At 43.9% G+C, this 60,948-nt stretch overlaps 2 protein-coding genes across 2 annotated transcripts in view; one reads left to right on the top strand and one right to left on the bottom strand.

Annotated features, from left to right (window-relative positions):
- Window positions 1-1,032: 1,032 nt before the first annotated feature.
- On the bottom strand, window positions 1,033-19,232 carry ENDOD1 (endonuclease domain containing 1). The gene is made up of 2 exons (XM_014070053.2): window positions 18,686-19,232; window positions 1,033-2,353 (listed from the first exon to the last, which is right to left on the bottom strand). Exons 1-2 carry the CDS (start codon window positions 19,007-19,009, stop codon window positions 1,229-1,231), a joined length of 1,449 nt encoding a protein of 482 aa, XP_013925528.2. The 5' UTR covers window positions 19,010-19,232; the 3' UTR covers window positions 1,033-1,228.
- A 39,158-nt stretch (window positions 19,233-58,390) lies between these two features.
- The window catches only part of CWC15 (CWC15 spliceosome associated protein), a 17,600-nt gene continuing 15,042 nt past the window's right edge, over window positions 58,391-60,948 (top strand). The window contains exon 1 of the mRNA XM_087721114.1: window positions 58,391-58,552. The gene's annotated coding sequence lies outside the window, so the exon portion shown is untranslated. The remainder of the gene's footprint in view (window positions 58,553-60,948) is intronic.

The following is a 60,948-nucleotide window of genomic DNA, read 5'->3' as shown; positions in this document are numbered from 1 at the left end:
ACCAAACTTTAGGACTTAAGTCTGCTGTGTGAAACAAGATAATTATGGCTCATGCATTTAACCAATGAAGCAACTAGAAGCTTTCCATAATGCATGAATCCCATTCATGCTCAATGTGAGATCTAAATGAAGGACTAAGTCAATCTCTTTGCACGACTTCACTCTGGGAATTTCCTTTTTTTTCTTTAGCAAGCTTTAGTTGCTGGGTTCCTAAAATGCTGCCCTAATTTACCATCCCTATTAGCAGCAATAGCACTTAGACTTATATACCGCTTCACACTGCTTTACAGCCCTCTCTAAGTGGTCAGCTTATCGCCCCCAACAATCTGGCTCCTCATTTTACTGAGCTCAGAAGGATGGAAAGCTGAGTCAACCTTCAGCCAGTGAGAATCGAACTGCTGGCAGTCGGCAGGATTAGCCTGCAGTACTGCATTCTAACCACTGCACCACCACGGCTCTTACTTGACTTGAAGATAATGAAACAAGCATAATGCACAGATCATAAATTAAGCCAAGTTAGATTAGTAGCACGGCTCAGTAACTGGGGTGTTAAGTAGATGGCCTCTTCCCTAATCACACTTATAGTTTAGGCAGCATTAAATTTGGGGTCAGTGAATTCAAACCACTATCACTGTACTAAGATGACCTTGAGTTTACAAAACCATTAAAATCTTTGAAAAACCATCTGCATCCACAGGGAAATCCTTTCCATATTTTAGAACTCGGTTTTCTCCATCCCAATGTCCTCCAGAAGAGATGGATTACAACATCAAAAATTTCTACCCCAAAACAGCGGAGGATCATTCTGGTTGAAAATGATGGTGATTGCAATCCAGCACAACTAGAGGTTGCTGGATTATCCAGAGAGCCAAAAGATTTGGGCCATCACTGCTTGCTAAGAACAATGCACTTATCCACATTTTTTTAAGATGTTTTAGTCAATCTCAGATCCAGAGTGTTCCATGGTTTTTTTTCCCCCCGAAAGGCTGGACACAAGAAGTAAGAAGCCAATAAGTTCAACTGCTCCACAAGTTCAACGTTTTACAATAAGTGCAATTTTAATTTGCCATTAAATCCCCATTTCAGGCTTACATAAGCTCACCCATGTTACCAGAACATCGGTTCATCACTGGAAATGTCACCACAATAAATACGTATAAGAATAGCTGAAGATAAGCAATAAGAGAAGACAAATATTGCTTTTGGAAGATAATCTCTGGAGTCAGTCTTAAAAAACAGTCGTGGGAAGAATCTTGCTAGCTAGGAAAGACACAACATGGTTTAGGCCCTTCACCAAACTTGTGGTAGCATTGATGACCAATATGAACAGGCCCCCAATGCCTGAAGCGATATCTTTGAGCACACCAGGAATGGCACCCAGGGTGTAAAAAGGGAAAGACACAATATCCAGGATCAGGTTAACGGGGACGCTAAGAATCCTGTAGGTCACCATCAGGACATTGTAGATGTTTTTCGCAATGCCATTCAAGATGCTGACACCCACTCGGCCCAGGCAGATAAAGATATCCAGAAGAGCCAGGCTTATCCCTTTGATGAAGGTCCACACAGCACACAAAATCTTCTGGACAATCCACCTCAGCAAACACCACACGCCTTTCACAAGTTGGCAAATCAGATAGCAAACAAATTTAACCAGTTTCCAGATCGGGGTAACAATGAAGTGGCAAAGGTTTTTCAGGAAGCCGCTCTCCTCCTTGGCGGTCTGAGTGTGCTTGCTCTGAGTGGGCTTTTTCATGCGCGGTTTGTCCGGTTTCTTCGCCTGGACATCCTTCGCCGAGCGCAACACTGCCTCCAGCTTCTTAGGATCCTGCCTGTCTTGGCCACAGTGGTCCTTGAAGAGCTCAGCTCCAGCAGGAAGCTTCTTCTCAAGAGCTTCTAACGTGAGGTCTTCCAGGCGACTCTCCGCATCGGCCTCTTTGATAAATCCCACCGACCAGGTTTCGGCACCATTGTCACAGCAAGCTGCCAGCCAGACGGATTTGGGGACCGCCATTTTGTCCTTTACTTTCAGAGAGGAAGGTATCGCTCCGGAGAGGAGATGGAGATCTTTCCCATTTTCACAGTTGGGAGCCAAACTGTGAATGACCAGCTGCTCAACCTCCCAGTGCCAAAGTTCCTGGAAAGGAGGGGAGAGTGGCACTGCATTGGTCAGCGTGTGGGTGGCAACGTGATGGTCATCCTTATGAAGGCAGCTGGGGTTCAGGTTCCCCCTCTCGTAGCCAGAGTCTACATAGTCTGCCATGAGGGCCTGGTTTCTCCCCAGATGTTCCAATGCCTCTGCAATCTCAGCTTCGGGCATCATTTCTTCCTGTTTGTTTCCAGGGTCATCAATCTGAAAAAGAGAGAAGAGAAACTGCTGAATTCATAATCCATATTTGCCGTCTGAGTCATTTCCTGCAAACTGTGAATTCCATCCATCCCCCACCCCCCAAATAAATGGTTGGAAAGAACATTTTGGAAATCTGCAACGATGATGTTAGCTAGGTGGGTAATGAAACATCTGAGAGCCAGTTTGTTTGGGTGATTAAGGCACCAGGCTACAAACCAGGATGTCAGGCCTGCAATTATATTCCTTATAGAATTTTGGCCTGCCAAACTTTCTCTTGTTTCATTAGTATAGTTGATGGGAGGGGGGAATAGACAGAAGTAGGATTATGGAATGTGTTATTGTCCTTCTTTCCTAGAAGACCAAAGTCATCTTTTGCCTCCACACTTTTATACCTTACTGGAAGCAGCTGGGTGTGGATGCCAGCGTGGAAGAAGAAGATTGGACCATGTGATGGATTGTGGGTGTGGGGACAAGATCATGAACTTTTAACTGGGTGAAATTCTGATGTCATTTCCAGAATTGGGATTAACACGGATGTGCTAAAATGTCTGCTTTATTAAATTGGAACTTTTAAGGATCGTTTTGCCTTGGACTCTGATTTAATTCTACATGATACTTGGAACGCTGACACAGGAGACTGTGAGTTCTAGTTCTGTTTTAGGCATGAAAGTTGGCTGGGGGGACATTTGTCCAATCACCAGGAGACTATGAGTTCTAGTCCTGACTTAGGCATCAAAGCAGATGGGTGACTTTGGGCCCAACTCACTTCACAGGGTTGTTGTTGCAGGGAAAATAGGAGACGTTTTAGGCATATTTGCTGCCTTCACTTATTTATAAAATTAATAAAAGTAGGATATAAATAAACAAACCTGAAAGCCATCAGCCAAGCTTAAAAGAAGCATCACATATTCCATAATTTTAGAAAACGTAAATCATTTCCAATATTTTAGTGATGGATGTTTCAAGATAATCCTGGTATTGTCCTTTTAAATGGCAAATTTTATAACAAAGCCTGTGTCCAGAGTTAAGATCTTGAAATTATGCATAATTTTTAAATGCTCAAATTGATTGCAAATTTCAAACATGCGCCGCCATTTTTTAAAATCTAGAATTAGCAGCTAGCAATGGGGACAACTGAACTTTCTGATTTTATATTTGTTTCGGTATTATTTATTGGTCATGGACCAGTCAATTCATAAGCACCTTGGGGGAAAAGAATGCTGGGAAGATTTTGAGGCAACCCAAGAAAGGTTAATACATACCTATGATGTGATTTTTAAAGGTCAGCCTAGTATCTCATGACATAGTTAGGTATGATTAATATAACCATGATTTATGGAATTAACCCAGAAGGATGCTTGCATTGTACATGCAGAAACCTTACATTGATTGGTTCTTCAATCATGAAGTTATATAAACCATGTGGAGCAGCCTTACACATAAACCTCCCTTCCTGTTTCAGATTTTGGCAGCCTCCTGTCATGAATTAGTTCTTCTGACTCATATTCCAGTGTTGGCAAACCTTTTTGGCACCGAGTGCCGAAACAGGAGTGCACACACAAGCATAGGGAGCACCAAAACCCGGAAGAGCAGCTCCCCAGTGCACGTGCGGAAGCACCGGAAACCGGAAGAGTAATTCCCCGGCATGCATGTGCACACCCGGAAGCTGAGCTTCTGGTTTACGGCATGCGCATGTGCGCCAGGGATCTGTTCTTCCGTTTTTTGGCACTCCCCCGAATGCAAAGACCAGCTGGCCGGCATGCATGTTCATGCCAGAACCTGGAAGAGCAACGGGCGACAGCTGGTGTGCTTAGAGAGATGGCTCTGTGTGCCATTTCTGGCACGCATGCCATAGATTCGCCATCAGTCCCATTCCATAGTCAGTAGGTTCTACATTCTGTAACATTCCAAGACACCTCAAGTAAAAAGGCTAGAAGTCTTCATCACCACGGGAAACAGAAAGTTAAACAAAGGTGGAAATCCCCACGTCATTCTCAGGAAGTTAAAAATGACTACATAATTCAGGAATGTGTTGATGTTGTACTCTATTAAATAAACAAGACTGCCAAGCAAGGCAGAGTTTTACTTCCATCAAGAAATGTTCCCTGACATGGAGGATTTTACATACGACCCCTGACTACAATCTCAAAATCATTGCTGGAACAGTTCTGGCCAATTTGACAACTCCGGTGGCAATGGCGTTCTGCACCCACTTAGAAACCACTTGCCTATTATTACAGATGGCCCTCAACTTATGACCACAATTGAGCCCAAAATTTGTGTGGTTAAGTGAGACAGTTGTTAAGTGAGTTTTGCCCCATTTGCTGAACTTCCTTGCCGCTTGTTAAGTGAATTGCTGCAGTTGTTAAATTAGTAACGTAGTTTATTTAATGACTATGCATCCAAATTTTGATGTGACCATGGGGATGCTACAACCGTCGTAAATGTGAAAAACAGTCATGAGTCACTTTTTTTCAGTGCTGCTGTAACTTCTAATAGTTACTAAATGAATGGTTGTTGAGTCTAGATGACTGTAGTTATGTTTTTCAGGTCAAAATTTCATCATTCTTCATTCTTTAAAAATAATGGCTTTTTTTAGCCTGAACAGAACATTATGGGGGAAATGTAATAGTGACCTACGAGAGAACAGATACTGTTTCCCTGAAAATAAGACCTCCCCAGATAATAAGCCCAATTGGGCTTTTGAGCGCATGCGCTAAAATAAGCCCTCCCCTGAAAATAAGCCCTCCCCTGAAAATAAGCCCTCCCCTGAAAATAAGCCCTCCCCAAAAATATTGCAACACAGCAGCAGCCATGAGGTGACCACGCTCGCCGCTTCCTGCACCTCAAAAATAATAAGACCTCCCTGAAAATAAGGCCAAGTACTTATTTGGGGAGTCAAAAGAAAATAAAACCCTGTCTTATTTTTGGGGTAACACGGTACATTCTCTGTTTTCTGTGGGACAGAAATAGGTGGGTGGAGGCGGATTTTGAGTTAGGCTTTAAAAAACACAACTAACAATAAGAACTCTTTGATGGCAGAACAATGCCTAGAGTAGCAGTGGGCTCTTCTACACTTGAGACAATGAAGTGGAAACTTGATGGGAAATTGGTTGGATATCCAATTAAAATCGAGATGTTTGGCAACTGACTTGTATTTATGACAGTTGCAGTGTCTCAGGGTCATGAGGCTAAAACATATAAAGAAAGGTTGCTGGGACTGGGTATGTCTAGTTTAATGAAAAGAAGGACTAGGGGAGACATGATAGCAGGGTTCTGATATCTCAGGGATTGCCACAAAAAAGAGGGAGTCAAGCTATTCTCCAAGGCACCTGAGGGTAGAACAAGAAGCAATGGGTGGAAACTAATCAAGGAGAGAAACACCCTAGAACTAGAAGAAATTTCTTGACAGTGAGAACAATTAATCAGTGGAACAGTTTGCTTCCAGAAGGTTCGAGGTTCATTTTATTTATATGCCGCCCTATTCCCAGCGGGACTCAGGGCGGCGCACAAACCCAAGGAGGGGGGGAGGGAAAAACACAAAAACTACAAAAAGTACAGGGCATTTAAAACAACCAACAGCCACACGATTCAAGAGGGGAAAGGAACTCATCGACCCCAGGCCTGCCGACACAGCCAGGTTTTAACAGCTTTTCGGAAGGCCTGGAGAGAGGTGAGGGTCCGAATCTCTGCGGGGAGCTCATTCCAAAGGGCTGGAGCCGCCACAGAGAAGGCCCTCCCCCGGGTAGTGGCCAGATGACATTGGCTAGTAGATGGAACCCGGAGGAGGCCTAATCTGTGTGATCTAATGGGTCTTTGGGAGGTAATTGGCAGCAGGCAGTCTCTCAAGTACCCAGGTCCAATACCATGAAGGGCTTTATAAGTGACGACTTGGGAAGGCTCCAACATTGGGAGTTTTTAAGGAGATGTTGGATAGCCATTGGTCTGAAGTGGTGTAGGGTTTCCCGCCTAAGCAGGGTGTTGGATTAGAAGACCTCCAAGGTCCCTTCCAACTCCGTTATTCTATTCAGTTCAGTTCAGTTCTGTTCTATTCTATTCTATTCTATTCTCTATTCATGTGGTCGCCTTTGTGACATTCTGACAAGCAAAGACATTTCACTCAGCAACCGTGTCACTAACTTAACAAAGGCAATGATTCACTTAACCACTATGGCAAGATAACTCATAAAATGGGGGGAAACTCACTTAACAAGTGTTTCACTTAACAACATAAATTTTGTGCTCAACTGTGGTTATATCTCGAGGACTACCAGTAGATTACTTGAACATTTTCTCCATCAGTTGCCAAGGTTCTACAAGGAGATGAGAAAGCATCAAAGCTTATTCATCCCCCTTCAAACTCTTTAAATTGGATCAGTACTAGACCATTTTCCATGTAGAAATGAACAGAAAGCTGCTGTTGAGATTATTCCAGTCAAATCCCATCTCTACCATCAGTGCTTCGTCTGTTGTTGCTATTCTTTATCTCAGATAATACCATGAATTCCTTGCATGCCTAGATCAGCCAAGTACCAAATGAGGAACATACAGCAAAGACTGGCCTAGCATGATCTTCTTTCTAAATCATTGAGGATGCTCATTTACTCACCGAACAGACACTACATTGGTGCAACGGAGCTAAACTTGAAATGAAGGTTGCACCCTTGGGGCAGAGTCTCACGTGTAAGTGTTATCGTTTTGGCTAATTATGCCTAATTGTTCTCACTAGCAGGCAATTATTATACAATGCTGCTCAGGTTCTGTTGGTGAATTTTGGACATGAGCTATGAACTGATGCCTGGAGTTTGGCAACGTGACGCCCTGTTCAAATCACAGGTGGGTCTTTGAATTTCAACCACAATTGCTTGAAGTTACAAAAGCATTGAAAAAGAAGCCTGTAGAGATTTCTCTGTCATCCAGGTCATTGATGACCCAAAGGATTTTTTTCGGGACTTTCTTGTTTTTTCTTTGGAAGACATTTCCCTTCTCATCCAAGAAGCTTCTTCAGGTCTGACAGGATAGTGGGGGATGGAAGGATTTATATTCCTTGCAGACAGCTGGTCATTTGCATCCTTTTAGAGGGTGGTTGAAGCACTTGGAGGTTTATCTGTGTCCTCGGGGTCACCTGAGTGGTGCAAATGGTTCCTGTAAACAGCCATTTTTCCCCTGGAAATCCATTCCTACTTCCACACCATTCAAGGGGTGTTCATCCCAAATTGCATAGCTAAAAGTCTGTAGAGATTCTCAGCCATCCAGGTCACAGTTGTCCCAAAGGTGCTTTTTTCAGGAGGCAACTGGACTTTCTTGTTGCTTTTTTTTCTTTTGAAGACCTTTCGCTTCTCGGTTCCACTACAAAACCGCGTTCGACTAAAGGGCGCTCGACGAAACCGCGTAGCTGACGTCATCACAGCGCGACAACAGCGCGGAGAAAAAAGCACGCTGTAAACGCTAAACCTAAAATTAACCCCTAAACCTAAACCTAACCCCCCTAAACCTAACCCCCCTAAACCTAATCCTAAACCTAACCCTAAACCTAACCCTAAACCTAACCCTTAACCTAACCCTTAACCTAACCCTAAACGTAACCCTAAACGTAACCCTAAACCTAACCCTAAACGTAACCCTAAACGTAACCCTTAACCTAACGATAAACCTAATCCTAACCCTTAACCTAACCCTAAACCTAACCCTAACCCTAACCCTTAACCTAACCCTAAACCTAACCCTAAACCTAACCCTAAACCTAACCCTTACCTTAACTTGAATCGGCTTGCTTTCAAAGCGCTATTTAAAGTGCCCTTCTTTCTCCGCGCTCACTGTTGTCGCCCTGTTGATGACGTCAGCGACGCGGTTTAATCGGGCGCGCTTTAGTCGAACGCGGTTTTGTCGTGCCACGTCGCTTCTCATCCAAGAAGCTTCTTCAGCTCTGAACCGAAGAAGCTTCTTGGATAAGAAGCAAAACCTCTTCAAAAGAAAAAAAAACAAGAAAGTCCAGTTGCCTCCTGGAAAAAACGCCTTTAGGACATTGAATAAAAAGCACGATGGTTGCAGCATCCTCAACACCATATGATCAAGATTTAGTTGCTTGGCAACTGGCTAGTATTTATGAAGGTTGCAGCATCCAGGGGTCATTGCCATTTGAGATCTTCCCAGCCAGCTTCCAACGCGCAACAGGAGAAGCCAGATTCACTGAACGGCCATGCGATTCACTTAGGAACAGCAGTGATTCATTTCCCAGCAGTGGTTAAAAAAAAGTTCATAAAATCAGGTGCAACTCGCTTAACGACTACCTTGCTTAGCAAACGGAAAGCCTAGTCTCAACTATGGTCATAAATCGAGGACTATGTATATAAGATACCATTTGGTTTTATAAAGTGCCCGATCTAGACGAGTGAACCACGCCTCTGCCATTATATGAATCAGGCATTCTTCTATTTCTCCAAGGACAAATGGGGAGAAAAAGTGGAGGGAACACAGTAGAGCTTGACAGCTGATTATATGCTACAGAAATAGTAACATATCTCACTCCTAAGGCATGTTGCTGAAATGTTTCTTATTACAACGCTATCTACAAGACTCCTTCTCCCATAGCTACTGGGAGGCACGTCTTACAACCAGACAATACGATTAATTAAAAACCCGATATCTCCATTCCCACAACATCTTAAGCTTGATTAGAATTAATCGAATTCTTACTAGGATTCTTAGCACCATGCAAAAAATGGTTTGTTTGTTTGTTAGCTTGCTGGCTAAGGTAAGGTTCAGTCATACAAATCCGGGAAATGGGTTAATTTAGTAATCTGTTGTATTAAGGTGTGTTACTGTGATCCCTATGCATTCATCTATCCAAGTTAAGGTATAGGTTCCCTTTGCAAATATGTGCTAGTCATTCCTGATTCTAGGGGGCGGTGCTCATCTCCGTTTCAAAGCCGAAGAGCCAGCGCTGTCCGAAGACATCTCCGTGGTCATGTGGCCGGCATAACTAAACGCCAAGGCACACAGAACGCTGTGACCTTCCTATCAAAGGTGGTTCCTATTTTTCTACTTGCATTTTTACATGCTTTAGAACTTTTAGGTTGGCAGAAGCTGGGACAATTAACGGGGGCTCACTCTGTTACGCGGCGCTAAGGATTCAAACCGGCAAACTGCCAACCTTTCTGATCAATAAGCTCAGCGCCTTAGCCACTGAGCCACCACGTCCCTTAAGAGGGTGGGTTAGAGACTCTAAGGTTCCTAAAAAGGTTTCTTAGCCCATGCAAAAAATGGCTTGTTTGTTTGTTAGCTAACTATTATACAATTCTTCAGGTTAATTTAGTAACCTATTGTATGGAGGAATGTTACTGTGATCTCTGTGCATTCATCTCTCCAAGCTAGACTAACAATAATGTAAAGTGCAGCCTGGGGATGATGGATGCTTTAGCCCAAATATAGCAATAGCAATAGCAGTTAGACTTATATACCGCTTCATAGGGCTTTCAGCCCTCTCTAAGCGGTTTACAGAGTCAGCATATCGCCCCCACAGTCTGGGTCCTCATTTCACCCACCTCGGAAGGATGGAAGGCTGAGTCAACCTTGAGCCGGTGAGATTAGAACCGCCGAACTGCAGATAGCAGTCAGCTGAAGTGGCCTGCAGTACTGCACTCTAACTACTGCGCCACCTCGGCTCTCTTATCTAGAATGGGGAAAGGAGGCTACTGTATACATTGTTATTTACAGCTGTCTCACTGAGGTCCCAAAGGAACCTGGATGAAATATTAGTTTGTTGCTTAATGTTTTGCCACCTCAGAATGATAATGCTCTCCTGCGCCTCATTCTGAAACCCCAAATACCACGCCTGTTTTCATGCCCTATCAGGAAAAACATGCACAGCAGCTAAGGCAGTGAACATAGCATGGCATTAGCTGGTCCTCCAAATAGGCTTCGGAGACTAATTGGCTCCCTGGACGCACACAATGCTCGCCTTGAAAGGAGCCTGTTGTAAGCCAACTGAGTCATTACAATGGGATATGTTTGTTTGAGGGACTCCCCCGGTTGCTTTTTTCCCTTCCCTATTCATCTTGCAGTCAAACGTCCTTCTGTTTTGAGAAGAAGCTTGTTTGCAGACCACCGTGGTCAGGGCAGAGGTTGGTACAATCCTAGCCTCCTTCAGAGGGAACATGGGAACAAACCGCTTATCAGGTCCTCAGAGAGATCATAAATAGCCTGAGAAACCTCAGGGAGAGAAAGAAAAAAATAATAATAATAATAAGCATATATACCGTATTTTTCGGACTATAAGACACACCGGAGTATAAGACGCACCATGATTTTGAAGAGGTAATTTTTTTTTGAAAAAGGTTTTGCATTATGCAGGCCTCCCAAACCCCTATTTTTTTTGCAAAAAAAGGGGGGGAATGGAGAGCTTTGGGAGGCCTGTAGAGTGCTCCTGGGGACTTGGGGGGCACAAACGAGCAAAAACGGCATATTCTTTGCTCGATTTTGTCCTCCCCAGCCTCCAGGAGCACTTTGCAAGCCTCCCAAACCCTCTGCATATCCATTTTTGCAAAGGGGGAGGGGTTTCAGTAGGTCAAAAATGCTGTATGCAGTGTTTAAGACGCACCCAGATTTTCACCCTCTTTTTGGGTGGGGAAAGGTGTGACTTATGCTCCGAAAAATACAGTATGCTTTCTTCTCAATATACTGGATAAGAGGCAGGGCAGTCCTGGGAAGAACATCACAGTCCAACATGAGAAAATTATGAGATCCCACCAGTGTCGTTAACCCTAAAAATAATAGGATTAGGTCAGAAGTTAAGTGTTCTGGAAACAAGCCAAGTCAGATTTTAGTTTAAATTTACAGCAGAGAGTTGTCTCAGTCCCTCTGCTGTGGCTCCCTGTCATCGGTTGGCGCCACAATGGATACGGCTTCCGGTTAGGACAGGTAGAGGAAAAAGGAAACCGTGCTAGGAGGGGACTCTATGGTGGAGGAACCGGACTTCTGGTCTGCTCCAGAATTGAATGGGGGACTTCTGGTTAGGAACTTGCCGACCCCTGGATTATCCCAAGAAAATAGCATCCATGGAAAGCTGGTCTTCCATTCCCAGCAATCCTGTCAAAAGCACCAGCTCTTAATTTGTACCGATGGGGAACATCCCCCCTTCCCAAAATGCTAGGCAACATTATTCTTTCTCTCCTTTGTTACAACCCACTCCCTAAAACGCTTTCCTTGAAAAAGGTAAAGGTTACTGCTGCCCAGGGCGTGATGCTCCCCTCCGTTTCTCAGCTGGGAGAGTCTGTGTTGTCCAAAGACCCTTTCCATGGTCATGTGACTATATGCTGATGCACCCAACACTGTTACTGAAGTGGTACCTATTTATCTACTTGCATTTGCTTTCGACTTGCTCTGTCGGCAGTTTTCCTTTAAATATTTTCTGACCCTGGCAGAATGAGCCTCCTGCTCCATAAATCACCTTGTGCAAAATCCCTTCCAGTGATCCCTTGATCTCGTCTCTTGATCTCCTCCTAGATCTCATCCTCTGCCCAATGACCTCCTACCCAATTTCTTTAGCCAGGCTGGTAATAAACGACACTCTTCTTATCCTCTTGGCTGATGTCTATAGTCATAGCTCTATCACTATCACCAACTGCCTCCCCTCCCTAGATAGCAGAGGCCCAGATGCAAACCCAACGATCCCATTTTCATATTGCCAATAATTAGAGATATGGACTGAAGGCAGAAAGTTAAGTTATGCCTAAAATAATTGCTCCCCGTTGCAATCCAGAAAAGTGTTTATATTGAAGTGATTAAAGGAGCTGCTAATTGCACTGTTAAATTAACATCCAGCAAGCCCTCAGTGATGAAGTCAAAAAGAGGCCAGCTTATTACTCAAAGATGCACTTCGTGTGTAAAACTTCCAAGCAGTGGCTTCTCCGGAGTAAAAATAAAGTCTCAAATGGTAACAAAATGGAACAACCCTGGAATTGTTCTTGAGAGATCTTAGGTAACTAAACCGTCCTAAACTAGACGAATCCCAAGGTCAGTTTTAACACAAGCAGCATCTCATATTCCTCTGAAAAAGTTTTCATCAAAAAGAATGGTCAGCCAAATCTGAGAGTTGTTAGCTTGTGGCATAGACCAGAGGTCACCAATTGGTGGTCTGTGAGAAAATTTTGGTGATCTGCAGAAAAATTATTTGCATTTTTTAATATTGCACTAAATCAGGGGTCCTGAAACTCCGCCCCCTGGGATGGATACGTGAAATGAACGCTTGTGTTGCTGCAGAGAGTCTCCCCCTTTGGGGTCTTTTTGTGTAGGTCAGAGGGGGGGCAGAAATTCCAATTTGGGGTCTGTTTTAGCCTTCAGGTGCAGGGTTTTGGGCGAAGGCTGGTGACAAAGAGCCGGAGGGCCTTGTTCCAGTGGGACTACATCATGGCCTGGAACTGGCTGACCATCTCAGCCTGCTGAGCTCCAGGGGCCGATATCTGGCCTTGCACTCCCGCAGGTCTTCCCTTGGCTTGGAAAGCCTATGCTCATAGTGAGGTGCTTCTACTGAGCCTCCTTCTCGGTCAGATCCAATTTGAACTGAGCCAGCTGTTTTGCCAAATCTTTCTCGTGGTGGCTGCTTAGCTCCAACAACCGTGGCACGACATAACCGCGAACGTCAAAAGCGCGCTGACAACACCGCGGCGCTAAAACCGCAATGTCAAAAGCGCGCCGACAACAGCACGCCGACAACAGCGCGCCGACAGAAGCGCAATTTAACTTAAGGTAAGGTTTAGGGTTAGGTTTAGGGTTAGGTTTAGGGTAGGTTTAGCGTTAGGTTTAGGGTTAGGTTTAGGGTTAGGTTTAGGGTTATTTTTAGGGTTATGTTACAGCGCGCTTCTGTCAGCGCGCTGTTGTCGGCGTGCTGTTGTCACGCGGTTTTGACGGTGCTGTTTTGTCACCGCGCTTTAGTCTACCGCGGTTTTGTGGTGGAACCCCAACAACTGCTTCCTGTTGGGGTCTTAAGGAGCGCAGGCGGGGAGGTAAGGAGTGGCTGGGAGGGGAGGGCCGAATAGAGAGTGGCGAGGTGCCCCTCAAGGTGAGTGACATTGAGTTAGCCATGCCCACCCAGTCACATGACCACCTAGACATGCCCACCCAGCCGGTCATTAGGCAGATCATATTAGTGGTCCACGGGCTTTAAAATTATTAATTTAGTGGTCCCTGAGGTCCGAAAGGTGGGTGACCCCTAGAAAAAATCTTGGCAAAGTTAGCCAACCCTGCTTGGGAGGGAAAAGCAGGAATGTTGAGTTCTGAGCCAATGGCTAACTTTCTCCCTTTTGTTGGAGTTGGGAAAGGTAGAAAGAAAGAGAAGGAAGTGGATGGCCAGCAGCAAGGTGGATGGACTGAGTTACAGTGGTGATGGGCGCACCATTGAAAGAACAGGTTAGGAACATATCACATGGAGAAAACCTATCTAGGTAGTCACTAAGAGTCTATACCTGTGATGGCCAACCTATGGCACGCATGCCCAAAGTGGCACACGAAGCCATGTCACCCGGCACATTCGGCCTTGCCTGTTTGTCTTCCGGGTTTCTGGCTTGCATGTGCACATAGCAATAGCAATAGCAATAGCAATAGCAGTTAGACTTATATACCGCTTCATAGGGCTTTCAGCCCTCTCTAAGCGGTTTACAGAGTCAGCACATTGCCCCCAACAATCTGGGTCCTCATTTTACCCACCTCGGAAGGATGGAAGGCTGAGTCAACCTTGAGCCGGTGAGATTTGAACAGCCGAACTGCTGAACTGCAGTCAGCTGAAGTAGCCTGCAGTGCTGCACCCTAACCACTGCGCCACCTCGGCTTCTGACATGACTATCAGCTGTCCTTTGCGCGCATGACAGTGCCAAAAACCAGTACGTGCATGAGTGCCGGCCAGCTGATTGTTGCATGCTAGGACCCGGACGTTCGGCTTTTCCAGAGCGTAATCCCTTCACGTACGTGGCAGTGCCAAAAACCAGCCTGCGCATGTGCGCCAGCCAGCTGATCGTCAGGCACGCATGCACACTAGAACCCGGAAGTTCGGTTTTTCCAGACCATGGACCCGAGAAGCGTGCACATACACGTGTGATGCTTCCATGATGTTTCTGCATGACCATCACTGATCTATACCAACTGGATGGCACCTAATCAATTGATCCTTAGCCAGAGATTTTCTGGGCATTAGATTAAAGCTACAATCGCGTTTTGCTGGCAAAGCCAAACCCTGAAGGGGAATCATGTTTGGGGAAATCAGAATTGCAACATCAAGAGTCATTCTTTTTCAATCCGTCTGCCTTCCCCAAACTAACAGTGCACACCCAGTTTTTGCCTTGCTTTCCTTCAAGGGGAAACGCTGTGTCTAGCCTGTTCTGTTTTTTGGAATGCATTAGAGCCACTCCCCCACCTGCATAGCTGCTTCAAAAGAAATAATTAGCAAGTTGCAGAGAAGGATTAGCATTGAATTTCCTAACATTCCCTTCACGTTTCCTTTCCTTAAATCAAGCACCTGCGTGCCGAAACATTCACTCCTATCAGATACTGTCAGCCTTCCCAGGTAGATCCGATAGGAAACGTATCAGCTAATTCTATTTTGCTGTAAAACAGCAATAAAGTTTGCACGTCTGAAAGTCCAATACTCCCGCCATCTCCTTTACAACCCAAGAAAGTAGATAGCGTCCCTTGTGAGTCTTCTTGCCCTTCCCATTTCATAGCTGTGGGCTATGCGGTCTCTTATCTAACTGTTCCCTAGTCAGTATCTCTTTCTTCAGTCACCCAAGGTCTTTCCCACATACCACTACACATACTTCATGCGATTGAATTGATACAGCTTCTTCTACACCAGGCTCCAAATTCACCTTTGCTTAAAGCACTTGGATTATGGCCAGATACAGGATCACAGTTTTCTTTTCAAGGAAACTTTGTAACTGGTTATGTTTACTTAGGGACATAAAACTATGGATTCTACCTTGGGAAATAGGTATAGGGAATAGGCAGAGAGCTGAGGTGGCGCAGTGGTTAGCATGCAGTACTGCAAGCTAGTTCTGCTGATTGCCGGTTGCCTGCAATTTGGCAGTTCAAATCTCACTAGTCTAAAGGTTAACTCATCCTTCCATCCTTCCGAGATAGGTAAAATGAGGACCCAGATTGTTGGGGGCAATAGGCTGACTCTGTAAGCCGCTTAGAGAGGGCTGTAAAAGCACTATGAAGCGGTATATAAGTCTAAGTACTATTGCTATGACTGCTCTTGAAGCTAAATCTGTAAATCACAAAAAACAGGCTTGTGTTTGCACCAAATGATTAAAATAACCCCACCAATTAAAGTAAAAGCTATTGATATTTTTTTTAGTGCCTTCACATCAGCATTCTCCTGCCAACAGCCCAGACCCGTCTCTTCCATTATTTTGACAAGGTTTCCCAACTGCTTGCCTTTTTCCTAGGTTTGAGAGAGAATTGTCCAAGGTAATCCACTGGCATTTTGACTAGGTCAGGACTAGAAGCCACAGTCCTTCAGTCTCTATTCTGATGAGTTGAGTTTTCTTTTTAAAATTAAGGCACAAAAAAATGTCATTTTTATCCTCCTTTCAGAATTCTAGAATGCATGCTATCTTTTTGTCTGAAATCCCCAATATTTTTTTTTTAAATGAGTCTAACTTAAAGTAATAAGCTCCTTCCACGCTGCGCTTTATCCTTCCTTCTGCCTCCTTCTATATCTCTGTTTTAGTCCTTATAACGGTGCTTACTGCAGTAAATATTACACGAGCTTCCCTTAGTTAAATTTGCTAAGCAATCACTCTCTGTGCAGTAAGCAAACTTATGGGATGGATGTGACTTCCCAAAATGTTAAAAACTGTGCACTTAATAGGATTTCACAGAGCCATTCAGCCATTTGATATTTTGCAATGCTAAAGGGACATCAAACTCAGGCTGATGTATCCCATCCAAAGCTACAAATGACACATTTAGATACACATTTAGATACATATTTTTATAGATACACATTTTTAAAAGTCAGCACATACAGTGTACTATTAGGACACCTAAATCAAAGGTAACAATGGATTTACAGATACTAAATAATAATAGCAGTTGTTATTATTAATCTCTTTTATTCATTAAACATGAAACTCAGTCAACTGAACATTTAAAAATGTATCACAAATATCATTGACTGGTGCTGATGGTTAATATGGATTGCTGCCAGCATCCTAGGTATCAACCAAATACCTTCATTATTATTATCTTTTTTATTCATTAAACATGAAACTCAGTCAACTGAACATTTAAAAATGTATCACAGATATCATTGACTGGTGCTGATGGTTAATACAGATTGCTGCCAGCATCCTAGGTATCAACCAAATACCTTCATTATTATTATCTTTTTTATTCATGAAACATGAAACTCAGTCAACTGAACATTTAAAAATTCATCACAAATACCATCGACTGGTACTAATGGTTGTTGATAAGAAAGATTTTAAAAAATCTGGATAGTGGATGTGGCAGTGACTGGAGACAGAAGAATAGAAGAGAAAGAACTGGAGAAGGTAACAAAATATCAAAAACCTACAAATAGAAATAGAGCGACTGTGTCAAAGGCAAGCAAGGGTAGTACCAATAGTAATAGGTGCCTTGGGTGCAATCCGAAAACAACTGGAGCACCATAGGCATTGACAAATTCGCCATCAGTCAATTGCAGAAGGCAGCTTTGCTTGGAACTGCTTCTATCCTGCAATGCTATATGTAAACATCTGTCAAACATCCAGATCTGCCTATCCCAGGTCCTTGGTAAGGATAGGTAGACCAAAATGCCAAACCCAGACTGAACATCTGGCTGACTGGGCGATGGTCAAATAATATGCAATGCAATAGTATTTGTAAAAAGCACCAAAGCTGCTTTTAAAACAACAGATTGGCCAGATTGCTGGCTTAGGAAGGAAATATACGGAATGAATGGAATGCACATGTGTGTTCATAGAGAACTACATGGCATGAAACTGTTCCAAATGCTTTTTCTCTTAGCACAGTTCCCAGTCCCATGAATCCTGCTTTTCGTCAACAGAGGACTCCCTTAGCCCGCCCATCCCCTTATAACCGATGAGATTCACTGCATCAGCTTTTGCCAGCCTGTTTACCCCTCCGGGTGCAATGGATTTTGGTTGTTTTTTTTCAACTCCAACAAAGGCCCACCCAGCCATGCCAATTTATGGGACCTGAAAGTCCGGTTTATAAAGTGACCCACACCTCAGAGAAGCAACCCAAAAGGATTAGCAATTTGGTGGTTTGGTGGGTGGATGACTTCAGCGAGGTGAATGGGGGCTTGCCTTGGTTAAAGAAAGGAGGGGATCTTCACCAAGGAATCTGCTGCAGCTGACTGCGGCTCTCTTCCTAAGCCACAGAGCCTGGTTCAACATGACTTGGCATGCAAAGAATTGCATTCTAGAGATCTCTTCCAGGATCGAATGCAACCCCTTTTTTCCTTCTCAGCATCCCCACAAGTCTATCTAGAGAGCCGTGGTGGCACGGGGAGGGGGGGGGTTAGTATGCGGTATCGCAGGCTGACTCCGCTCACTGCCAGGAGTTCAAATCCTGACTGGCTCAAGGTTGTGACAGCCTTCCATCCATCCAGGGTCATTAAAAATACCGAGGACCCAGGTGGTTGGGGGGAGGAGGGGAAATAGGGAGGGCAAAACCCCTTAGAGAGGACGGTGTAAAGCACTATGAAGCGGTATTTTATTTTTATTTGATTTGTCAATGGTTTACAAAGTAATAGATATAAGAATAAACACGAGGATGAATGAAATGGGTAGGAGTAGTAGACACAATGGTGCCTTAAGAGCCGAGGTGGTGCAGTGGTTAAATGCAGCACTGCAGGCTACTGCTAGATCAGCAGTTCAGCGGTTCAAATCTCAGGCTCAGGGTTGACTCAGCCTTCCATCCTTCCGAGGTGGGTAAAATGAGGACCCGGATTGTTGTTGGGGGCAATATGCTGACTCTCTGTAAACCGCTTAGAGAGGGCTGAAAGCCCTATGAAGCGGTATATAAGTCTACTGCTATTGCTATATCTGCAAGGTCTTAATGCAGGCAGGCAGGCTCTGGGCTTGGCAGGTCGCATGGGCTGACCCAGCGCATCTCCTACATTGCACCCCAATGGGACGTCCCATGGCAGGGGCGTCTGCCCGCGCGCACATGCACACATGCACATACACACACACATGCACACATGTACATACACACACATGCATACACACGCATGCACGCACGCATGCATGCACACCCCCCGTTTCGTGCTTCCCCCCACGAAACGCTCTCCCGCCGCCCCGAGGCTCTCACCTGCGGCTCCACCAGCCAGCGCGCCTCCTGCTCCTCCTCCTGCTCCTCTTGCCCGGCGGCCTCCCCTGGGGTGTATCGGAAGGCGGCGAAAAGCGGCACCTTCTCCCGCGTGCTGTAGAGGGTGGCGAAGCGCGGCTCCCCGCGGTACTTCTGGCAGACCTTGGCCACCTGCTCGGCCGGGAAGCCCACGGGGGGCGCCTGCCCGTAGAAGAAGGCATCGCACTCGGCGAAGCCCGGCTGGTCGTCGCCCACCACTCGGCCCTCGCCGGTGGAGGCGGCCCAAGCCAGCAAGGCCAGGAGGCAGGCGGGGAAGGCGGCTCGCATCGTGGCCGAGGGACGGCAAGACCGGCCGGAGGCTCTTGGCCCGAAGGGAGAGAAGAAACGGCCGGCGCTTCAGGCACGGAGAGAGGGAGAGGGAGAGAGAGACGCTCCCGCCGAGGGTTCCTGCCTGTCTTCCTGCCTTCCTTGCTGGCTGCGATCCTGGCCGGCCACCCGGGAGCTTGTGAGCCGCGGAGCCTCTGGGAGGGCCGAGATATAGGAAAGGGCGCCCGCTGCCAGCAGACGCGCCGCCTCAAGACTCAGCGCGCGCGCGGCGGTGGCGGCGGCGCCTCCTGCACGTGAGGAACGGGGCTGAGTCACGCCGGGCGGGGAGGTTGCGCTCCTCAGGCTCCCCCACTTTCCCCCACCCTCTCTCCCTTTTCCTCCCTCCCTCTCCCCCTCTCTTTCCCTCCCTCCTCCCTCTCTTCACCCCTCTGTCTTCCTCTCCCTTCTCTCCTTCCCTAACTTCCCTCCCTCTCTCTCTTTCCCTCCCTTCCCTTTTTCTCCCTTTCCCCATCTCTCTCCCTCCCCCTCTTTCCCTCCCTTCCCTTTTTCTCCCTCTCCCTCCCCTTTCACCTCCCCCTCTCTCTCCTGCCCCCTTCTTCCCCCTCTCCCTCTCCCTTTCCCTCCTTCTCCCCCTCTTTTTCCCCTCCCTCTTTCCGCTCTCTTTTACTCTCACCCCTTTTGTTACCTCCCTCCCTCTCTCTTTCTCTCCCTCCCCCTCTCCCTCCCTTTCCCCTCTCTCCCTCCCCCTCTATTCACCCCTCTCTCTTCCTCTCCCCTCTCATTCTCTCCCTTTCTCCCCTACCCCTTTCCCCCCTCTCTCTTTCCCTCCCTCCCTTCTCCCTCCCTCTTTCCCCTCTCTCCCTCCCCCTCTATTCACCCCTCTCTCTTCCTCTCCCCTCTCTCATTCTCTTCCTCTCTCCCCTACCCCTTTCCCCCTCTCTCTTTCCCTCCCTCCCTTCTCCCTCCCTCTTTCCCCTCTCTCCCTCCCCCTCTATTCACCCCTCTCTCTTCCTCTCCCCTCTCTCATTCTCTCCCTCTCTCCCCTACCCCTTTCCCCCCTCTCTCTTTCCCTCCCTCCCTCTTTCCCCTCTCTTCCTCCCCCTCTATTCACCCCTCTCTCTTCCTCTCCCCTCTCTCATTCTCTCCCTTTCTCCCCTACCCCTTTCCCCCCTCTCTCTTTCCCTCCCTCCCCCTTCTCCCTCCCTCTTTCCCCTCTCTCCCTCCCCCTCTATTCACCCCTCTCTCTTCCTCTCCCCTCTCTCATTCTCTCCCTCTCTCCCCTACCCCTTTCCCCCCTCTCTCTTTCCCTCCCTCCCCCTTCTCCCTCCTCCCCTCACTTCTCACGTTCCCTCCCCCTCCCTCTCTCTCCCCCCTCTCCCTCCCCTCCCCCCCACGCTTTTCTTCCTGTCTAATCTACGTCACGGGGGCAGCGGGCGGCTCGGCCTGACTTTTGGCTGCCAGCCACCACCCATCGTCAGAACGGGAGGAGGAGGAGGAAGAGGAAGGGGGGCGAAGGCGGGGAATGCTGCAATGCGGTCGGGATCCCCCGACGGGAGAGATTTTTTTTCCCGAGGAGTCGGCAAATCCACGCTCCCTGCGGCGCAGCGACCGCTGGCGAGGAACGGGGCGGCCGCTGCGGCTCTTCGCTCAGCCCAGGGCCCGTTTTCCTTAACAACCGGGCATTGATCCTTTGTCTGAACGACCCTGGATTGAACGGTGGCCACGATCGGTTTGCATCCTTCAAGCCTTCAGGTTTAAGGTTGACCGTGTGTGACCCAGTCATTGGGGTCTCTAAGACGCAGCTGATGGTGGAGGAGATGGCCTGAACAACCCCCAGCCATTTACATTTTGTAATTAATCACGGTTAAACAAATCGTAAATAAACCTCCTCAAAACAGAAAGAGCTGAGGAAAGGGGCACCAAAGAAAATCAAATCCATGGCTGTTCCCAAGATGCTTTTTTGAAGAGGCAACTGGGACTTTCTTGGGGTTTTTTTTTCTTTGAAGACGCTTCTCATCCAAGAAGCTTCTTCAGCTCTGAGCTGAAGACTTCAACGGAAAAAAAAGGAAAAGAAAAACCAGAAGTCCAGTTGCCTCTTTGAAAAAGCACCTTTGGGGCAACTATGACCTGGATGGGGGGAAGAATCTCCATAGACATGAATCCATGGATCTTTGAGGGGTTTTATTATCCCGATGGATCCTATGAACATAAAGCCTTAAATTCACAAGAGATTTTGATGACAGATTTCTCCCGATCCCTGAAAATAATCTACAGGCAGCAATAGAATCAATAAGGTTTTGGCAGAGGTGGAGCATAATCAGTGGAAAGTTCAATTGTGTGTTGAAGTCTTCTGTAGAACTTCTGCGTTGGGCACTATTAATAGCAACAGCACTTATATACCGCTTTACAGTGCTTTACAGCCCTCCCTAAGCGGTTTACAGAGTTAGCCTACTGCCCCCCCAACAATTTGGGTCCTCATTTTACCGACCTTGGAAGGATGGAAGGCTGAGTCAACCTTGAGCCTGGTGGGATTCGATCTGCCGAACTGCAGCTAGCAGTCAGCTGAAGTAGCCTGCAGTACTGCACTTTAACCACTGTGCCACTGCACTTGGCTCTAATAGTAGATACAGGTAATCTATGACCCTAATTGGGATCAGCAACTCTGTCACCAAGTAAAGGGGTTGTTAAGCAAAACATCACATGACCACCTCTCTTAGCGATGGCAGTTTGGGGTGTGGTCCTTAAGCAGATCATCTGAGGTTGTTAAGCATGCCATCATGGGACTTCCTGCTGGCTTCCCCATTGACTTTGCTTGCTGGAAACCAGCTGAGAAGGTTGCAAACGAAGATCAGGCAACCATGGGACTCTGCAACCATCATAAATGCGGGACAGTTGCCCCTGAATTATGATCCTATTGCCTGCAGGGGTGTTGCAACAGTCCTAAGAGTAAGGATTGTTCGAAAGTCACTTTTTTTCAGCACCATTATAATTTCGTTCAGTCACCAAACAAATGATTGTTAAGGGAAGAAGACTAAACTAAAAATAAAACCCCATACTGTATATCTTAATGCAGCCTTTATGAAATTGAAGTTCTTGAGATCCTTAAGACTTCATCTCCTATTATCCTCACCCAGAATAGACAATGGCACTACCTTGGAGAAGACAACTGTGAAACGTTTGTGAACTGTTAATAGTATCTACTTCCTGGGCTCCAAAATCACCGCCGTTGGGGGCTACAGCCAAGAAATTAAAAGACGCTCACTCCTGGGGAGGAAAGCTATGGCAAATCTAGGCAGCATACTAAAAACCAGAGACATCACCCTGCCAACCAAAGTGCGTATAGTCAAGTATAGTTTTCCCAGTTGCAATGTATGGCTGTGAAAGTTGGACCATAAGGAAGGCTGAGCGCCAAAGAATTGAGGACTTTGAACTATGGTGCTAGAGAAGACTCCTGTGAGTCCCTTGGACTGCAAGGCAATCAAACCGGTCAGTCCTAGAGGAGATCAACCCTGACTGCTCTTGAGAAGGCCAGATCCTGAAGATGAAACTCAAATACTTTGGCCACCTAATGAGAAGGAAGGACTCACTGGAGAAGAGCCTCATGCTGGGAATGATTGAGGGCAAAAGAAGAAGGGGACGACAGAGAATGAGGTGGCTGGATGGAGTCACGGAAGCAGTCGGTGTGAGCTTAAATGGACCCCAGAGGATGGTAGAAGACAGGAAGGTCTGGAGGAACATTGTCCATGGGGTCGCAATAGGTCAGACACAACTTTGTGACTAACAGCAACAACAATAGTAGCACCATCCCAGAATTCAGTGTGCAGTTTGATAACTCTGCTCTAAAGAAAATATTGCACAACTGGGGCGGGGGGGGATGCGGAAAAGAGTAGCAAAAAATAATCTGTCATTCGGGTTGAAGGAAAGTGCAGCATCTGGCGTTTTATCTTAGAAAGAAAAAGAAAAGGGGGTTGACAGAACGAATTAAATGATGCATTGTGGGGGGCAGGTAGATGAATGGACAGAGCCCATCCTTTCTCATCTTTTAAGAGAAGCAGATTGTCAGGTGCTACTTCATCTAATAATCAGGAAAGAAACCACTCAACTCCATTTGTTTGAAATTAAGTGTACTTTTACTAATTACAAATGAATAGTAGCGAAGCAAAGCTGAATCTGGTTAATTAGGCGCGAAAGCAAAGAATATCATGTATAGTTCAATCCCCTCCCCTTGGCACTCCAGTCCATAGTCCAATTATAATTCACCCAACAGTCAGGTGGGAGATATCTTCAAAAAACATCACCAGGATGGAATGCTGGACAGTTAACCTTGGCGGGAAACTCCCTTCCTCCGCATGCGCAATGAGATGGTCAGGCCAGCGTCTAGAATCTTCCTCCAGCACATAATGATTCCCTTCCCAAATACCATGCCCCCCCTCCCCGTTTCAATGGCAGCCGAAGCAGCAGCAACGCAGAGGCTGACACAGATTCTTTAGAAGTAATGCATTGATTGTCACCAGCCCGCATGACTTTCAAGGGGAACCAAGCAAATTCATAGAAAGATTGAAATGTCTTTGAAGATTAGTAGCTCAGGTTGGTAGTTATGTTGTTGGTTTGAGCTCTGAGCTTGGCGATTTGGTTGCAAACGTTTCAGCCCCATTCGAGGAGACATCGCCAGTACGCTTTGGATCAATCCACGGAAGAGGCCTCCTTGAATGGGGATGAAGTATTTGCAATCAAATCACCAAACTTGGAGCTCAAACCAACAACATCGTAGAAAGATTATTAATGCTTCCAGTTTGTGCCCGCATGAAGAATGGGAGGCGAGGTTCTATAGACAGGATAGGGTTAGATTGATATTGTAAATCATCTTCCAGCGATTCTAAACCAAGGAACAGAAATCTTATCTAAGACCAGTTCATGCAATGCTTTTATTGCACTGAAAACAAAGTATTTAAAAAGTAGAGATATACCAAAAGCAAAGTATTTTCTGGATGAGTTCAAATTATACATCTGCTTATTACTTCTGGATTATAAATAACTACTGTATTTTTTTGCACTATAAAACGATCTGGAGAGTGATGAAATTCAAATTTTTTAATACCGGTTCTGTGGGGGTGGCTTGGTGGTGGGGTCCTGTGACTGAGTGGGCATGGCCAACTCGATGTCACTCGTGGCAACGCCCACTCAGTCACATGCCCCCATCACCACCAAGCCACGGCCACAGGACCCAGTAGGAAAAAAATGCGTGTCGAATTGACTGAACCGGGAGGATTTCACCCCTGGCTCCGGACTATAAAGCGCACCTAGCTTTTGGGGTGGAAAAGAAGAAAAAAATCTGCCTCTGCCTTCCAGCATCCATTAGTAGTCATCTGACCAGCGTCCTTGCAGCAAACAGTCTGATCAGCTTCAGTTTAGTTTAGTTTAGTTTAGTTTTATTGATCTTGTATGCCGCCCACTCCCGAAGGACTCCGGGCGGCTTACAATAAAACAAGGGAGGGGGGTAATACACAAAACAACATATTAAAATATACAACAGTCACAATTTCCGAGGGGCTGGATATTTCGAAAGCCCCCCAGCCTGCTGGAGCAGCCAGGACTTAACTGCTTTGCGGAAGGCCAGGAGGGTAGTGAGGGTCCGGATCTCCACGGAGAGATCGTTCCAGAGGGCTGGAGCTGCAACAAAGAAGGCTCTTCTCCGGGGAGTCGCCAGCCGACATTGGCTGGCAGATGGAATCCGGAGAAGACCTAACCTGTGAGATCTAATCGGTCTATGGGAGGTAATCGGCAGGAGGCGGTCTCTCAGGTACCCAGGTCAGCACGTTATTGCAGCCTGATTTAGCACAAGCAGCTGATTGGCAGTTGGATCGGCCTCCCAGAATACAGCCGATTAGCTATTCCAGGCTGCAACAATCACTTCCGCCTATTGCCACTCCCACACATCCCATTTTCGGCATCCGCGTGCCCTGTTTTTGGCCCAATTGTCGGCACAATAGGAACGGGCCAAACACGGGACGCGTGGAGACTGAAAATGGGGCGCACAGAGGCCAAAAACGGGATGCGCGGAGGCCAAAAATGGCCAAAGGAGCAGTGGCGGGGGGGGCGCTTTGGCAACATTCACTCTATAAGACGCACAGACATTTCCACTCACTTTTTTGGTGGGGGGAAGTGCGTCTTATAATGCAAAAAACACGGTATACCCTCCTTTGATTATCTGATTACAGGTATTCCTCAACTTCCTCAACAGAACTGAGTCTGCTGCAACAGTCATAAACAAAAAGATAAATATTTTTAAAAAGTATTTAAAAATGCAAATCGCCTTTTTCAGCACTGTCAAGAATTCACATATCACTAAATGAGTTTGTCCTAATTGAAGGACTACCTGTAGGTGATTGACAGATAGATATACATGATAAAACTTCTTTTATTTGTAAAACTTCTTTCCGTATTACTGAGTTAAAGTACTCTCAACCTACACTTGAATCCACGGAAAATTAAGCCAGAATAAAATTTGTTCCACCCACAAATGTTCCCTCTTCTGCCTCCGTTGTATATTAACCAAGTTATTACTGAATGCAGCTGTCCTGACTATCTTTGCATAGGCAGAGCGTGATAAGCAAAACAATTGGTTGATTTTCCCTTATTTTATGATTTTTCCCTTCTTTGCTAATCTTCCCCTATCAATTTGTCACTGTGCGGTGGGAAAACCATTCAGTAACCACAGGACTAGAGTAGGCATGGAACAGGTTTTCTTACATCTTTCATGTCTAAACGCCTTTCTAAACTGCTCCTCCTACACCCAAATATGTCTTGACCTGGCTAATTTAAAAAAAAAAAATTACAGGGAGTCGCAGGGAGCTGTGCCACAAACAATACTTATTTATGATATCCTTCCTTTCCTTTCAGCATTTAGGGAATACGCGTGACATTCAGATTCCTGCATGCTCTGTTTGAGAATAGATGATGGGAGAGAACTGGGCCCATCTTTCCATCATTCTTCTATTTCCACTATAGAATCCAAGCATTTTACAGTTCTGTCATTGATTATTCTAGTGCAGAGGTTGACAGCCTGCAGCTCTGGAGCCGCATGTGGCTCTTTCATCCCTCTGCTGCGGCTCCCTGTCGCTGGTCAGTGCCACAATTTTGAGAGGAGCTTCTGGTTAGGGAGGGTGGGTGAAGCACAGTGTGCCAGGAGGAGACTCTATGGCAAAGGGCGGGTTTTCTGGTTGGCTCCACAATTGATAGGGCTTTCGGTTAGGACAGGTAGAGGAAAAAGTACGCCATGGTAGGAGGAGAGACTATGGTGTTGGAACTAGACTGCCGGTTTGGCTCCAGAATTGAACAGTGGGCTTCCGGTTAGGACCTTAGTGGCTCTTTGAGTGTTTAAGGTTGATGGCCCCTGCTCTAGGGTTACTGCACAGTTGTGGTACACATTTACTAACAGCTTTTGACTTCATCATTCCAACATCTACATATCGTTTTATATAAAACAGGTGTTAGGCATGCATGCAGTAGGGAAACATTTATATGCAATTAGAGCAGACTTGCCAAAGAAATTCAGAGACTCCCCATAATTAAAAATACGTATTTGTACTGTTCTTGTACAACGAGCAGCAGAGGACTCCAAAGACAATAACAGCAGAGTAGACCAGTAGGTAGCAGGGCCTGGGAGGAGGAAATGTGTCCACACCAACAATCTAAAGTGCCTCCTTAAACTTAAACTCCAGTATAAATTCAAAGCATGACAAATTTCACGCCTCTTTTATGAACATGAGCCGAATATGACAAACTTTACATGCCTTTTATGAACATGAGTTAAACATGGGAAAGCAAGGACATCAGCATGGCAACCAAATGTAGGTTAATCCACTCTATTATGTTCCCTTGCAGCTATCTATAGATGTAAAAGTTGGACCTTAAAGACTGGAAGAAAATGGACTCGTTTGAGCTGTGGTGCTGGAGAAGGTTCCTGCGTGTTCCCTGGAGAACAAAGGTGACCAACAAGCAAGTACTTGAGCATATAACTCCAGATATGTCCCTTGAAGTCAAAATCACGAAACTGCATCTCACTTATTTTGGCCAGGTGCTGCGGAAGAATTCATTGGAGAAAACAACTGTGCTTGGGAGAATCTGGAGTAAAAGAAAACCAGGCCATTAAAGAACATGGCAGCTGGACACCATGAAAGCTGATTCCAGCCAGAGCATAGAAAACGTCAAAGAAGCAGGGCAAGATCGAAAGATGTGGAGAGAGACCTGGCTCATAGAATCACCAAGAGTCAGACCCAACTGACGGATAAGATCATCACCATCACACAACTTTTGGTTGTTGCTCTATGCCAGTGGTTCCCAAACTTGGCAACTTTAAGACTTGTGGACTTCAACTCCCAGAATTCTCCAGCCAGCTCTGCTCTGCTGGCTGGAGAATTCTGGGAGTTGAAGTCCACAAGTCTTAAAGTTGCCAAGTTTGGGAACCACTGCTTTATGCCGTGATGGCGAACCTTTGGTGGCACATCAGCCATAAGCTCTGGCGTGCATGCGTGTGCCGGCTGGCTGATTTTTTATATTTCTGGCGGGCCAGAGGAGGCCATTTTCCACCTCCCCAGGCTTCAGGAAATCTTCCAAAGGCCGGAAAGGGTGAAAAACAGCCTCAACGGCCCAACCAGAAGTTTGGAAACAATCCGTTTCTCGCTTCCGGAGACGTGGGGAGGCTATTTTCGCCCTCCCAGACTTCAAGAAAGCCTCTGGAGACTGATGAGGTTTCATGCGCATATGTGCGGGGTGTGTGTGTGTGATCATGCACAGTTGGGCGGGGAGTTACGTGGGGACACCTGCGCACTATAGCGTGTGTGTGTGCACAATTTTGGCACACCGTAAGAAAAAGGTTCTCCATCACTGCTCCATGCTGTTGGGTTATGAGGGAAACCACTACTTTTTTACAGCTGAGGCTAATTGAAGTGTGCCTCACGCGTGGACTGAGATGACAGCCTAACACTATGGGGACACAACAGAACAAACACAAGTCAGGATATGTTGGTGCCACAGAGAAGTGGCAGTGGGGAAAGTTGCACTGCGGTTGCATTTTACCCACAACAGTGGCCAACATCCCCACACACACACACACAGAGGTCGTGACCCGTCAAAAGCGCGGAGGACAAAATCGCGCTCGACGAAAGCGCGCATGTGACATCATCACAGCGCGACGAAAAAAATTAAAAATTGAAATAAAATTAAAATTAAAGCAAGCCGATTCACATAAAGGTAAGGGTTAGGTTAAGGGTTAGGGTTAGGGTTAGGTTAAGGGTTAGGGTCAGGTTTAGAGCGTTAGCGTTAGGTTTAGCGTTAGGTTAAGAGTTAGCGTTAGGTTTTTCATTACGTTAACGGTTAGGTTTAGGGTTAGATTTAGGGTTAGGTTAAGGGTTAGGGTTAGGTTTAGGGTTAGGTTTGGGGGGGTTAGGGGAAGGTTTTAGCTTTATTTTTACATTTTTCGATCACAGCGCGATGTTTTCGTCGCGCTGTGATGACGTCAAATACGCGCTTTCGTCGAGCGCGATTTTGTCCTCCGCGATTTTGTGGTGGAACCCACAGAGGTAGCAGTACACCTAGTTTTACACAATTATAGCCTGGCTGTGATGGCTAAATTCTTACTCAAATCACAGGGCGCTTTTCCAAGAAAGCAATCCAGGATGTCAGCTTAAGTGGCAACTCTATTCCTCATCAGAGCAGGTGACGATGAAAATAAGTGCTTAATAGAATTAATTAAATGGTGCCTGATGGAGCCAGGTAAGGTCAGCTCAGGTCAGACATGTAAGGTCCAGTGCTCAAAATGTCACAACTCAGTGACTTGTGCCCTGATGACTCGGCAGAAGTCACCGAGTTATCAGTGTGACCTGCCTCCATTAAAAAGCTGTTGTGTTTGACGTGAGTGATTCCTTGATTCTTATCGGCAGCTTCCCTTTCATTTCGTCGTTTTGTGTTCCCGCCACTGAGTAAGAAACGTGCATGAGGACAGTGTCTCACCGATAAGCTTCATCCGCAATGTCACCATTGCCAAAAAGGCCATGTGTCAACCATCCCAATTTGGCCAGTAAGAAAATCAAGACTTTGGGATGCATTGTTAACGAACGCGTGACCCGACAAAAGCGTGAACATCAAAAGCGCGCCGACAAAACCACGGCGCTAAAACCGCGATGTCAAAAGCGCGCCGACAACAGCGCGCCGACAGAAGCGCGATTTAAGGTAAGGTAAGGTTTAGGGTTAGGGTTAGGGTTAGGGTTAGGGTTAGGGTTAGGGTTAGGGTTAGGGTTAGGGTTATTTTTAGGGTTAGGTTACAGCGCGCTTTTGTTGGCGCGCTGTTGTTGGCGCGCTTCAGCGCTCCTTCGTCAGCGCGGTTTTGTCGGCGCGGTTTTGTCACCGCGGTTTAGTCAGGCGTGCTTTTGTCGTTCGCGCATTTGTGGTGGAACCAACGAACGTACACTTTACCAAACAAAGAAGAAGCAAAGCTGGATCTGAGATTTTTGCACCTAAAGCATATGGTTAACTTTTCCCTCGTTCCCACCTTCACCCCGGTTATCAACATGTGTCCAATTAGGTGCTAACAAATTGTCTGAACATTTTGGAGGCTGGATGGTTCTGTATTCATAGTGTGACCTTGGAACACTGGAGGCTCTCACAGCACAATGTGTAATATGGATTTTGAGTATGGCAGGCTGACAACAGGCAATCCATGGTGTAGCAAAGGGGTGTCAAACTCGGGTTGTCACATCATCATTGTGACCTATTGTGACTTTTTTCCCCTTCACTAAACCGGGGTGGGCATGGCCAGTGCGTGACAAATCCGGTCTACAGGCCACAAATTTGACACTCCAGCATAGCAGTTTGGCAATCCTGACACATGTCTATCTTGCTAGTCCTCCATGTCAAAGAGTGTCGGGACCAAACCCAGAAATAACGCATGATGATTTTTCCAAGCTAAGATTTTTATCCAAAACGGGCTTCTGCTTGAGCAGGGGGGTTGGACTAGAAGACCTCCAAGGTCCCTTCCAACTCTCTTATTCTGTTACCTATGAACAAAATCTTACCAGGCTGAGCACTTTACTATCTGTACTTACAATATACTCTGAGAACTGTTAGGAAGGGGATGTCTTCACCTTCTTTCCATCACACATAATACCTTGACTAGTTGCCTCTTATACCTCACTCACCACAGCTAACTCGACATGGCCAACTCACTATGGCAAATTAGCCACAGCTAACTCACCGTGAGACAACTTGTCGCAGGACAAGAGTTACCCTAATATCGAAGAAATGATGGAATAGAACAGAATCATTAAAGAAAGGATGCCAAAGGAGGGGCAAAATGAAATGTGTTTAATTATTCTAAATAATTAAATTGAATTGTTGAATTGCCCTCTAGTGAGTTGTCCCATGGTGACAGTGGTGGGATTCAAATAATTTAACAACCGGTTCTCTGTCCTAATGACCAGGTGGGTATGCGGGGCTTAGTGGTCATGTGACCGTGTGGGCGTGGCTAACTCAACATTACTCAGATTGATGGGCACTTCGTCTTAGCTGTTACAATGTAATCAGGGTTAACTGGAGAGGCAGTTTCTGTAAGCAGGGCAATAAAGATTAAGCTAGAAACAACACCAGAATGTTTCCTTCCTGCCTTCCTTACAGGATTATCCCTATAAAGCAGATAAAAACCAAAAGATTTCTTCCAACAACCAGTTCTCTGAGCCTCTTAGGAAGTTAAGAACCGGTTCTCCCGGATAGGTGCGAACTGGCTGAATCTCACCACTGCATGGTGAGTTAGTTACAGTGAATTAACTGTGGCAGGATGGTGGCAAGTTTTCCTATGACGAGTTGGCCATGGTGAGTTGGCTATGGCACGTTGTCCCATTCCGCCTCTGGAATATTCCATCATGGGAACCCAGCTCCTTACTACACTCCATCACAAAAAGAGTCTGTAATTTTGATTATGCACCTACCTCACTTACTAATCCCATTGCACATCACTTCTGTGCCGCCAAATGCCATGTCATTATTAAGAATCATGTGAGAAACTAAGTCTGAGATTAATTCAGCCTCCACCTTTATCTTTCCACCTGATAAAGCCCTGGAGCTTGTAACAATTTTGTGGCAGGTAGAAATTGAAAATATGATGTATCATGACTCAATTCTTTCTTTCTCCTGTGCTGGATGTGAGAATGATGAAATAGGGTGATTGTCTAAAACAGATCAGTTGTAAATATTCAGCAAACATGGTAAAAGTGTTTCTGTGTTGCGGTGGTCAAATTGGAGGATGGGATCCAGTTGTTCTCTCTTATGAATTTCTTGCAGCAGAGGTAACCCAGGCACAGTTTGCTGTAGTGGGTAAGGGTTAAGGGTGTCTAGAAATCAGGAGTCTGTGAGTTCTAGTCCTATCTGTTGTGGCCCATAAGCAGCCAGCAGAGCTGGTGGCAGACTCAGACAGTGAGGAGGTTGGGGAGGAAGATGGGTCAGTCCGGGAGTCTTGGGAAGGCTCTGATGAGGGCTCTGCATTGGAGGCAGAGATGGGACCAGGGCCGTCTGACAGTTATCAGCTACCCTCGGAGTTAGAGATAAGTGGGGCAGAAGAACAGCTGGAGCCTGTTCCCAATGTGCACTTGTGCAGAGCTGCTAGGAGAAGGGAACAGTTAAGGAACAAGGGCCGACTCGAGAGTAAAGGCACAGGTGGACGGTGAATGGCCCCTCCCATAGGGAATAAAGAGGAGCAAAAGGGGAATGGAGTTTGCAGGAAAGAATTTGTTTGTTTAATTAGTATGAAGATTTGTTCCTGACTCTCAGAGACTCCTTGCCAAGTATTTTCTTGTTCAGCATTGCGTTTGGAAGATATCGGCCTGGCAGCTCTCCAAGCCTGATAAGGTCTGTGGTTGTAAATTCACCCTTGAAAGGCTGTTTGCTGGGACTTTTCTGGAGGTGAATCAGAGGAATTCACATTAGCTTAATGAAAAGGGTTTTTTGTCGGGACAAGGAGTCTGCTTTGTGATTTTGTGAAGCCTAGGTCAGAACAGCAATATTTCAGACAGGTTAAGTCATCTGCTGAAAACCTGATCAGTAACTTGGAATTAATGCTTCAAAGTCTGAAGAGCCCATAATGGTCTCTACTTAAAAATCAAGATCAAAACAGATCCATGCATCCATAAAAATATAGGCCACATGAGATATTTGCAGCAGGACTTCAAGTCATCCTAGAGCTGTCTAGGGACATTCTCAGTCATCCAGGTCATGGTTGCCCCAAAGAGGCAAGAGGCAACTAGACTTTCTTTGTTCTTCCTTGAAGATATTTGGCTTCTCATCCAAGAAACTTCTTCAGTCAGAACTGAAGAAGCTTCTTGGATGAGAAGCAAAATGTCTTCAAGGAAAAAACAAAGAAAGTCCAGTTGCCTCTTGAAAAAAGCACCTTTGGGACAACCATGACCTGGATGATTAAGAATCATAGATATTTAGAAGAAAAGAAAGGAAAGAGGAAGGAAGGAAGAAGAAAGGAAGGAAGGATGGATGGAAGGAAGGAAGGAAGGAAGGAAGGAAGGAAGGAAGGAAAGACAGACAGATATCTTAAAGGAAAAACAAAGTTCAAGAGTTGTCTCTTGAAAAAGCACCTTTGCGACAACCATAACCAGGATGATTAAGAATCATATAAGTATTTAGAAGAAAAGAAAAGAGAAAAGAGAAAGGAAATGAAAGAGGAAGGAAGGAAGGAAAGAAAGAAAGAAAGAAAGAAAGAGAAAGAAAGAAAGAAAGAGAAAGAAAGAAAGAAAGAAAGAGAAAGAAAGAAAGAAAGAGAAAGAAAGAAAGGAAGGAAGGAAAGAAAGGAAAGAAAGAAAGAAAGAAAGAAAGAAAGAAAGAAAGAAAGAAAGAAAGAAAGAAAGAAAGAGAAAAGCATCTTGGATGAGAAGCCAAACATCTTAAAGGAAAAACAAAGATGAAGAGTTGACTCTTGAAGAAGCACCTTTGGGATAGTTCCTAAAACAATGACATAGCTGCATCATTGAAGGAAGGGCTGGGCCAACAACAGCAATCATGTTCAAATCTTCTGGTCAGCTAACTAGAAACAAGCCTTCTGGGGCGCGGTGGAGAGATCTAATTGTGCCTCTCACCCACACTCATGCAACTGAAGAAACAGAAATGAACTGCTTGTCCTTTGAGACTGAACAGCCAGCCTATTTTAGTCACCTTCATATTTGTGGAACCTGATCAATACTTTGGTAGTGATCTCCCAAAGTCTGAAAACCCAAATGATAATATTTGCTTGAAGCTGTTGCTTGGTAAATAAAGATATACGATAAAAGCTTTTCAATCTTCAGTATTTCAGACAGGAAACCCTAACTGGATCTATCCCATTTTATACCAACATTGCCCAGTTTGGGTTTTATATATACCGGTATGCGTCTACTGAAGATGCAGTTCTCCGTACTTCTTATGGAAGGTGTTTCAGCCACCCATTGTCCTTGTGATTGTTTTTCTTTCTTTTCTAAGGACTTTTGGAACTTTTACTAATTGGAATGTCTTTGAATATTAATAGCTCAGGTTGGTAGTTCTCTTGTTGGTTTGAGCCAGTGGTGGGTTCCGGATCCCGTTGCAATTGGTGACGGTGCAACGGGGCTGGGCGTCCACCACGTGACCCCGTGCATTTTGCATGCACGCACACGCATCACACGCATGCATACTTATCACCCACGACACTCTGTGATGCCCCAGCTGCTCGGCAGAGCGTCACGCAGGCACTGTACACTCCCTGCGCGGAAGCCCCAAAAACTTCAAATACCGGTAAGGAGCATGGGCGGGCGTACCAGAGCCTGCTGGAAACACCATACCAGAACGGTACCTGGTGCTCCCAGCAGGCACCGGTAGGCCCGTACCAGAGCTCATTGGTTGTAACCCACCACTGGTTTGAGCTCTGAGCTTGGCAATTTGGTTAGCAATAGCAATAGCAGTTAGACTTATATACCGCTTCATAGGGCTTTCAGCCCTCTCTAAGCGGTTTACAGAGTCAGCATATCGCCCCCACAGTCTGGGTCCTCATTTCACCCACCTCGGAAGGATGGAAGGCTGAGTCAACCTTGAGCCGGTGAGATTTGAACCGCCGAACTGCAGATAGCAGTCAGCTGAAGTGGCCTGCAGTACTGCACTCTAACCACTGCGCCACCTCGGCTCCTCGAGACATCTCAAATGGGGACAAAACATTTGCAACCAAATCGCCAAGCTCAGAGCTCAAACCAACAATATAACTTTTAATAATCTTGGAAGCTCCTCAGGTCTGCTAACATTTCGCTGCCTCCTTCCTTCCTTCCTTCCTTCCTTCCTTCCTTCCTTCCTTCCTTCCTTCCTTCCTTCCTTCCTTCCTTCTTTCCTTCCTTCCTCCCTCACTCACTCACTCACTCACTCACTCACTCACTCACGCACTCACTCAAGGCAAAGCGTACATTTTCCCCACAAATACCACCCTGTGAAGTAACTTTAGCTAACAGAAAATAAGTTGCTCAGAATCACCCGTGAACTTTCAAGCCAGAATATGGACTTCAATCTGGATCTTCAGATCCTAGTCCCAGATTTTAACTACTATGCTCTAAGGACTCTCAGTGGATGTTGAAATGAGATTGTGCCACCTGAGCTATTTAAAGCGCAGGTACCTGGCATGATTCGAAGTAAATTCTTACAATAAGCAGGGTGTGGATTTTAAGGCCTGCAAAGTTCCTTCCAATTCTAGAAGTTGAGAAGGATTTTGAATATTTGGACATTGCTTCTTTTCCAACAGGATTTTTATCTTTTAAATTATCTTTTATTAAAGGAACTTTTACAGAGTAAAAACAATATAAATTTTATTTATATACAATTTATTATATACAAATAAAAGAATGGCTTCCAATCTTCTTTACAGCGGTTTTAAATGCATTTCTACTTTATTTTTTCTCTGTATAATTATATCATGGCTCTCTTCTTTCTATATTCTACCCTTTCCAATAATCAAATCCATAAATCTCCTTTTTTTTCCAGCAAAAAGTCCATAAAAGGTTACCAGACTCTGACAAATGTACTTGTTTTCTTTTCCCTGATCAAGCAAGTCAATCTTGCCATCCCTTCAAAGTCTGTCACCTTCACCAGCCATTCCTTTCTTCATTGTGGGTATTTTTATTTTGGTGTATTTGACAATCTTGCTTCCTACAGGATCTTTATCATAGAGGAGAAAGTTCTTTTGGCCTTTAAAACGAAGCAGCTCAAGTTACTGCAGACAACAAGAATGCAATTGGCAATCACTGGTGTGCAGGTTTTTTTGCAGTGCTTCAAACAAGAGCAGTATCTTGCTCCAAAAATCATCTCAGGCAGGAATGTAATTCAGTGGTTTTCTTCACTTGATCTTCTCCGTATGAGTTGAATTTTAATTTCCATAATTCTATTTATCTTGGCTAGGTGGTATAGGAGATGTTTTGCTGTTGCAAAACTGCCAAAAGATAGAACAGTGGAAGCTCGTTTCTTTCCCTCTCTGAAATATTGCTGTTCTGACCTAGGCTTCACAAAATCACGAAGCAATAGCAATAGCAATAGCAGTAGACTTATATACCGCTTCATAGGCCTTTCAGGCCTCTCTAAGCGGTTTACAGAGAGTCAGCATATTGCCCCCAACAATCTGGGTCCTCATTTTACCCACCTCGGAAGGATGGAAGGCTGAGTCAACCCTGAGCCGGTGAGATTTGAACCGCTGACCTGCTGATCTAGCAGTAGCCTGCAGTGTTGCATTTAACCACTGCGCCAAGCAGACCCCTTGTCCCGACAAAAACCCTTTTCATTAAGCTAATGTGAATTCCTCTCATTCTCAACCAGCAAAGTCCCCGGCAAACAGTCTTTCAAGTGTGAATTTACAACCACAGATCTTATCAGGCTTGGAGAGCTGCTAGGCCGATATCTTCCAAATACAATGCTGTACAAGAAGATACTTGGCAAGAAATCTGTGAGATTCACGAACAAATCTTCACACTAATTAAATGAAGAAATTATTTCCTGCAAATTCCACTCCCCTTTTACTCTCCTTTATTCCCTATGGGAGGGGCCATTCACCGTCCACCTGTGCCTTTATTCCTGTGTTGGCCCTTGTTCCTTAATTGTTCCCTTCTCCTGGCAGCTCTGCGCATATGCACGTCGGGAACAGACTCCAGCTGTTCTTCTGCCCCACTGATCTCTGACTCCGAAGGCAGCTGATAACTATCAGATGGCCCTGGACCAGGGGTGGGTTTCAACCGGTTCGCAGCGGTCCCTGCGAACCGGTTGGTCGGCGAACCCGGAAGTAAGTAACTTCCGGGAACGGCGAAGGGCCCACCCGCGCGCCCGCACTCCTTACCCAGTTTTGACGAGTTCTGCGCTTCCACGCATGCGCAGGACGCATACAGCGCCTGCGCGATCCTCCAGGAGCAGCTGGAGCATCGCACAGACGCTAGTACGCATGCGTGCACGAACCGGTTGGAACGGGGCAAGAAACCCACCCCTGCCCTGGACCCATCTCTGCCTCCAATGCAGAGCCCTCATCAGAGCCTTCCTCAGACTTCAGGACTGGCCCATGTTCCTTCCCAACCTCCTCACTGTCTGAATCTGCTATCAGCTCCACTGGCTGTAGATGGGCCAAAACAATTACAGCTTAAATTTGATATAACTTCTACCAAAGCCCTTCTTCCATACAACCTAAACTGTAAGTTACAGTCACATACAGATAGTCCTTGCTTGCCAGCTGCTCATTGAGTTACGGTTCAAAGCTACAATGGTGCTGAAAAAGAAGCTTTGTGACTAATCCTCAAAGTTGTGGCTATCGCAGTATCCACGCGGTCACATGATAGCCATTTGCAACTTTTGACTTCCAGTTTCTGATAAGAAAAACCATGGGGAAGCCAGCAGGAAGTCGCAAGTTGTGGTCATGAGGCATCTTGCTTAATGACTGTGGATTAACAACCGCAATCAGAATTGAAGCTGCAAATCATGTGCAGTCACAACGTGTTTTGCTTTATAACCAATTAGTAGTGGAGTTACCAGTCCTAAATGCAGTTGGTAAGCGAGAATTACAGTACTTGTAAAGCATGTGGTAAGTTGAATTACTACCTTTCTTTCTCACATAAACTCTTAGAAACAATTTTATTTTGAAAATAGTCAACTCAGAGATTTGGGGAGCCTTTTGAGATGGTATCTGAAGAGGCCTTGGAGAGCTAAGAAATCCGGTAACTCTTTTTTTTAAATATAATATTTTTCAAAGAAAAGTTTACCTAACATTTTAAAAATATCAAAACATCCAAGGAAAAATAGAAGAAAGAAAGAAAAAGAGAAAGAAAGAAAGAAATATAGATAGATGAAGGAATTAAAAAAAGGTTAACAACAGGAAAAATGACAGAATAAGAAAGATATCTAAAGAAGCTACTTCCGATCTTCTTTGCATAGTTACAAACATAGTAGTTACCATTTCCACCCTCCCAGATTACATATCAGCGTTCCTTTCTTCCCACAAACAGCCTTTTAAATAAATAAATCCTAAAACCATTCATTTACTTGTATCCATTTTCAGATCTGTAAAGCATTTCTAGTCTTTTATTTTTAAAAACAATGTTTTAATACATTTATTAGTAATAAAAACTAATATAAACTCAACTTGGAGAGAGAAAAAATTAAAGAAGAAATGAAAAGAATAGCATGGAAAAGATGAAAAGAAAACCATAAAAAGGTGACCTCAAACCTTTGCCACAATAAATATAGATAATGTAATAACTGTTTACCTCCTATACTTTTACATCTCTTAACCGCATATTATGTCCCTTATCTATTAGCCATAAAACCTCAATTTTTAAATCTGGCATCAGCAAAAAATGCCTAAAGGGTTGCCAGAACTTGGGGGGGGGGGGGTTAGAATGAAAGAATTTTATTTTAACCTTGATCAAATAAATCAATTTTATATTCCTTCTTTGTACTTCTAGCAGCCTTAATCTTCAATTCAATCCAAAATCATCATAGGATTTGATCTTCTTTATTCCATTGCATTGCACAGACTTCAAGGATAGATAAGGTTCTTTTATACATCCAATAAGAATTGACCTGTCATTTGTTGTTCCACTTTCAGTATATTTTCTGTCTTGCTAAATTTGTTCCACATTTGTCTTTCCTTCATTAATATTTTTTTTAACTTACATTGTTACTGACATGCATTAATTATGGAAATGTTACATTGACATTGCAGTTTGTACTTTCTGCCTCGATTCTTCAAAGATCTCCTTTAATGTTTTTAATGTTGTAACATTTTGTTCCAGTAATAATCAACTTCAAGAAATAGGCTTGCATTTTTTGTTTTACTTAGAATCTTTAGACTGTTCTAGCATTCAGTTTCTAAAGTTATGTTAACTTATCTTTGTTATATGATTTACAATTGCCAAAAGAGCCTCCCTCCATCCATTCACACACACACACACACACACACACACACACACACACACACACACACACATTGTTGTATTCAGGTCTTTTCCTGTGTAAGATCAAGATTGTCTTGGCAACGTTTCGGCAAGGTCTCACTTGCCATCTTCAGGCTGGTGTTTTCGGCTTAAAGCATGGTTGGAGATGCCGTCTTTCTATAAATCTTGAAGGGTGTGTGTGGAGTGCTGGTAAAAAAACTGGTAAAAGCCTGGGGAGGGCGAAAAATGGCCCCAAGAGCCAACCGGAAGTTTGGGAACAAACTTCCGGTTGGCCCATTGGGCCTGTTTTTTGCCCTCTCCATCCTCCGGAGGCTTTCCTGAAGCCTGGGGTGGGCAAAAGCAGTCTTCCCCAGCCCTCTGGAAGGCCAAAAATCAGCTGGCCAGAGTGTGCATGCGCGCCAGAGGTGATGACTGGCATGTCAGCAAATATGGCTCCACGTGCCACCTGTGGCACGTGTGCCATAGGTTCACCATCCCGGTACTAGGAGGTTGAGTTTCTTGAAATAGAAGAAAACTATACTAGTATAAAACTGGCTGTCCCCATTCCTAAATTGTAGAAGACTTTAGCTCTGGCCTTGTAAAGGAGTTGGGAAAGAGAAAATGGTCCCTCAGTCCTGGGAAAGTAGAAAGCTTGAGAAAGAAGAGATTCTGAATAGCTCGATCTTGATTTGTGGTCAAAAAGGGCAGTGAACAGGTTCTCAAGATTCCATCAATGTGTCCCAAAATAATAAATCCACATTCCTGGAATCCCTGCAGTCTCTGTTTCTTGATTTGGTCAGCTCAAAAGGCGGACATTGTTCTATCTCAACTACCTCTCTTCTAAATCACTGCAGCCCACGGACTTCCTTCAAAAGGAAGACAAGCAAAGCTTGGCAGATTGCATAAATCTTGAGGCTGCCTTTGGATGTTGTCAGAAGACGGTTGACCTGGTTAACTCGCAGGTTGGGAAGAGATGATGGCAACACCAGATATACATAAGCAGATCTGAGCAAATCACTGCCCAGATATGAAATGCTTCACATGACATACAGATTGTTAACAAATAATTATATATATAAGGTACTTGGGGAAATGTCATGGGATACATCTCTTGTGCCACGGGATTCCGTTCCTTTGACAATCTATCACTCAGGAATGTTGGTCAGCTATCTACTGATGGACATTTCCATTTAATGGGGATTCTCATCACATTGCAGCCATAAATAGCATTGGTAATGTTCATCTCCATCTACGTATCACTGCCTGCCTGCCTTTCTAAGGAGATCAGATGGACACCTGCCAAAGTACTACATATAACATACGTAACATATAACAACAATTCAGTAAAAAAAAAATAAGCATAATAAAAGCACCAGACCTGGCAAAAACTTGGCAAAATCTAATGAGAGCTAATCTGATGTAAGTTGCTAAGATGCTTGGATAGAAACTGCGAGACTCTGAGTTCTAATCTTCCCTTCGGCACAAAAGGTGGCTGGGTGACTTTGAACCTCTCTTTCCCTCAAGCAACCTACTTCGTAAGGTTGTGGTGTGGAAAATAGAGGACAGGCCCCACGCACCCCACCTTCAGCTGATGGTTGAGTTGAGAAAGTGGGGGGGAAATCGAATACATAAGTGATCTATTCTTTTCTCTTTGCATTTAAAAAAAACCTTTATTTAATAATGCTACAGCGTGTGTGTGTGTGTGTGTGTGTGTATACACACACAAACACATACAGAGAGAGAGAATATGTATGTATATATGTATGTACATACGTACATATGTATATATGTTTTCGTAGATTTTCACGGGTGTAGGTATCCTGGTCTTGTTGTATTCGGGTCTTTTTCCGTGTAAGATTGTCTTAAATCTTACACGGGAAAAGACCCAAATATATACACTTAAAGTCACAACCCCTGGTATGCCCAAGTGTGGGAGGAAGGTCACACTTCCACTCTCTGTCATTAGGCTCGTCACAAGAGTCCATCCAGACAGAAACCCAATATTTTTACTGTTGCCTTTGTTATATTTGTGTTTGGTTTTTTTTATCAGCACAAATAAAAACACACACACACACACACACACACACACACACACACACACACACACACACACACACACACACACACACACACACACACACACACACATATATATATATATATATATATATATATATATATATATATATATATATATACACACACACACACATACAGTATATACAGCACATATAAACACATATCCCTCTTTGTGTGTGTCAGTGGTGGGTTGCAGACAGTACGCCCCAGTACGGGCTTACCGGAGCCTGCCTGGAGCACCGGGTACTGCTCCAGTATGGTGCTCCGGAGGGCCCACCCGCCCGCCCTCCTTACCGGTCTTTAAAGTCTTCGGCGCTTACGTGCACGGCGCATACAGCACCTCTACCGAGCAGCTTGATCATTGTGGAGGCTAGCGGAAGCGTCGCTGGACGGTAAGATGTATGCACACACATGCTGCATGCATCCATGTGAATGATGCCAGGCCCGTTCCAACCATACCAGTTGGAACGGGATCCGGAAACCACCACTGGTGTGGGAATATATACAGAGAAAGAGAGAGAATATGTGTCTAGATATAGATAGATAGATAGATAGATAGATAGATAGATAGATAGATAGATAGATAGATAGATAGATGAGAGAGAGAGAGAGAGAGAGAGAGAGAGAGAGAGAGAGAGAGAGAGAGAGATAGATGGAGATGTATATGTGTATGTATATATATGTGTGTGTGTGTGTGTGTGTTTGTGTATTTGTGGGTACACATATATATGTATATGTATGTGTGTATATATAAATATGCATATATATGCATATGTGTATACATGTGTATGTGTGTGTGTGTGTGTGTGTATACATATTCATAAACACACACACACAATGTATATATATGTATCAGTGGTGGGTTGCCAATTTTTTTATTACCAGTTCGGGGGCACGCACAACACTTCTGCACATGCGCAGAAGCGGCGCCAGGCAGGTGGGTGGAGCCTCCTGCCACTGCTACCACCGGTTTGGCTGATCTGGGCCGAACGGAGAGAAACCCATCTCTAGGGTGTGTGTGTGTGTGTGTGTGCACGCACAATGTATTCTTGCATTCAAAAGGCTGCTCCTTCCTCACCAGGTGAAAGGGGCTGCTTTGGTATCAGAAGGTGCAACTGTCACATTCTCATGATGTACGGAGAGAGGCATTTTAACAATGTGTTATTCCCATCCTTTCTCCTCTGGGTTTTGCAAGATCAAAAAGACATTGAACAACACCAGTCAGTGGTAGGAGTTCTTGTTTAACCTGCCACGGCTTGCCAGCGTAGAGCCTGGGCAGGGGGCCAGCCTTTGAATTTTGGAAGGATTATGGAGGAGGGAAGGGGGGGGGACAGAGCAGAGCAGACATACCACATGAGACATAAAACTGCCAAATATTTCTGTTAGGTCAAAAACCTGCTGAGGTAGCATTTTTTTCCAGCCAGCAATGCTTCCCAAATGTTTTTGCAAAATTCAAGGATTATGTAAGTCACAATTCTGAACCAACAACATTCGCCTGGAAGTGGATCCCAGAATATGCAGTACCTGATCTGTTTAATTTAACCTGATGTTATCTGTTGCCACCCAGCAGTCTTGTTGCAAGTTCCTGATGACATAAAACCGTATGCTTTTTTTGCTACGAGAGGTTTTCCTAACAGCATTCTGTGTGCCTTTGGCAGGGGCGAGCTGCAATGGGTTTGCCCGGGTTCAGGAGAAACCGTAGCTAACATTATGGCCAGTTCAGAGAGCCTCCAAATCCCACCCCTGGCTGGCTCTTGAAAAAGCACCTTTGGGACAAACATGACTGGGATAACTGGGAACCTCCATAGACACTGATTTGGCAAAAGAGTAGGTGACACCGACCACACCTTGGAGAAATGTAGATGTATTTCCCAGAAGTATAAAAGGTGCTTTGGATTGGGACAACATTGGCTTGACAAGCAGATACTGGTTAAAACAAGATACAAAGGAATGGGATCACAATTCCCCTAATTTAAATAGCAACATTAAGACACTTATGGAGCAGTAATAAAATAGATCCTTGCCTCAAGAGTTTCTAGAAGAAAGAAATAGGGAGTCCTTCTGAGACAAATCCTGCTAGATTGTACTTCAGCGTGTTTATGGATTATCAGAAGGATTAGAAGTTTAAAAAAGAAAAAAATTAGATTCAAGGTGTGGAGGAGGAAATCCAAGAGCATAAATTTCAGTGAGCAGTGGATCTCCAGACAGAAGGATAAAGAAAAAAAATGAGATGGACTAATGATAAGGATCTGCCAAGGTCAGGAAGTCTACACTTCACCAAACAATTCAAAACAAGCAGACAAAATGTTGACTGTGGTTTCTATGTCATTATTGCTATAGAATCAGATAACAAGACCTCATTGTCTGGTAATATAACAACAGAAATGGCACTTAGATTGATATGCCACTTCATAATACTTTACAGCACTCTCTAAGTGGTTTACAGAGTCAGCGTATTGCACCCAACAATTGGAGTCCTCCCTGGAAGGATGGAAGATTGAGTCAACTTTGAAATGGTCAGGATCGAACTCCTGGCAGTGGGCAGAGTTTGCCTGCAGTACTGCATTCTAACCACAGTGCCATTGTGACAGGAACAAGTTATAGCAGTGGTGGCTAACCATTTTGGCACAGAGTGCCAGAACAGGCATGCACGTGTGCTGGAGCATTGAAACCCAGAAGAGAGCAGCATGTGTACTTCCGGGGTCCATCGCATGCATGCGTGCCGGCCAGCTGATCTTCACCCATGTGTCAATGGAACCCGGAATAGAGTGGCTGGCCGCTTGCGTACACACGCCATCACTAGCTGCACTTCCGAGTTCCGTCATGCACATGGGCAAAGACCAACTGGCCAGTGCGCATGCGCACTACGGAACCCGGAAGAGCAACAGATGATGGCTCCACATCCCCGGAGAGATGGCTCTGCATGCCACTTCCGGTACACATGCCATAGGTTCCCCATCAAGGAGTTATTGGAAAAAGAAGCGAAACTTGAAGCACATTTCACATAATGTTTCTATGGGTTTTTTTTTAAGACTGCTATGCCAATATTGATCTGTTGTGGCTCAGCAGGAGCCGTTGGAGCTGCAAACAGACTCCGACAGTGAGGGGCCCGATGAGTTGGCTCTGGAAGATGTGGAGGACCCTGGACAGGGTTCAGACTCCGAGCAGGGAGCAGAGAGGCTGGTTGGCCACCAGGAGGTGCCTGAGATGTGGAGCAGCGGTGAAAGCCAAAGGGAGTTGGTCTTGGATGCCAGGCAAAGGTGAGCAGATAAACACAGAGAGCAACTATGCAGATACAGAAGATAATTGGACCAAGGTGGTTGAAATTAGGCTCCTCCCAAGAGAGTATATAAGGAGAGACTTTGGGAGGAGGCTGTTTGCAGGATTCAACTTATATACCAATGCTGGAGAAGCTCTTGTGGGTATTTCTTATTTTGGAAGTCTGGATTGCTGCCTAAGTCTTGTCAGTGTGTTAAATTGTCTAGTAGTAATCTTTGTGTCGAAGTGCCTCGGCGTATGGAGGGAGAGTCAGAACATTGATCATAGGGGTTTTTTTGGCTGGTTTTGTTATTCTGCAGAGAAAAAGTTATTATTTTGTTTCAGGAAAAAAGCAATGGGCTCTCCAGAACAGCTGCCCTTCACCTTTTTGGCCAGTTATGCACCTGATGTGATAGAAAACATCATGGACAGACAATAAGTCAAGGACAAGGGTATTAAAAGGTTCTAGAAATGTGTCCAAGATCAAGCTAATAAAACCTGCAGGAGTTTTTCTAAAGGGTTGCTCAAGGATCCAGCAGTAACATGGCTCAAAGAATGGATAGTATTTCAAAATAAAAGGATATTGACGATAAAGGGTCATGATTTACAGCTGGGCTGGCATGCTTTTATCTGGGAGGGAAAGAGTAAAGACCATAAATATTTCCAGAGACATCAGGTAAGAGGAGCCTTACTAGAAATATGGATGAAAATCAAAAGAAACCTCTACACAAAAATTCCCAGATGGATATCAACCATGGAAGCAATTATCTACCCCAATGTAATAGATTTGAATAGGGTATTGAGACATAAGGAGTTATTGGATGGGCAAGGAAAACTTAAAACAAATCAGGAGTTAAAATTACAGGGAATTGAATTAGGCTGGTGGCTGTACCTATAAATTTAAACAAGATACAAAAAGGACTTAGAACAGTACGGATTTCAAAACAAACAACAAGAATTGGACAAAATAGTAACAGGAACAAAAGAAAAAATGATTGCAAAAATATACAATTGTCTCTTAAAATTCAAAATAGAGGAAACCATGAAGGAAACAATGATTTGGGCTAAAAACTTCGGGTATATTATTGAATTGGAACACTGGGAAAAAGTATAGGGGGGGGAATTATAAATTGACAATGTTGGCATCCTATAAGGAAAACACCTACAAAATGTTTTATAGGTGGCATTTACCCCTGGCGAGATTGGCCAAAATGTTCCCAAATAGATCTCCAAACTGTTGGAAATGTAACCAGCAACAGGGGACCTTCTACCATATGTGGTGGACGTGTCCGAAAGCCAAAGAATTCTGGCCCAAAATTCAAAAATGGTTAGAAGAAATAATAGAACAAAAAATTGACATGAACCCTGAGCTGTTTCTTCTAGGAATAATTAAAAAACAATATTAGTAAGGATATCCAATATTTAATGCTTCATATAATAAACTGCTGCCAGAATTTCATATGCCCAAAGTTGGAAACTAAAAACCATTCCATCAAATGCAGAAACCATAAAAAAGGTGTTAGAATGCTCAGAAATGGACAAACTAACAATGGAACTAAGAGACAGAGAGGAAGCAGAGTACGGATATGGAATGGTGGTATAACTGGCTTGAAAAGAGATGTAAAATCAATGCATAAGGAACACATAGCAAACACAATGAAAAGAGATGGCATATATTTAGAAATTAATAGAGATGGAAATATTGTATATAGATGTGATGAAAGAAATGTCCTTCTGGGTTCAACTCCAAGTGGGGAAAAAGACACTGGAGACATGGAGGCTGCTTGGAAAGATGGTTTATTGTTGGACAGGGCCACATGGCTTGAGCCCTGAACAGAAAAGGTGATCACATGCTTCAATGTTGGTGGAGAAGAAGAGAAGGGCTGAGGGAGGGGCTTGCTAGCCTTTTTATAACCTGTTCAGTCCCACCTCTCTGTTTCCTGTTCCTGTGTAAGAAATGTATTCTGATTGGTTGTCAGACTCCCATGGGGCCATGCAGGGGGCAACTCTCTAGGCTGTGTTTTGAATCCAGGTATGGATGAGTTCTCAGATGCCATGTGGTCAGTTGAGTAAAGGGCCAATATTATCATGCCTTTACTTCCATCCCCCCTGGGGCTGCAGTGGAGAAGTCTTTATTATGTAAAAGGGACTAGCCTGGCCTTCTCAATGGCCCATTAACAGTGGGGATGGGCAGGAAGCTACAGGCAACTATTCTATCTTTTAAAACATGTTTCTTTCTTTTCACATCCAGAGGAATATTCTGCCTTTTCAATATTTCCTAGAATATTTCATTTTTCTGGGAGAGGGCTGGATGATAACTTCCCACAAATGTATATATTGTAAAAATGAGAAAGTATGAAACAAAGAATACGTATAAAATAATAGAATGGAAAATGGAAAACCCAAAATCAGAAAAAAAGAAATACCGATAAAAGAAAGCTGTAAAAGTAATTGTAATTTTAATTTTTGGAAAACGTCAAATAAATAAAAAAAATTTTAAAGGATCCTGCCTGGAAAATGGAGACTGGAATAGTTTTAGAGAAGAAAGTTAATGCAGAGAAGATAATTAGGTTTTCATAGGCGGGGCGGGGGGGGAGGAGAAGATGTAGGGAACTATACAGGTTTAGCCCTGAGAAGATCGAAGGAAGATATGAGATCACTTTCAGGTATGTGAGAACATGTCACATAAAAGAAGAGTAAGCTTCTTCCCTTACCCCAGAAAATAGGACAAGATAAGGCGCTTAAATTACAGGATGGAATTTGCATCAATCATTAAGGAAAATTAGAAATGTCCGTGAGAATAATTTGATAGTAGAACCAATTACAGATGTTGCGGCAAGCTCTTCTCGCAAAGAGAAAGTAAAGGCCTCTCTACTGAGAAAGAATCAATTGGACTTCAACTCGGAGGGTTGGAATTCATGTTTTAAATAATCTCTTCCACATTAATTTTCCTTGTTTTGTCAAGACTGAATCCAAATCCAAATGCATTATTTTTCTACAGAGGGCAAGAGCAGGAACTAATGGTCAAGCATGCCTAAATACAGGTAGTCCTCAACCTACGACCACAACGGAGCCCAAAATTGATGTTGTTAAGTGCGACATTTGTTAAGTGAGTTTTGTCCCATTTTTCTTGCCACATTTGTTAAGTGAATCACTGCAGTTGTTTGCTTAGTAATATGTTTGTTAAGTGAATCTGGCTTCCCTATTGATTGTGTTTGTCAGAAGGTCGCAAAAGGTGATCACATGACCCTGGGGCACTGCAACTGTCGTAAATGTGAGTCAGTTGCCAAATTTTGATGACATGACCATGGGGATGCTGCAACAATCATCCATGTGAAAAATGGTCATGTCCCTTTTTTAAGTGCCCTTGTAACTTCAAACAGTCACTAAGCAAAAAGTTGTAAGTCGAGGACTACCTGTAGATACTGTATTTTTCAGAGTATAAGATGCACCAAGATTTTGAAGAGGCAAAAAAAAAAGGTTTTGCACTCTGCAGACCTCCCCAAAACAGCCTGTTTTTTGCAAAAACGGGCCCGTTTTTTGTCAAAAAAAGGGGGGGCATGCATAGCCTTTAGGAGACTTCCAGAGGGCTCCTGGAGGCTGGTGGGGCAAAATTGAGCAAAAATTGGCCCATTTTTCGCTCATTTCTGCCCTCCTCAACCCCCAGGAGCACTCTGGATGCCTCCTAAAGGCTCTGCACAGCCATTTTGGTGAATGGGTTGAGGTTTCAGGAGGCAAAAAATGCTGTATTCAGTGTATAAGACTCACCCAGATTTTCACCCTCTTTTTTGAGGGAAAAAGGTGCATCTTATACTACAGAAAATACAGTAATCTTTATTTATCAATGGTCTCTTTTAGCAACTGTTTGCAATTACCCTGGTGATGAAAAAGTAACTTTACAACCAATCCCCACTTTTAGACCTTTGCATGCCTGTAAAGAAAAGCTAGAGTAAGGTCATAAGCACAGCTGCAGTTTCATTGAGTGACTGCTTTGCTTAATGACCTAACAGCTGTTCCCAACTGTGTTCTCCTAACAAGGACTCCTTGCAATTCTCTCAAGCTATGAAATAAAAGCCCAGTTACATAGCAATGGCAGTGAAAACCCTTGCATACAACACATATTTTCATTCGGCCAAGGTAGATTTCGTGTTTTGACAATCTGCTCTTTGGTTGTTGCTAAAATGAAACAGAAATATCTCCTTAGTTTCACCTAAAGCATGACTGAGCTTGCAAGGTCTGTATCATTTCTACCCTTGATTCTGGAGATGTCAATAAAGAGAAATATCTTAAAGAGGCAGGGTTCAAGTGGCTGAAACAGAACAGGCTGGGTTCCTTCTTTGTCGTCTTCAGAAATACTTTGGCCCACTCCATCCAGAATTGGTAAAGAGGCAGGAAAAAAAATAAAAAGAGCAGGATAAGGACTGCACCTACTATTTCTGTATGAATAGCTGCATGTTTTTCCTGGGTGGGTCCATTTATTTAAGGACTATGCTAAGAAGAGAAACTGCAGGAAAGCACCAGAGAATTATGTGCCATAATTTTATGACATTCACAGTGGCAATCAGCAATTAGCAGCCTTTTCATAAAATGAATTAAGAGTCTAATACATTGATAAAGATCTATAAAAAGCTGAGTCATGAAAATGTTCATCCTTTTTTCTAATACACACACAGACAGATAGAGGGGGGGAGGGAGGGAGATATTGGCCTAGTGGTTAAGAGACCTGGTTTGAAAGTAGATGATTGTGAGTTCTAGTCCCACTTTAGTCATGCAAGCCAGCCGAATGACCTTGGGCCAGTCACTTTCTTTCAACCCAACACATCTCACAGGTTTTGTTGTTGTGAGGTAAATAGAAGCTGAAAGGTATGTTGGATATGTTCAGTGCCTTGAGATATTTGTAAAAATAATAAAGGATTATATTAATTATATTATATTATATTAATTATATTATATCATATTAATTATATTATATTACATTAATTATATTATATTATATTAATTATATTATATTTATTATATTCTATTCTATTCTATTCTATTCTATTCTATTCTATTCTATTCTATTCTATTCTATTATTATATTATATTATTATATTATATTATATTATATTATAACATTACATTACAATACAATACAATACCATACAATTACAATACAATACAATACAATAATACAATACAACACAACACAACACAACACAATACAATACAATACAATACAAAAATAAATATGACTTAAGGCTATTGAATGATACAAGAGAAAGAAGTAGAGAGAGTGGAATTTTATAGAGGAGCCAAACTGAAGGAATAGAGAGTACTAAATCCAGACAGTCATCATATTCCTAGACTAGGGTGTCAAACTCAAGGCCCGGGGGGCGGGGAGGGGATGGATATGGCCCATGGGGCCCTTCGAACTGGCCCACTGGACCGCTTTGGAAACAAAAAAAAATGCCCCACAGTGCCTCTGCCAATGAAAATGGAGCTTGGGAAGCCTGTGGGCAGCCCTCCTGAGCCAGTTTTCACTGGCAGAGGGTTGCAGGAGGCTGTCGCAGTCGAAACAGAGCTTGGGAGACTCTTTTTCCTGCCAGAACCCTCAGGCCACCACAGGTGCCCCTGACATGAGTGATGCTGAGGTGGCCACATCCACCTTGGCTACCCCCCCCTCCCAAGATCAAATACAACCCTGAGGTGGCCCTCAATGAAATCGAGCTTGATACCCCTGTTGTAGACTATAAAAGGAAAACCAACATTAGTAGCAACAGTTTCTACCTGTTCTGTCTAGTTTCATTTAAAGCAAAGCCAACCGCATTTAATTCAGTAATCCACAGTTAAACAAGCCCTCGTTTATTCCTTATTCTTTCTTTGAGCACCCTTTCTTCAGGAGATCAAGACAGAACGTATACATTGCATGCCTTTTGCATTATTTTCTTCCCGTAAGGCTGGGCGGGGAGCGATTGGCTCAGACCCATATGCAGAACTTCCATAGCTGAAAGACTTGAAGTCAACCCAACACCCGGAATTTTATGCTCTACTAGCTTACAATGGATAGACTTGAAGTGAGAACATACGGTGGGAGATGACCAGGGTAGGCCTGAGGGAGGGGTCCAATGCATCTTCAGTCTCGATGCCCGCAAAAGAGCTAAGGCCCGCCCACCTTGAATTCCATTGACTCTTTATCTACTGCCAATCTGCTTTGACTGCTAGTAGTTCAGATTCTTGTAGAGAGTTTAAGCTTGCAATATAACCCTTATATTCATTTGGACAACCTAGATTTCCTGATTTCCTGCACTTGTCACATAATTGTAGATCCATAAAACCTGTATAATCTATAGTCATGCCATTGGTGGCACACAGTGCCCTCTCTGTGGGCAAGCCAGCTGTCACCCTAGTTCAGCTCCATTGCGCATGAATGCGCACCTCCCACTGGCCAGCTGGTCATCGGGTCTCTCCTGCACATGCGCGGGGTGTGAGACATATGGTGGGCACACACGCATGCACAGGGTGCATGTGAAGGGGCTGTGTGTGCTTGCATGGGGGCGGTGTGTGAGGGGGGTGCCTGTGGGGGTGCATGCACATGTGGTGGGGCACATGTGGTGGGCATGCACACATGCATGGGGGTGGGGCACATGCATGGGGCCACATGTGCATTGCATTTTGGGGTTTCGCTTTGGGCACTCGCTCCAGAAAAGGTTAGGGATCACTGATCTATAGTAATCTTTATCTGGTATCTTTATAGGTCCATCTGTGGACATCCCAGCTGTTCTCCAAATTCTAGATATGGGTCCTTTATTAATGTATGCCTTTCTCCCCTAATTTTTTTTTCCTTCCCAGGAGCATAAAATAATAGGAGTAAAAACACTTATCTAATTTTTACAGATCTCTTGCCCATGGATCTACAGTAAGTGGGCGCCACAAAAGGCCTAAACTCCAAAATTTTCTAAAAGATGATCAAACCAGAAATTAATTTCTTATTTTCAGAATGTGAGATTTTTCCCCCCATCAGCAATTTGTATTGTCCGCCCAGCCACCATGTTGTGTGGTGACAATATAAAACTTGTCTTCTTTAGTTATATCATTAGTATATTCTCAGGTGTTGTGTATTATAATTACTGTATTTGTTTTTATTTCATTTTCTTTTTAATTTTGTTGGCAGCCCTGTGTCACTTCTTGTCACTTGTTGAGATGGACCGCCACACAAATTGAATGAATGAACAAACAAATAAATAATAAATTACAGCTGTGGCCACATGAATGAATGAATGAATGAATACTAAATAAATTACAGCCACGATTGGACTATGCTACAAATTAGCAGGATAGAAATGAGAAATAATTAATTGAAAACTCTCAAAAGCCATGAGAAATAACCCTTTGTGTGCCTATTTTTCCATCACATTTAAAAACTCAATAAAAACAAAAGTATTGCAGTTCTGGGACTTTTAACGGAAGCCTCCAAAAACAAGATAAAAGCCAAGCCGTAGAGCATTATGGTCTATATAACACCTCGGATTTCACAATGTGGCAACTGTTAGGGACAGATAACAAAGGGAAACTGCAGAGCTGTTTGTTGCCTCTGAAATCTCCTTTTTGGAAACACAGTGCTGCACTCACTAGATTATTGCTTCACTAGAGTTCTTTTTATAGTATTTGCAATCGTTACAACTTTTGTAACAACTCTACACATTTTGTAGAACTGTATAGATTACTGTTATTGTTCTCTTGTACAAAATCCAGCTGCTTTTAACTGAGAACAATAAATACACGGATTAATTGCAGCTGCAATGCTTAGGTTCTTACCTTGGATTAATGCTGTGGAATATTGGAATTCACTGGCGAGGAACCACCTAAAATGTGAAGGATACGAATGCAGCCATCTGCTAAATCTTGGGAAATGTTATGTTTTGTCAACACTGAGGGAGATTCGAGGAGAATCAGCATAGTTTCCAGTGAGCAACAGGAACTATTTTGGAACATTGTGTTTTTTTTTTCCTTTCCCTTTTTTTAATTTTAGTTTTTATTACTTTTTATATTAAAAAGGTGTGAGAAAAAAAACCATATAAAATCAGGAAGAAAACCCCATGATTTCAAATAGTAAATAATTCAGTTTAACTTTTAAACACAACATTAGATTGTGACCACAGTAGTGGTGGGTTCCTACTGGTTGGAACCGGTTTGGTTGGAACCGGTTTGTCCGGAGGTGGGGGGTTCTGGCAGGCACTACTGCCAGTTTGCTTGTGGGCGCTGTGCGCGCATGCACAAATGCGCAATAGAATAAAAATGGTTCTGCACATGCGCAGAAGTGAAAAACAAAATGGCACCATAGGCGCTGCCCGGAGAACCGGTTTGGGGGCGTGGGAGGCCTGGGTCGCTGCCATTTCCAGCGATCCAGGCCTGGAGTGGTTTGGCATCCTGGATCGCTGGAAATGGCAGCGACCCAGGCCTGACACACCCCCAAACCGGTTCTCCGGGCGGCGTCTATGGCGCCATTTTGTTTTTCACTTCTGCGCATGTGCAGAACCATTTTTATTCTATTGCACATTTGTCCATGCGCGCGCAGCGCACCCAGAAACAAACTAGCAGTAGTGCCTGCTAGAAACACCACCACCCCGTACCACAGTGTAGCTTTTCGATTACCTCAATAGATAGCCAGCTCATAAATAGAAAAGGAATGTGGTAGCAGGCCTGAAGTCCTCGGACTCTGATTTACTTTTGGATGCTATTGGTAACCCTGACACATGGATTGGTAACAGAAGAATCTGAATAACTTAAAGTATTACTTGTACCTTCAAGGACAAGTACATATATTATTTATTTATGTATTTATTTTTTAACGACCCCATAATCCCTTGAGGGGTAGAGTCTGGGCAACTGAAATGAGCTAGCAGTGTTTAATGGCCAGATGCCCTTCCTGTCGCCAATGCAGAGTTTTGTTCAGCAGATGTATTCTCAGTGTGCCGAGAGAGAGAGAGAAATATCTGCCTCTAGGTAGGATCGAACTCACAGCCTCCTGATTGTGAGGTGAGAGCTCCACCTCTAGGCCACTCCACCACTCCTATTATTTATGTATTCATTTATATTTATTAGCTGCCCAACTCCTGTGTAGGTGTATGCACACCAGTGGTGGGATTCAAATAATTTAACAACCGGTTCTCTGCCCTAATGATTTCTTCCAACGACCAGTTCACCAAACTGCTCAGAAAGTTAGCAAACGGTTCTCCCGAAGTGGTGCAAACCGGCTGAATCCCACCACTGATGTACACACACACACACACTTTGGATATAGAGATATGGATATGGCTTTATGAATGATATACGGGCAGTCCTCAACTTACAACCATTCATTTACTGACCGTTCAAAGTTACACCACCACTGAAAAAAAGTGATTGATGAACGTTTTTCTCCCTTGTGAATGTTGCAGCATCCCCATGGTCACACGATCAAAATTTTAGATGCTTGGCCCGTGGTTCATATTTATGACGGTTGCAGTGTCCCCGGGTCACACGATGCCCCTTTGCGACCTTCTGACAAACAAAGTCAGAAAGGGGAAAGCCAGATTCACTTAACAACCGTGTTGCTAAGGTAACAAATGCAATGATTCAGCTGAACAACTGCGACAAGAAAAATCGTAAAAATTTTTTTTACTCACTTAACCAGTGTTTCGCTTAGCAACATGAAGCTTGGGCTCAATTGTGGTTGTAACTCAAGGACTCCTTGTAATTGTCTTTAAATATAGGTAGTCCTTTTCTAGCTACTACAATTGGGGCTGGCAACTCATTCGTTAAGCAAGGTGGTCTTTATTTATTTTTTAATTTTTATTTTAAACACATAAACACATCAACAAAAACAAATACATGACTTAAAACAACATAGGAACAAGAAGTTCCATCATATATCATACAGCAGTTCCGTATCTGTTTCTTTACAGTTAGTCTTTTCCCTTCTATACATTTCTATCTTGCATTCATGGTCCCCTTATTCGTTATCCATTTTTATGTACTATTCTATATTTATTTATACTTAGCTATTTATAACAAAATATTGTTTACCTATATTGTGCCTTATATTCTTATTGTCATTTATTCTCTTGCATACAATTATAGGTATACATTCACATAGTTATTCTTTTTCTTTGCCATTCTTATATTTTTTGTTATTCTACTTAAAAGGTTATAATATAGTTTGGGTTGCTTTGTTTACCATCCCTAGCGCCTGTTATAACACCACCTTATTTTCCCTTTCTTTTCTCCCTCCCTCCCTTCCTTCTCTACTTCCTTTCTTCCTCCTCTCTTTCCCCTTCCTTCTTCCCTTACCTCTCCCCTACTCCTACCCTCTCTCTTCCCCTTCCTGCCCTCTCTCCTTCTCTTTCTCTCCCTTCCACCCTCCTCTCCTTCTCTTTCTCTCCCTTCCACCCACCTCTCCTTACCTCTTTCTTCTTCCCTTATCTCTCCTCCACTCTTTCTCTTCCTTTCCTACTATCTCTCCTTCTCTTTCTCTCCCTTCCACCCAGCAAGGTGGTCTTTAAACTAGGACCTTGTGCCTAAGGCTTTACTTATGCTATCCTTTGTTTTACAGACTTATGAAGGTGTTAAATGTGAGGCTTGCATATAAGGTTCCTTTTTCCTCATTTCAAAACTGTAAATGATCATAAATAAGGCAGTTGCTAAATGAGGAATACCTGTAATATTCATTTTTTTTTTTTTTTGTGATACATGGCTTTCCCCATAAAATCAGTGGGGTTTTTTCAAGCATCTTTTTCAGTCCATTGTGATTTGGGATGTTTTTAAACATGGTACCTTTACAGCTACAAATCAAGCAACCTTTCTTGGTATAATGACTATTCTGGAGAAAAATTGAAAAGAATTCAAGCAATAAACAAAATCCGAACATTTGCCTAGAAACAATACAGCCTGTAGGAAGTATACTGCATGTCAGGATGTTAATATGCTGACTTCGATAACGTGTCTGCAATTTAAAAACTGATCCAGCTTTAAGAAGCAGTGGAAAAATACTGGTGTCTTACAAAAGAAATTCTCTATAATTCAGTGAATTATGCAGAATTGCAACACACATACAGTGTGTGTGTATGTATGGTATGCCTCTGTGTGTGTGTGTGTGTGTGTGTGTGTGTGTGTGTGTATACACATCTGTAGGCAATATATATATTACGTTAGCCTAAAATTCTCTAGAGACCTCTAGTGGCTTAATTCCACAACACAATATTATGATAAAAGGTATTTAATAGTGAAACGTTTTTAATTAGTTGTAGAATAACATCATAGAAGCAAAATTCAAGTTACATACTAACAAATCAGGCTATTAACATTCATTTAAAAAGGGAGGTGGCATTAGAAAATCCATTTCACAAAGATACTAGTTTGAGTGAAATCCCAAACTGGATCTTCTAAATATCGTTTCAAAACCGAAGAGCCAGCGCTGTCCGAAGACGTCTCCGTAGTCATGTGGCATGCATGATTAAACGATGAAGGTGCATGGAATGCTGTTACCTTCCCACCAAAGGTGGTCCCTATTTTTCTACTTGCATTTTTACATGCTTTAGAACTGCTAGGTTGGCAGAAGCTGGGACAAGTAACGGGAGCTCACTCCGTTACAGGGCACTAGGGATTCGAACCGACGAACTGCCGACTTTATGACATACATAGCAAAAATTTAAGACAGATTCTTAAACCATTTAAGTTTAAGACAGACAGACAGACAGGCAGACATAGCATTTGTTTAAAAGCCATCAAGTTGGATCCCATGCTTATTTCAAGATGTGCTAAACTGTTTTGAACAGGTGGCTCTCCAGCCTCTGTTGAAAGACCTCCACTGAACAGGAACCAGAATTAACTTCTCTCTAAATTCATCCCACTGGTTGTGGTCCTGCCCTTTGAGGCAACAGAGACCCAGTGAACCCCTTTCTTCATTACACAACCTTTTAAATAGCTGAAGGCTATCATAGAGTAGAGTAGAGTAGAGTAGAGTAGAGTAGAGTAGAGTAGAATAGAATAGAATAGAATAGAATAGAATAGAATAGAATAGAATAGAATAGAATTCTTTATTGGCCAGTGTGATTGGACATACAAGGAGTTTTTCTTTGGTGCATATGCTCTCAGTGTACATAAGGAGAATAAATCCATTCATCAAGAATCAAAAGATACAACACTTAGTCGAGATTACTAATAAGCTATCAAATTGTACTAGGAAACAAATAAAAACAATATAAATTGAAAGATACAAGCAACATGGTTATAGTCATAAGTGGGAAGAGATAGATACTAGGAAGGAAGAGAAAAATAATAGTAATACATTCCTAATAAATTATTGACAATGTTGTGAGAATTAGTTGTTTAGCAGAGTGACGGCATTCGGGAAAAACCTGTCCTTGTATCTAGTTGTTTTGGTGTGCAGTGTCCTATAGTGTCATTTTGAGGGTAGGAGTTGAAACAATTTATGTCCAGGATGTGAGGCGTTTGTAGTTATTTTCACAGCCCTCTTTTTGACTCGTTCAGTGTACAGGTCCTCAATGGAAGGCAGGTTGGCAGTAATTGTTTTATTCTGAGATTCTGATTATCCATTGGATAATCAGTCTGTGTCTGTCTTGTTTGGTTGCAGAACCAAACCAGATAGTTATAGAGGTCCAGATGACAGACTCAATAATTCCTCTGTAGAACTGCCATCTCTCCCTCAATCTTTTCTTCTATCCAGTTCCTCATAGCACTTGGTTTCCAAACCCTTCCATCATCTCTCCTCTAAACTTGATCCAACTCATCAATGGCCTTTTTTGAACTGTGGTACCCAGAACTAGGCACAGTGAGAACAGACTAAGGCAGCCTGGGACAATCACTTCTGGAGATCTGGACTCTGTGCCCATTTAGTCACCCTAAAACCGGGATGGCGAACCTATGGCATGTGGAGCCATCTGTCAGGGCATGCGAGGTGTTGCCCTGTCAGCTGGCTAGCGTGCATGCGTGCACTGGCCAGCTGACTTTAGCCTTTTTTTGAGGCCATTTTTCGCCCTCCCCAGGCTCCAGAGGATTTATTGGAGCCTGGGGAGGGCGAAATCAGCCTCCCCTCCTCCCCCCCGAGGCTTCAGGAGCATCCCTGAAGCCTCCGGAGCGCAAAAAACTGGCCCTACAGGCAAACCGGAAGTTCAGGAACAGACTTCTGGTTTGCTCGTAGGGCTGGTTTAAGCCCTCCGGAGCCTTCAGGGGCCTGGAAGGCTTAAACCGACCCTACGAGAAAACTGGAAGTCTGCTCCTGAATTTCCAGTTTGCCCGTAGGGCCAGTTTTTTGCGCTCCGGAGGCTTCAGGGAAGCTCCTGAAGTCTCCAGAGGGCCTCCGGTAGGGGGAGGGGGCAGGGGAGGCTGTTTTAGCCTTCCTCAGGTTCCTATAAAGCCTCTGGAGCCTGGGGAGGGCGAAAAAAGCATGCAGAAAATGGGGGAGCGCCTGTCATGTGGGCTGAGGGGGTCGCTCATTGCAATATGGGTGCGGCACGCCTGCACACAACCCCTCTGCGCTCCCCCCCACTTATGGTACGTGAGCCAAAAAAGGTTCACCATGGCTGCCCTAAAATAACGTTTTTTCTTTTGGTGATTTTTCTGGGAACTGATACATCAAAGTTTTTCTTCACAGCCATTTGTCTGAAATGGTATGTACAGGGCAGAAGTCTTCAAACTTGGCAACTTTAAGACTTTTGGACTTCAACTCCCAGAATTCTCCAGACAGCTATGCTGTCTGGAGAATTCTGGGAGTTGAAGTCCACAAGTCTTAAAGTTGCCAAGTTTGGGGACCCCTGATATAGGGTCTCCTGCTTGAGCAGGGGTTGTACTAGAAGACCTCAAAGGCCCCTTTCCAACTCTGTCACTCTTATGGTTTCTCATCCAAGGACCAACTTAAGCTTTTCAATTCATTCCTCTCTATAGAGCCCTCCACATGCATAAGAACCACCTATTCATAGTTCATATTCATATTTAATAAACTCTGTAAATAGGATCCACAGCAAGATCTTCTCTATGATTGCGAGTAACAGAGGCACAAAGACCAACCAGGATCCCCAGGCCCCGCCCCGTTCCGTAATTTGCTCCTCCTCTTTTAATTTCAAACTCAATCAAGCGCCCCAGTTATTTTAAGAGGAAGTCTTTTAAGAGGCAAGAATTATTTGCATTTCTTACACTTCCGGTTTCCAATAGACACTACCACCACCCCGCACCCTAAGAGTAGGAGATTAAAGTAAAATGAACAGGAAAATGCTCCGCCAGTCGGAAGACGTAAGCATTATTGCACCTTCCTGAATTTCGATATCCTTTCGATGGGATGAGGCTCGTCTGTGTGCTTGTTCTCCCTTGAAATTTAAACCAGAAGTGGTAAGTTGGGTTTACTCTGCCTTTAACTCTTTGCTCGCACTTCCGGTCTAAAACTCGTCATGGGGTCGAGAAAGATCCGGCTAAGAGCGGCGCAGTTTTGTCCCTCCCCCTCGCCACCACTCTGGAAGCCAACCGACCAATCCTGATCATATTTTTACCGGAAGCTTAGCGATTGAGCCACTCTAGCCTCTTTCTTTATTATAGAACTCTACGTAGAGTTGTTTCTCTATGGTTTCGTGTGCGGTGGATACTGGCCTGGAGGAGGAAAAATGGCGGGGCGGGCCTAGCCGTGCGGCGGTAACAGCGAGCCTGGGGTCGAGCTACATGGTTGGATCTTCGTATGTACTTCAGAAGCCGGAAGCTGCTCCGTTTAAGCCAGCCGTTACAGCAGGTAGAATTAATTATAATACAAATGTTGTGATGGGGATTTTTAAAAAACGTGTTACAGAGCCTTCAAGCAACGCTAGGTTGCGGGATCTATTGACACGACAGCCCTGTAAGGTAGACCAGCAGCCCTATTAACCCACCCACCCCCTTCTTGCAAATGGAGGAGGGCTTGAGCGAGGGCTGAAGCTCTTTGTCAGTCTCTCCGTGTATGGAGAGAGTAACAGTATTGATGTGTTGGAAGAAATGTCCTTCTGGGTTCAGCTCGAAGTGGGGAAATTCCAACAGATGTTAATATCACTTTATAATGTCTTGGTAAGGCCCCACTTGGAATACTGCATGCACTTTTGGTCACCACGATGTAAACACAGATGTTGAGACTTTAGAAAGAGTGCAGAGAAGAGCAACAAAGAGGATTAGGGGACTGGAGTCTAAAACATGAAGAACGGTTTAAGGAACTGGGAATGCCTAGTTTAATAGAAAGAAGGACTAGGGGAGACATGATAGCAGTCTTCCAATATCTCAGGGGTTGCCACTAAGAAGAGGGAGTCAAACTCTTCCCCAATGCACCTGAGGGCAGAAGAAGCAATGGGTAGAAACTAATCAAGGAGAGAAGCAACTTAGAACTAAGGAGAAATTTCCTGATAGTGAAAACAATTAAACAATGGAACACCTTGCCTCCAGACGTTGTGAATGCTCCAACCCTGGAGTTTTTAAAGAAGATGTGGGATAGATAGATAGATAGATAGATAGATAGATAGATAGATAGATAGATAGATAGATAGCAATAGCAGTAGACTTATATACCGCTTCATAGGCCTTCAGGCCTCTCTAAGCGGTTTACAGAGAGTCAGCATATTGCCCCCAACAATCTGGGTCCTCATTTTACCCACCTCGGAAGGATGGAAGGCTGAGTCAACCCTGAGCCGGTGAGATTTGAACCGCTGACCTGCTGATCTAGCAGTAGCCTGCAGTGCTGCATTTAACCACTGCGCCACCTTGGCTCTTATATAGATAGATAGATAGATAGATGATAGATAGATAGATAGATAGATAGATAGATAGATAGATAGATAGATAGATAGATAGATAGATAGATTGATTAGGTGGATAGGTGGATAGGTGGATAGATGATAGATAGATGATAGATAGATGATAGATAGATAGATAGATAGATAGATAGATAGATAGATAGATAGATAGATAGATAGATGATACATACATACATACATACATACATACATACATACATACATACATACATACATACATACTGCACCTCTATAATCTTTTAGCAGTAACTGTGAGAGGGATCTTGGAGTTCTAGTGGACAACCATTTAAATATGAGCCAGCAGCTGCCAAAAAAGCCAACACAGTTCTGGGCTGCATCAACAGAGGGACAGAATCAAGATCAGATCAAGTGTTGGTATCACTTTATAATGTCTTGGTAAGGCCACACTTGGAATACTGCATCCAGTTTTGGTTGTCATGATGTAAAAAAGATGTGGAGACTCTAGAAAGAGTGCAGAGAAGAACAACAAAGAGGATTAGGGGACTGGAGGCTAAAACATATGAAGAATGATTGCAGGAACTGGGTATGTCTAGTTTAATGAAAAGAAGGACTAGAGGAGACATGATAGTGTTCCAATATCTCAGGGGTTGCCACAAAGAAGACGAAGTCAAACTATTCTCCAAAGCACCTGAGTGTAGAACAAGAAGCAATGGGTGGAAACTAATCAAGGAGAGAAGCAACTTAGAACTGAGGAGAAATTTCCTGACAGTTAGAACAATTAATCAGTGGAACGGCTTGCCTCCAGAAGTTGTGAATGCTCCAACACTGGAAGTTTTAAAGAAGATATTGGATACATATACATACATACATATATACATGATTAATACTATATAATCTTTTAGCAGTAACTGTGAGAGGGATCTTGGTGTCCTACTGGACAATCACATTAATAGGAACCAGCAGTGTGCTACAGCTGCTAAAAAAAGCCAACATAGTTCTGGGCTGCATTAACAGAATCAGGATCAAGATCACATGAAGTGTTAATACCACTTTGATAGAGCCTTGGTAATGCCTTTGTAATTTATATAAATTATAAAGATACAAGCAACATGGTTATAGCCATAAGTGGGAAGATATAGGTATTAGGAAGGAGGAGAAGAATAATAGTAATACTGTCTTAGTAAATAATTTGACAGTGTTGTGGGAATTAGTTGTTTAGCAGAGTGCTCTAACTACAGAACAGAATAAAACAGCAAACAGTGTTCATATTGTGTTTTAAGTATGCACTGTTTCATCAGATGCACAAAGCAAAGGAAGGTTACTGTGAGATTTATATGCAGATTTTACTTCGTAGCCATTGAATTATGAAAAGTAGTTTTTAACATAATTT

Source organism: Thamnophis sirtalis, unplaced genomic scaffold (genome assembly GCF_051295495.1).
Source record: "Thamnophis sirtalis isolate CommonGarterSnake01/CBP01778 unplaced genomic scaffold, rThaSir2_p1.2 scaffold_8, whole genome shotgun sequence".
In the NCBI taxonomy this organism is placed as follows: Eukaryota; Metazoa; Chordata; class Lepidosauria; order Squamata; family Natricidae; genus Thamnophis; species Thamnophis sirtalis.
This window is presented reverse-complemented; position numbering and strand designations above follow the sequence as displayed.

What these genes read in the sequence shown, in the direction of transcription:
- ENDOD1 (XM_014070053.2), bottom strand. Translation starts at nt 19,009, where the DNA reads ATGCGAGCCGCCTTCCCCGCCTGCCTCCTGGCCTTGCTGGCTTGGGCC. An exon ending in GCTGGCTGGTGGAGCCGCAG is followed by an intron (nt 2,354 to 18,685) that starts GTGAGAGCCTCG and finishes TCTCTTTTTCAG; the next exon opens with ATTGATGACCCTGGAAACAA.